We start from the raw sequence: 72,089 nt of genomic DNA on the forward strand, positions 1-72,089 counted from the left end.
TCGAATGACGGATAAGGAGACAGGCAGTGCAGGCAGAAGCTTAGCCAGAAGACGTAACAGGTCCAGTTGAGAGGACAGGAGAGCATGGTCAGGAAAGAGGTATAGTGAGAGGGTTGGAGATGGGGATGTCTGCTGAGATGAGAGCATCCAAGGTGTGTCCGGCTGAGTGAGTCGTACCGGAGAGAAGAATGGTGAGGGAAAGAAAGTCACAGAGGCTGGGGAATAATCCAGGAGAGTCAAGGTGAATATTGATGTCTCTGAGGAGGAGAAGCTTGGAGCTGGAGGCAAGAGCAAGAGAGGAAGAGGGCGACCGGACCAGGGGTCCTGTAGATGGTGGCGAGAGTCAACAAGAGGGTTGGAGAGACACCAAGCCTGCAGACGAGGCATTCAAAGGAAGAGTAGGTCTGAGTGGGACTGATAGTAGCGGGACCCATTCAGGGAGGATCAAGGCCACTCTGCCTCCAGACCAGTTAGGCCTGGGCTTAGAGAGGATCCTGTAGCATCAGAGAGGAGTGTGTCAAAAGCAGTGACAGAGATGGCAGTGAACCACGTCTCACTGAGCGAGAACGCCAAGGTCAAAGTCTTCAAGAAGGAGACAGATATCAGAGGAGTGTTTAACAGCAAAGCAAGAGTGGAGGTTAGCTAATGTAAGCTGGTTGCCACCTTTGAAGTTCTTCTGAGGAGGGGTACATGGATGTGGTACACCTGGCGGTGGTGGCGAAGGGGCCATGGGATAGCAGAAGGAGGAGTGGCAGGAGAAGGGAGGAAGTTGATGAGAGACGGATGACGCCTATCAAGGCAGAGGAGGTTGGGCTGAGAGCCCTGGGCCATGACAGTGCCATTCTGGTAGACATGAATGATGCACCTAGAGGATGGGAAGTGTGCCACGAATACTTGCCATCTGGTTCCACCATTAATGAGCGACACAGAGAAAGGGGAGAGGACTGAAACCATATGGGGAATCCATAGGTCCGGAGCGGGAGCGACAGCAAGGATGTCGGTGACAGTTTGCCTGGAAGAATTATTGACGTATGCTACAGCAATAGGCAGGCCTGGGTTGGAGGCCAGAAGATCGGAAGAGGCGTTGACGTAGGTGTTAGCAATGGGCAGGCCAGGGTTGGAGACCAGAAGATCTTTTTTGACCTTTTTCCTTCCAGGCTTCGAAAGACAGGTAGGATAGGATATAGAGTAGCAGTTGGAGTAAATAGGGGAGATGTAGATCACCGTGGGGGGAGAGGGCAGAGGGTGAAGAGAGAAACGGAAAGGAAAGACTCCTCGTTATTTTTTAAACAAATAAGCACTCACACAAATTAAACACACAACAGATGAAGGTTTTCCTCTTTTTTTTATTGCCTTTCAAATATTTATTTAATAAAATGCAACACATGTGAACAGGTCAGTCACTAGGCATTTAAACATTCATTTCAAGCATTACTCTATCGTTAACATTTATTAGCCTATAAATAAAAGGTCTGTTCCATTTTCCATCACAAGTGTTTCAAGTTACACATTCCATAACCATCATATGTGACTTGTGAGGCAGGGACATTCATGAACAAGCACATAGGAATTTCGTGCCTGCCTGGGCAAACATTTTCTGATAAGATGGCTTAGTGGGTTGAGAGCCCGCTTCAAAGGGCTGTGCATGAAAGAAATGCATGACATTTTGCAAAGGTTGAACCTTTAGGGGGCTAACTAAAATGTGCATTGTATAGCTTTCAAGATCACATAGGGCTCACTGCTTGAGGAAGGGACCTCTGCGATCTTGAAAGACAACAGTCAATACCCTAATAATGGTATTATCTCTGCAAGACCATATGGCATAGTTTTTCTTTTTAAATAAAAATAGGCTGTACTTAATGAAACCCAGTCCTCATTTTTGGAGCCACGTCGCTGTAAACTATAAGTACCAGAATGCAATGCAAGTGGAGATTCAACAAAATGTACGCTGACGCTGGTGGACTCCTTACTTGTACTCCGTGGTCAGTTGGACATTGGCCCTCATTCTGAGTATGGAGGTAGTCATGGCGCTATTTGCGCCATGACTGCCTCCTATACCGGTACCGACTCCGGTTTGGTGAAAGGGGGATTTACCGGTCCAGCCCGACCTTGGCGGGACCGGTAAGTCCCCATTCACCAAACCATTCCCCATTTTGGGAATGGGGAAGTAGCTAATAACGGTACCGCAAATTGCGGTACCGTTATTAGCTCTAAAGTCCCTTAACGGGTCCCGTCCTTAACACCTGGTCAGACCAGGCATTAAGGAAGGGACCCGCTAAGGGAACTCGGAATAGGGCGCAAAGGGATTGCCGGTGCCTGTAATCCCTTTGCGCCCAACTCGGAATGAGGCCCATTGCCTCATAGTTTTCTGCTTCAGCTCTTGATCCCCTCTCCCCCTTAGTAGCATTGTTTGACAGGACTTAATATCCCAGGCCTTAGGATAGTGCACTGGCTTTTTTACTGCAATGCCAGACCCAATTCTTTGTGTTGCTAGGTCTGGAAAAGATCTGGGGCTATGCTAATGTTGGGAATATCGGGACTCGGGGGGCTAGTTATTCTTTGGGTATAGCCCCCGAGCTTCTATCCGGGACTACATCACCCCCCTTCTATAGCACCAACACCCCCTTCTAGCGAGGCCTCTGTTGACGTGGATTCATTCTGATTACCAAACGAACCTGCTGACACTGTCCTTCACACATACACCCCCACTCCATCACCCAATCCGTTCCTCACTACAAACACCATCTTCTAGCACTGACGACTCAGAGGAAAACAAAATGGCTCCCACTCCTATTCAGAGAACGTATTCAATACATTGGGTAGAGTACGTTGCACAGAGAAACCCATGTACACTTGCAGTTGCGTGCAAGCCGTCCTCTCTGTGCAATTTTGATTGTTTTAGGAATGTTTACTTTAGGCACATAAAACGGGGCGGTCCTAAAGTGCACTGAATCCCCAATACAATCGTAAACGCCACCCACCGTGGCCATGTACGGCAGAACTCAGTTACAGAAATGCCTAAGGTTTCTGACTAATTTCAGTGGGATTTCAGCATCTCAGCCCGCTTGAAATTTCAATACAGCTGGAAAAATACATATGCATTTGATACATGGTTTTGGTGGTGAAGCAGCGGTTTTACGCCGTGCGCATCCAAGGCACAAACATGCAACGGTTCATAATTTACTGGCAGAGACATAAATTATGAACTATGACACCCTTCACCGGCCTCAAAATGATCCCATCGTCTTCCAAGCACATCACCCACCTTTCTTCACATCCACATCCGAGGACTATCCCTCTATCAAACTTGGCTCTGATTCTCATTCCTTCCTTCATGACCATTCCACGTCACCTGTTCCAAATCAGGCCTACAACTGGTGCCTGGCAGCTTCTGCAGGTCACTGTCTCTGTGCATCACCCCAAACTCCTGCCAGTGCGGAAACAATCAAGCAAAATAATGTCTATTCGCAATTGCTATTCAGAGTACTGCATGTGACCTATAGCAGGCCCCTCATCTATAGACAGTTGCTGTTTGGGTTGATAGATTAGTTTATCATACTCTTTTATTTTCAAGTTTGGTCAGATTAGTTCAGAGTATATGAGCTCTATAGCAGCCCCCTCAACTATAGACAGTTGCTGTTTGGGTTGATAGACTAGTTTACAATACTCTTTTATTTGCAAGTTTGGTCAGACTAGGGTCTGCGGAAGGGCCATTCACCCCACAGCGCTTCAAGGCCATAACACTAGCAGTAGGTGCTATGCAAATATCAAGTAGCATAACATAACATCCATAAAACATTGCACTCTGGTACTTTTCGCATAGTTGGGGGCACTTGATAAGTCATAAGAGTCATACGTTTTAACCAGGAATCTGGGCTCTCTGTAAACCAGCAGGCAAGGAAATCTGCACAATTTTACCACGTGGACTAATTTGAGAAGGTCGTCCTCTACAGCTTTGTCAGTCAAAAACCTCCAGCGCATCTTATGAGAACACAACTACTGCTTTCACAGGTTCACATTATTAGTAACAATAAATAGCACGATATTGACTTAGGAACATAACATAACGGCGTTTTGCTCACGCAAGCCAGAGCTCTTCAAATCATCTGTGCAAAGGTTCCCCCCAGAGCAGGCCAGAGCCAAGTCTTTGCTGCAGGAGCATGAGGGCCAGGTAAATAAACATACAAAAATAAGTGCAAAGCATTGAACACGTACAAAAATAATGACACTTTCCTTTACTGTGACGAGGATTGGTTTGGGGTAGCCACGGGAGGGGTATTCTAGCCAGCCGCTGCTCCCATCGTCAGACAGAAAGGTTTGTGGTTTCAGTTCTGGAACCTCAGTCCTGCGGACTGGTGGCCAGGTGTTTCCCAGGGAGGTACATTTCACTGATTAGCAAAGACTGTCTGTCACCGGGTCACCTGTTCACGACTTTTGAAACCATCTCAAGGTCCTTGTCGTGACAGCCGAAAAGATCCGCCATTTTTTGCGGTTACCTGACAGACGTGCTTTACCTCATTGAGCCATGTAAGGGCTCTCTGGGTCAGGTGGGAGGATTCTGGGTAATCGGGGGAAGAGCAATGTGCGTTAGCGTGGCTGGGGTTGAAATGTCTTCGGCCTGTGAAGAGGTCTGCAGGCAGGCCTTGGCAGAGGACATCAAGCTACATTTGCAATAATACTGTCTAAGGAAAGGGTGAGCTCTTTGAGGATAGGAGAAGCAAGCTCTTATACATATCAAAAAGGGAGAAGATGCTGATTTAGTAGCAATGCCAAATGTTGCTCTTTCAAGCGCAGTCTTATGTGGGCTCGGAAATCTCTGGTGGGTCTGAGTTGACCCTTTAGTGGTGTCAAAAACTCCTGTTGTGATGTCTGAACGCTGCTACGATAAAGAGCGACTGCTGGGTTGTCAGATACCTATGGTGGTCAGCACGCTATTATGATGTAAGGGCAGCTTCTTGTGTTGTCAGACCTCCACGGTGTGATGTCACTGATCCCTGTTGTGAGCCAGCCCTCTATTACGATATAAAAGGTACCCTATGTTATGATGTCAGAGAGCGACCATTTTGATGTCAATGTGGTCTAGTGTCTGGCAACCGTGCTTCATCGGGATGCCTTCAGTTCTTACCGTGATGTCAGATTATGCTGCGCTGCGCACCATGTTTTGGCCTAACATACCGTAGAGTCAAAAGCTAATCGACCGCGAGAATATCTCCTGCGCTGCGATTGGCCATAAATGTATGATGGGAACAACCAGTGTTCCTGACTATGCACAGTCTAGGATTTGGTCAAAACCCTCAATAGTGATAAGCATGGCTGACTTCTGAAAACTGCAGATCACATGTTTGAATCCCAGCAGGCCAGACTGAGACTTCCAATTTCCATGGTCGTTAACTTGAGGACCACTGAGTCGGGCAAAGGTAGAACGTATTTTGTACAGGGCTAGCAAGCAGCAAAAACTGCGGTAGAAAGAGATGTATAAAAGCAAGTTATTATTAAGACGAGAGTCCAATGTGGTTCGAAATGAAAGAGCGGGACAGTCTATATGTCCTTCTCCCCCGCTCCCCTTGGTTGCTTCTTTCGCAGCATTCGTCATTGGTTCATCTCGGCTCCACTCAGCAAGCTTTCACCAGAGGAGGAGGAGCACCTGCTGAGGGTGAGGCCGACCTGGAGAGTGACACAGTGTACAGGTTGGACACAAAGTTCTCCCAGCCACGACGGAAGGCTCGGTCAATGGTCTGAAACACATAGAAAGTCACTGGTTAGAGCCAAGCTGAATGTATTCAGGTTGGATGATATTCTCAAAATAGCTCCTCCCATGACAATAATGAAAACAAGTGGGTGATAGGCTTCCCTAACATAAACATATACATACATTGTTATAGTAAACCTTACAAATGGTGACAGGTTGGCAAGTGACCCATTGGCCCCCAAATAGTGGGAACATCACTCGCATTGGTTCCCAAGACTGTGCATTGCTTTCTGATGTATTCACTTACCTGATCCTGAACTTCCTTTACTGGGCTCTAAGAATTGGCCATGGGCACATAGGGCTTCCCTGATTGGTGCAAGCTCAACCTATCACCACCTCCCCCTCTTTCTGGGCAATCACGTGGTTTGACATGGGCTGAGTGGGGAAAGATGCACAGAACTTCACCACTGTGCAACCCATTAAAAGAACACATTTGTAAAAGGGAGACTTGCCGGGGTGTGTGAGAGGTTGGTGGTAAGTTTGGCAACCTGTATCGGTCTGGAATGTTCGCACCCTAGCCTGAATGCTCGGGCGTCCCTGCCAGAGACCAGAGCTTGCCGGCCACACCTGATTCCTCCCCTGATGTTGAAGGTCCCACCTACCCTTTGCACAGTATTTCAAGTGATTCCCACAGTTTTCTGGATGGGTTCTGAGCATTCCTATGAACTCGGGTCCTACTACGAACCGTTAGGAGAGTTCAGGGAGGGTTAAGAATGTCGAAAAGCACAAAAAAGCCCGTAGGGAGGTCCTTCTCAGAGGTGGTAATAGCAGGGGGGCTGGGAGGGGCAAGAGGAGTGGAAAAGGCAGGGGGCAGCTGGAGAGCAGAAACAGGGAGAGGTATGAAGTTGCCAGGATATAGCCCTCTATTCCATGTTCAGGAGGGAATGGTAGGCGGAGGTCAGGAACGTTCAGGGTTCCGATCGCTGGCACAAGGGAATCCACATTGTGCGGCCTGATCGTATCCAGTGATAATGTCATCATGAAAGTGGCCGCCAGGTGGCAACATTTCCCTATAAATGCACCCTCCAGACAATCAAACACTTTCCCCATATATTCTAGGATTGGGGGTAATACTATGTAATTGTACCCCTCCTAGAATATTTGGGGAAAGAATTGTAAGGGCCAGGGAAAAAAGTCAACAACCTAGCAACTTTTTCACAGCAACATTATCACATGGAACCCACCTGATGGAGTATCCCACTGCCAAGAGTATAATAAAGTTGAGTAAGGGGAGTATGGAAACCAGTGGTGCACTGTTCCATATTCCAGGCTTGTATCCAGTGAGCCACCTAAATTCTGAAATAGAAAAAGGGTTTGGGAGTTTTTAGGGAACACTCGGCCTCTCACAGCGAAAGCAAAAATCTAAGTTTTGAGGGTTACAAAATCAGGCTGCCACCATCAACCTGAAGGGGGCAGTGCTCTCTACAGAAGGACAAAGTCGTACTTATGCCTGGCTGTTCTGAAGATCTACCTAATTAAAATGAAATAGAATTGAGCTGTTATATCGCCAAACAAGCACGGAACCGAGATTCGAACCTGTGATGCTTTGCGTTGTCTTGCTTCGAAGAAAAGCACATTGCCCCTGAGCTGTCCATTCACCCCATATACGGTTTAGGGGTGCCAGGGTTCCTTGGATTTCTTGTGAGCATCTGTATTCATTGCTCACATTCTCAGGTTGGTCAGGTCAGACCACCCTATGCCAGGGGTAGATGAGAAGGAGGCACTCACTAGTCAGGTGTGAAATCATATTCCAGGGTGTGCAACAAGCGCTTGCTTTTTTTTTGTTGCTGAATTTTACATTTTCATTTTGGTGTCTCATGTTCCACCATTTTGGGGCCACTGTGGAGAGAAACCTTCCGCCAATCCTTTTCTTTACATTTGCCAATGGGCAGGGGTCAAGTCCTAAAAATTAAAGTGGGGGGCGCATCAACAAATGCAATGGGATGTGACGCCACCAGAAATTAGCATATCTAGGTGAATATGCATATTTCATTAAATTGGCTTTGCATAACCACCCACATTGCACAGGAGGAATGGCATTTGCCTTTCATCAAAAACAACACACACACACAAAACCAAGAGAGGATATTTTCTTGTAATAATGTTTTGGAAAACGTTAAAAGATTTGCATGTTTTAAACTCCAAGAACCAATACAAATGTTTTAGCTGAGACTTGAAGTACCGAAATGGGGCAATTTATTTTTATTTGTTTGTTATTTTTGTTATTTTTCATCCAGTTATATAGTGCAGTGGTGAAGTGCCCGGCTTATAAACCTGATGACTGTGGTTCGATCCCTGCGGTCAGCTTTAATACATACATTCAAAGAGGACATTCAATGTTTCTCATTTTAGCTGGGGGGAGGGTGGCCTGAGTATATCATGAAAAAAGTGGGTGGACTCCGCCAACCCCCCACCCTCCCTCCCGTGTACCCTGGAATTGAGCGCTGCCAATGGGGAGAATGATTAGATTAGGGGGGTCTAGCAAATCATTGGCAGTCTCAGGCATCAGGAATTCTCATAGCATCTTCCACAATAGACTAAAATGGTGTGATCCTAAGCAAGCCACTGTATCGCTGTGGCTCACTTCCGAAAGTGAACCAGGGAGCCTTTGGAAACAGGCCGATACTGAGCTCATCATTAATAAGTGTTAATTTGCCCTTCTGTGTTTCAGCCCCAGTGCAGCATTTCGAGAATAACAGGTATGCGCAGTTTGAAAAATGTATGATGTCACCTTGATGACAGGTGATGTCACAGTGTGCTGGCGCCACTGAAATGTGCTGTGTGATTGTGTGATTAAACACTGCCATCGCTATTTCAGAACTGGTTCTTATTTGTTGCGTTGCCAAAGTACGATTGATTTCTCATGTATCTGTTCAGCTCTGGGCTCTGTGTTTGTTCAATGTCCTGCTGTCTTTGCCAGTTCTTTGACATTAATGCCGCTCAACTTTGATTAGGATGTCAGCGGCCATCTTGGATTGCCCAACAGGGTGGTTTTCCACTACTCTTTTGCGCAGTTGAGCTATAAACTTGAAAAAAATGGGGCCAGCCCAGGTCAGTTGTGTTGCAATCTCTGCCCTCTGATAAGCGGGTTACCATCTCCTGAGAGAATGTTCTCCTAACGGGCCTTCTCGTTGCTGCGCAGCAATATTTTCATCAGGGAAACTACCTCTGCATACATTGGCGCGACAACTCCGAGAAGACATGCATTACTTACCGTAATAGCATTTCTGATGATTGTATCTGCTTAGATTCACATGCTGTTGCATATAGTCCGACATCCAGTGGTAACCGCAGAGTATTGCATCTTGTCTTTCGGAGACCGAAAGGGGACATTGGCATAGGCGTGTCCGTAAAACTATCCCTATCGTGACGTGTAGTATACCCAAAATCCCTCACGCGCCGAGGTCCCTCCAATTTTATTTTTTCTGCCATGAGGGAGCCCAAGGCTATTGTGAGTGAGTACATGAATAAGAGAGAAGTAATAAGACATCTATGATCCTTCCACCCCGAGCGGGGAGGTAGGGAGGACGCATGTGAATCTAAGCAGATGCAATCATCAGAAATGCTATTACGATAAGTAATGCATGGCTTCTGATGCTTGTTAATCTGCTTAGAATCACATGCTGTGCATAGACTAGCGAGCAGTACCCGGAGTTGGAGGTGGGTTGTGAGAAGGAACAGTAGGGAAAAGATATCTTAGTACTGCTTGGGCCACCTGAGAATCAGACCTAGAATGAGTGTCTAGGCAATAGTGTTTTTGTAAAGGTGTGTACAGAACTCCAGGCTGCCGCTTTGCAAATGGACTCTAGGGGAACATTTGCAATGAATGCTATGGATGCCCCAGTGCCTCGAGTAGAGTGTGCTCTAGGTTTGAAGGGCAGTTCTCTCTTAGCAAGAGTCTAACATAGTGTGATGCATTTGACAATCCACCTTGAGATAGCTGACTTAGAGACAGGATCTCCTTCTCTACCAGCTGCCACTGAAACGAAAAATGTGTTTGTTTTCCTCAGTGGTTTAGTTCTTTCCAGGTAGAACATGACTGCCCTGGGCACATTTAGTGTGTGTAGGCTTCTTTTGGCCAATCTAGTGGGATTCTGGAAAAAAGTAGGTAGTTCAATCGATTGGTTCACATGGAACTTTGAGATGAATTTAGGCGCAAATCTGGGGTGAGTGCGCAGAACTACCTTATCCCTGTGGACTGTAACAAAGGGGTCTAGAACAGAAAGAGCCTGAATTGCTAACCCTTCTAATGGAAGTGATAGCCACTAGGAAGGGCGTTTTATAGGTCAGGTCTTTTGGACTTGCTTTATGCATAGGCTCAAAGGGAGCTCCCATGAGCCTGGTCAAAACCACATTTAGGTCCCACCCAGGAGCTGGGTGAGAAATGGGATGATACATCCTTTTAACCCCTTCCACAAAGGCTTTAATTACCAGTATTTTCCACCACAACACCTTTTGTTGTGATGTGGTGTAGGCTGACAATGCAGCCAGGTGAACCTTTAAGGAATTGAAGACCAACCCAGTGTCCAACAGATGGGTTAGGTGCAGCACAATGTGTGTGGGTGAGCAATCGAGGGGATTGACACCCTTGGAATTACACTGAAGGACAAAATGATTCCATTTACTGGCATAGCAAACACGTGTGTTCGGTTTCCTAGCTTGTATTAGTATGTCCATGCACCTCTGCTAAGTTCAGATTTTGTGGGCATTGGTGTAGGGTCTCCCCCCTGTCCTGAGACAACATGTTGTACGGGCAGGGTACTTTCATTGGTGGGGAGAGGGACATTTCCATCAGGTGAGCGAACCAGGTTTGGCGGGCCCACATGGGGGCCACAAGTATCATGGTAACTGGTTCCTGGTGCATTTTGTGCACTTTTTTGTTGAGAAGGGAAGTCGGGGGAAAAGCGTAGACAAATTTCCCTGACCATGTTATCCAGAGACCGTTCCCCTTTGGCGTTCTCCTGAGTTGCGAACAAGTCGATCTCTGGGAAGCCCCATTCTGCGAAGACGTTGGCTACAATGTCTTCGTGTAGACGCCATTCGTATTCTTCGGGAAGAGGAAAATCTCTGCTGAGTACGTCTGCCAGAAGATTGAGTTCCCCTGGAACATGTTGGGACAACAAAAACATCTTGTGTTTGAGAGCCCATATCCAAATGTTTTGGGACAGCTTGGATAGCCCTGGAGAGTGCGTGCCCCCCTGTTTGTTCAGGTAATACATTGCTGTAGTGCTGTCCGTTAGAACCAGCACTGTCTTCCCTTGTAGTTGAACCTGAAAGGCTTTCAATGATTTGAACACTGCTAATGGCTCCAGTAAAATTATATGGTTGGATGCTACCTGAGGGGACCACACTCCATGTGCTGTCTGGTGAAGCAGGTGAGCCCCCCACCCTGTGAGAGATGCGTCTATTGTGAGGGTGACTTCCACTGCAGGGGTGGTGAAGTTCATCCCCTTCAAGAGATGTTCTCTTGACCACCACTGCAGAGGGAGAACGAGGGCTGGCGAGACATCTACCAGATCTTCCCATTGTCCGCTGGCCTGACACCACTGGCTGTTGAGCCACTCTTGCATAGGACGCATATTCACCAAGTATATGCACAACGCCATCATTCCTAGCAAGCGCATGGCTTTGCGTACCGTCACCTCTAGACTGGCTACATATTGAGGAATCTGAAAAAGCATGTTCTGAATCCTTTCGTTGGAGGGGAAGACGAGCCCGTCTTTCATCCGAATTAGGGCTCCCAGAAATTGTTTTGTTTGACTGGGGACTAGACTGGATTTCTTTTTGTTGATTGAGAAACCCAGACTGAAAAGAAGGTCTACTGTTTTTTGGGTGTTCAAAAGAAATGTGTGATGAGCCAGTCGTCGAGGTAAGGGTAAACTGGGACGGATAGTCTGCGTAGGTGTGCTGCAGCCACTGCCAGGACGTTGGTAAACACCTTTGGCGCCGAGGCGATGCCAAAGGGGAGTACCTTGAATTGGTCATGCCTGTCCTCTATCATGAACCTTAGATATTTCATGTGCACTGGCAACATTGAAATATGAAAGTATGCATCTTTCATGTCCAATGTTGCCATGTAGTCCCCTTGTTTCAGCAGTGGGATCACTTCCTGAAGTGTTACCATGCAAAACTTTTGGGGTTTTATGAACTTGTTCGCTGGGCGCAGGTCTAGAACAGGGCGCATGGTGAGGTCCTTTTTGGGTACAAGGAAGTACACTGAATAAATACCCTTGTTTACCTGAAGAATATGGACGGCTTCTATGGCTTCCTTTCCCAGCAGTGCTTCCACCTCTTGCTTCAGGATCTCCAGATGGTCCGCTGAAAGGCACCGTGAGCGTGGCAGTCTGAACTGTGGAAGTCGGGCAAATTCCACGCAGTACCCGTGGGCGACCGTCTTTAAGACCCACTGGTCTGAAGATATCCCCTCCTATGTTGTGAGGAAAGATGTTAATAACCCCCCGACCGAGGTGACATGGGAGGGGACCTGGATCTGGTGGTCATTTTTGACCAGAGGCTGCGGCTCCTCTGGGATTGGGGCCTCTACCTCTGCCTTTGCCGCGTCACTGACTCCTAGAAGGGTAGTAAGCAGGGCTTCAAGACGTTTGTCCTGTGTTGAAACTCCCCGTGCCATAGTTGTTTTGGCCTGCACGGGACTGCCCTTGAAAGGACCGCCGAGAGTTGTTACCTCTCTGTGGGTGGGGGGGTTTGTGTGATCTGTTGCAGAGACTTAAGAGTCTCATGCTCCTTCTTGGCTGTTTCCACGGCCTCATCAACCGCTTTCCCAAAGAGGTTAGCTTCTTCAATTGGCTTATTGATGATAGATGCTTGCGTTTCAGGTTTAAACCCAGAATTATGCAGCCAAGCGTGCCTTTTTAGCAGGGTCCCTTGGGCAAGAGACCTGTCTGCTGTTTCAGCCGTGCCCAGGGTGTTTTCGATCACATTCTGGTTCACTTGTCTTCCCTCGACAATGATAGCGAGAAGCTTGGATTTGACAGGTTCGGGAACCTCTTGGACGCCTTCCTGGAGCAGGTTCCACTGAGCGTCAGCATAGCTTGCCAATAGCATGGTATTATTTGCTATCTGTGTAGTGTATGCAGCCGCCGAGGTGACTCGTTTGCCTAGGGCATACAGTTTCTTGGACTCCTTGTCCAGAGGTGCCTCCCCTGTGGCAAGGGGTAGCCCTGCCCTTTTCCGGGTGGTAGTTACTACCAGCGAGTCTGGGATGGTGTGCCCTTTAATGTATAGAGGGTCGGAAGGAGAGGGCTGAAATAATTTTTCGACTCTCAGGTTCACTGCTCGGGTTTGAGCTGGTGATATCAAGGAAGGGTCAACCTCCTCTTGATGGAGTTAAGGAGGGGAATGGCCTGGCTAGATGGAGGTTTTTCCTTAAGGATATTTTCTACAAAATCTTGCTCAGGCACTGCCTTTTGAGTAGATATCTGAAAATGTTCAGCTGCCTTTTTTAACATCTAGTTGAAGGCCATTTGGTCATCTAGAGGCAAGGCCTGACGAGCCGGAGTGGACGGAGGGGAGTCTAAACACAATACATCCGTGTCTGCAACTTGAAGTGGAAGCATCTATGGGTCTGTACCCTACGGTTGGGTTTCTTCCCAATTGTCTGTGGTATCCTGCTGTTCTTCTTCATAAGCTTGTAGAAATGAAGCTTCTTCTTCTTCAGTGTAAATGTCCCTATAGGTGTCCAAGTGGACAATGTCTTCAGGTTGGACTGGGACAGAGGACTGCTCCTCTTGATAGTGAGAAGAAAATTGAGGGATAGGCTCTCTACAAGACTTTTGTGGAGACGGATGGTCAGAAAAACTGATAATTCTTTCCAGCCGGTCCATGCACCCCTCAAATTTTTCTCTAGTCCACTTAGAGGACCCAGACGGCCCTACGGGAGGAAAAGCGTTGTCTTCCACCCTACGGCGTCAAAAAGATAGTCTTAGGGCATCTGAAAGAGGTTCTTGGCTATCCTCATAAGTATCGTGAGAATCGGGGCCTAAATCTGCATCCGAAATTTTTTCGGCTGCTTGGCCCATGTTTTTAGGCAGAACCAGGGTAAGACCCACTGCCGTCGTAATCCTCTCGATGCCGTCTTCGATAACCATTGAATCGGCGTGGGATAATTGTTCCGATGGTCTATCGGTGGGTATAGTACCTTCTGTGGCGTTAGAGGGCCTAGCGGTCGTTTTTTTGACTAGAGGTCTAGTCATAGTTTTCGGGGCTACCGCGGCCTTCCGGACCGAAGGAGCGTCGGATTTCCGCGCTTCGCCGTGTGAAGTTTTTGGAGTAGCGCCCTTACTAGATTTAGATTGCCCAGTCGCACGACGTTGTTGCACATGCGGGAAGGCTTTGGATCTGCGCGATCCAAAGAACCGTCAAAAGTTTCGGCGGCCCTGCTGACGCTTTCACCTTTTTTGACACGGACGTCGAAACTGGTGTAGGGGTTGTATGCTTGGTGTGATGCGTTTGTACGCCCCTGTCGCCGGGTGTTTTCCCTGCAGCGAGACCAGAGTCAGGCCTTAAAGGGTCGGGGACGGGCGTGGCGGACCTAGAAGTGTCCGCCTCAAGGTCTATCACATCTGCAACAGATGTTTGGTCATCTGAGGACGCTCCGTCACTCTCAGCAGGTGTGGCGGTGGGGGAAGAGGGTTCCACCCGTGACATACCGTACGCGGCCCACAGCTTTACACAGCGTTCCTTAAGGGTCTTGGGCCGAAGGAGTTTGCAAGCCGCACACCGCTTTTGGTCGTGCTCTAAGGGGAGACAGGCATTGCATGTCCTGTGTTCGTCGTTCCAAGGATAGCTAACCCTGCGCACTTAGGGCAGAACCTGAAAGGAGTCCTTTCCCTAGCCAAAGGGAAAGATGACCAGACCAAAAGAGTAAAGAGGGGAAAGGAGGAAAGACATACCGAAAATATGGCCACCCTGTCCCCACTCTCCCTACTGTAAAGGTCGGCCAGAGGGCCCGACCACATGGAAAGTCCAGATGCCGGAATTTAGGCGCCGAAATCCACCGCCGTAGACGAATCCCCTGAAGTCTTCGTCTAAGATGTTCTTGTGACCGAAGTGACTTAACAGGGAATAACTGACAAGTTGGTATAAGATAAACAATGGGCCTCATTCTGAGGTGGCCGGTAAGGGATACCGGGCACCGGTAAGGAGACCGGTGCCGGTAATCCCTTACTGCCCAATTCCGAGGGGCCTTAGCAGGAACCGTAAAGGACGTGTGGTCTGACCACACGTCCTTTACTGGTCCCGCTAAGGGACTAGGGCGCTAGTAATGGGCCTGCTATTCGCGGGCCCGTTATTAGCGCCTTCCCCATTCCCATTGTGCCCTATAGGGGCTAAATGGGAATGGGGAATGGTTGTTTGAATGGGGACTTACCGGGTCCTCCAGGGTCGGAATGACTCGGTAAGTCCCCATTCAACCAGACCGGTGCCGGACCCGGTTTTGGAGGCAGCCATGGCGCAAATAGCCCCATGGCTACCCCCAAACTCGAAATGAGGCCAAATGTCTCTTCTAAAAGAGCTCTGCTATAGGGCGACCAGTTATCTGGGTGGAAAAAAACAATCTGAGGGCCCTTGGCGCGTGAGGGATTTTGGGTACACTACACGTCATGATAGGGATAGTGTTACAGACACGCCTATGCCGACGTCCCCTTTCGGTCCCCAAAAGACAAGATGCAATTCTCCGCGGTTACCACTGGATGACGGACCATATGCACAGCATAGCATGTGATTCGAAGCAGATTAACAAGCATCAGAACACATGTTCTTATTGGTGGAATGTTATTATAACTGGAGCTGCTTCAAATGGGAGGGTTCTGTTCACATGTGAGGGATGTTTTTAGAACACGATTCTATTTTTCAGAAATGAACAATTCAGGGCCTCTGGAGAGATGCTGTCATCACGAGGATGTTTTTATGACAGGAATCGTTTATAGATGGAATGGCAGTCAAACGGTTTTAACTATCCTTGGATGGGATGACCTGTATCGTGTGCAGTGTTTAGGGAACAGGAGTTGGGGAGTTTGCGAGAGCAAACGCCACACTGGAGAATACTTCACAAATAAAGACCGCTGGATGTGTCTTCTTAGACTAAGGTCTTCGTTATGAGTAGGCCTGGGAATGATCATCAAAATGCACCTGACGCTTCCCCCCGCATGCATCCTCATTTAGTGACATGGGGGGGGGGTGCACAGCATTTGGCCCTTTGTGCATCTGAATGAATCGCACGGGCTAGCTGCACTGTCCTGACTTGGCCTCGCGCCCTGATCAAAGCAGAACGCTATCGGGGGGAGCATCCCACGGGAAGTGATGGAATGCGCTGGGGTTTTGAGAGAGACCTGTAGACATGGGAGCATCCAGGGTTTGCTGTGCAGCTTAACAATTAAACCCACCTGAAGTCATCATTGCTGTGCACAGGCATTCTTACGTGACAGTAAGACTGCACGCATTGCTGCAAGTGATGGGCGCCTAATTACGAGTTCCAGAGCCGACCCGAAAACATGGACACCCCCCATAAATTAACCAGCCAAAAACAAGCAATCATTGGGCATACAATGGACATACGAGCTTCTTCACACACATGCCACGAGTTGAAGCCATGTGGTAAGGGGCAAGTGTGTGGCAAAGGATCCAATTGGTCCTTGCTTGCATCGTGTCCTTGTTTTGAAGGCCATGTGACCAAGGTCTTTTTTTAAGTCTGTCATGCAAGACTGATGCTTCCCGCCGCTTTGTGCAGGTGATTTAACTGCAGGTAAAATTACTTCATAGAATAAAGTTGGGTTTCATTCTGGATTGAAGTACGTGCTGCTCAATCACATCCGGCAGAGTCTACTTATTGCTCTGCTCCAATTGACCATTGGTTAAAATGTTGTTTTCCAAATAGCAAACCTGTATCAGTACCTCACCGGGAACTGTCTGAGTTGCTTGCAGGTGAAACACAGCTTCAGGAGATACATTAACCCACTGAGTTGTCAATCCCACCCCTGACACCAGGAGGTTACATTTCTATTATGCCTTCCTTGACCCTTAGATCTACCTCTCACCCGAATACAGAGGATATTTTGCATCACAAAGAGATACTAATCATGGGAGGTGAGAGCCCTCTACAATCTGAACAGAGGCCATGGATTTCATAGGCTGCAGAACCCCTTCCCAGCTATGCCCCAGGATGAGCTTCATGGCTGAGTGCTGCCTTCTGCTTCCTAAGTTAGGGAGGGCTTGAGCCCTCTCATGCCAGTTGATGGCTTTGTCACTGCTACAAGCATAGCCACAGCAAAAGGAACTTTCTCTTGGGAGGATAGCTCAGGGGCAACGTGCTCGCATTGGAAGCAAGACAACACAGAGCACCACATGTTTAAACCTCGGGTCCGTGCTTACAAACCTCTGGGTATTAAGCGTGTTATAAATAACCTATCATATCATATCATATACTATTTAAGGTCCCCCATTTCTGAAATCCTTCGTTCCCCCCAGGGTTCACACATGGAGGAGATCAGTGGTAAGCTAAAATCCTGTGCATTGATGCAGCAAGGAGAGGCCCCAACCGTCCTGAGCTGTGGTTGAATATTCCAGGTCATTGGGCAGGGCCGGGAATGACAACAGGATGATGCGTTCCATCCTCAGGAGGCCCCAGGGAGGGAGGGGGGGAGAACAGTGAGTTTCTTCAGTACCTGCTAATTATTTTCTGCCCCTCATTTGGACTCTGCTTAGGCACGCGAGGAATGTAGTGAATCTCCCGTGATGCGTGCCCATGAGCTGGGCGAGGCGGCCATGAGTCAGACTTCCTGTGGCAAATGGGAGCCCTCGCCCAATGGAGGAGATGGCTCTGCTGGATTCTGACAATGTACATAGACAGCTGCAAGCTCAGCGGAACAAGATGGCAACCGCCCAAATGATGGATGCTATACTACTGAAAGGCAGACCACCAACCCAGTGCAGAGACTGGGCCGCCACTCTAATGCAAAAAGATGGCCGAAACCCCATACAAAAAAGATGGTTGCTAATGGTTGGGGGCTTTTCGGCACTGCTCATGTATACCACAAATGGATGTGCCTTCTGGTGTTTAGGCAAGAGGTTGCCATATAATTCAATTTAATGATATTCACTTCCTGGCTCGGATGGAAAGATGATCTTCTCAGGGGCCCAAAGAGTCAGAGCCCGTTAGACTCAGCTTTGTGCAGTGGACCCTAGACCCTCGGAGCAATCCAATTGGATGAACAATTGCAGTCTCCCTTGCAGATGGCATCTGAAAAGAGGTGTCACTGGGGGAACCACAACTGAGCCTGACCTAAGGGGTGAGGGACACAAGATGTTATGTTATGTTAAAGGTTCTTATTCTGTGCACTGTTGCCACCTGCCTGGTTTCTTGGCCCTCTGGCGGGTGGGTATGTTAGTAGGACTAAGCGGGATAAAGAGCAAGAGAGCTGTGATGTGCTGTTGGCAGCTTCATTTCGGTTGACACCGTTCGCTGAGCGTAGGTGCGTTTTTCAGTTGGTAGCTGGAGAAAACGATTTCCAGAAAAAAGACTGAAGCTACGTAAGAGACAGATGTGTGCTTTATAATTTCCATATAACAAGGCAGCATGTACAGAAAGAGAGAGGGGGGGGATGCACATGGAGAGAAGTGGGGATGGGCTGAGTTTGTTGACTGGAAACACTGGTTTTGCTCCCAACCTTCCATGCTGCCCAATTTCCTAAGTCAGCGTCCCTTCTCCAAATCCAAGCTCCCACCCATGTTTGATTGCCAGATTTCAAAGACTTCAATGAATCCTCATTGGCATGTAGTGCTATACGTGGCAAACCACGCGCATTGATTCTGCAAAAGTGTATTAGTCCGGTGTCACCTTCTGAGATCCTTCCCACTGAAAGCATTTGAAACTGAGAAACTGGGAGATCAAATCTTGGCACAAGATCACACAGTTTATCAAATAGGAATTTGAATGCATGACTCCTGAGTCTAGACAGCGGGAATCCCCACTCCCAGTGTGTGCATCTTCTGCTTTGCCTCTCCCTGCGCGGGGCACAGGGTGGATGGCATGGATGAGGACGTTTCAATGAAGGAGGTTAAACAAGTAAAAATTACTGCTGTGGGTAGAGACAATCAGAGAAAGCATAGACTCCCCCTCCTCTATCCCTACACTGAGTCCTCTTTGCCTACATTGCCTCCTGTTGTTCTCTAGTGAGACAGTTTCATTTGCTTGCCTCCTCCTCCAACCTGAGAGTGTGAGATCCAGTGCTTAATATGTGGGGGTGTTTGCCAGGGCTCAGCCCTGGCACTCAATTTTGGCACTTATTGTCTGAGACTCACTTTAATTATGACGTGGTGATAGTCAGTGCATCCATCAACCACAATGAGCAGGTGCAAGCTGTAGTGGAACCCCAAATATGCGGGCGCTGTGGGGAGCACCTATGGGTGGTGCCACCCGCAGTGTCTCAGGCGTGCTAGAAAATATTTGGCCCTCGCCCTTGTTTTTCTAACAAATTAAGCACTGGTGAAACACTTAATTTTTTCTTCCATGCCCAGAGCCCTTCGTGGTACACCCAAAGGAGTGTCTGCCCAGCTCCCACCAGAAAAGAGCACGCTCCGTTTTGCAGCCCCCTGACGTCCACTGCATTTCATACACACCATTTTGAAAGCTGTCACCGGGCTGATGACAACACAATTGGCCAATGGATGCCTGATATTGTGCTCGCCAAGCAGGGTCGGCATGAAATTGTCTCGGGCACCAATGAAAAAGTGGCCCACAGTCCCAAATGGCAATTCATTCCTGCTGTGACAGACTATTTGAGTAGTATCCAAGGGGGAGTTTTTTTAAAAAATAAAATGAAATGTAAATTGTGCAATTTAAAGAATAATTATTCAGCAACAATGCTCTAAACTACTAGCCGCATAGTGAAGTAACTCAAACTGGCCCACATTGGCCACAAAAGGGACCCACTTTGACCCAAAAAATGGACCCACATTAGCGTTTTGTGTATTTGGTTCGGGCATTGCACTATTGCCCTATCAGCCAGTCCGAGCCTGTCGCCAACGAGACCACACATATCGGGGTTGGGGAGGGGGGTTACAAAAACAATCCCAGAAAGCACTTTTAACCAGTCAAGGACATCGAGGAGCTTCAAAGTAGTTTTATACAGATCGCAGATTGGGTTCTTGTTGGATTGCATCCCAAGGCTAAGCTGCAGCCTTCAGCCAACACATCAACTGCTCAGCGAGCACTTAGAGTACAGCAAGCATGAAACAGTGTTGCATATAGACTCATTTTGTTTATTTACACGACACTTAAGGTTAGTGTTTAGTTAGTGTTTAGACGTCGCTGTCCTTTACCAGTTTTGAGCGATAAGGACTTGAAGTTATTTGCTCAAAGCAAGCTATTCAGTGTAAAATCCGGGATTCGAATTGGTGTCTCTTGGTTCCACCTCTGACGAAGCCTCTGTTCCATCTCTCTGCCTGAGATGTTGCACCCAACTGGGGTAACTAGAATTAGACCAAACAAGCACGCGTTGGCTGTCAAGAGTTGTGATTGCTGAAAAGGCACACTTTGATCGGGTTTCTGGCTTTGCTGCTTTTTGTAACCTGCTTAAGATCATCGTGTTCTAAAAAATAAAATGATTAGCTTGCCCTATGCTTGAACCACGGCATATGTCCACCTGACTGTGCGTAGCACAAGGCCACACCGTGGCGGAATGATACTGTGTTTGCCATGGCTTGGTTATGGTGTTAGTTAAAACAAGAACTGACAAGGCCAGTATGTCTGGCCTTATTTTATTCCAGGTCCGGCCTCATATGGCTAGCTATCTGCAGGGAGAGTCTCGTGGGAAAGTGGTTTTAAAGCCTTTTGTGCTAAGCCCCTAATGTTTATAAAACATGTGGGTCATTCCCCGCATTTCCCAAGTCACTTAGATACTAATACGTTTTCACAAATAATGTAAATGTCGAATATTATGAGTGTAGTGAGCGCAGTTGACGTTTTAAGCGATGTTTGGTGAGTGCACTAACAACAAGCATTGGCAATGCCAACAGTTTGGGCTTTTGTGTAGCCATGGCAAAGGCACTTGCCAGGCACAGCCATAGCGGTATTAACTACCCATTGTTGGTAGCAGGTGCAAAAGAATGCAAATACCTGGGCACCTAATAGCAGTCCCTACCAAAAGTTTAAAACTTATGCACAGGTCAAATATGTTTGCTTTGCCAATGGTTGTTTTTAACAGGACTTAACAGTGCTTATAAATCGAGTGGCTGAAGACAGCACTGGTAAGGCATTTTTATTACACTCGTAGCGTGTTTCTAACCCCAATTAGGTCATTAACTCTCAGAAGACTGCTTTGAACAATCACTGGCAGGAATTTTGAATGCAAATCCTGATGGTAAGGCTTGATTAAAGAGAGCTCAAAGAGTTCCTATGAGGAGGTGCTTTGGCGAGGAGGGGCTGGAATGGGTGGGAAAGGCCATGCGCAGGCAATGGGTGGGTACATATCCAAACAACACCTTCCCACTCCTCACATGCCATTCCTCCCTATCTATACTCCAATGTAATAGTTTCAGCTTATATGTGTCCCAAGCGACAATGAATAGCCCAAACTAAAAACGAGATTGCCATTACACCATGGGCAAAGACAGTGCAATACTTAGCTCAAAAATATGCATGTTTTTTAAAGACACCAACCTCATTTTGATACGACTAGGAAGGTCCTCTTGCTCCTATTGTACTGTCCAACCACAAGGGCAAACATGCTCGAGGATTGGCCTACCCTTGTAGGATGCCAGCAACATCATATACTTTTAAGTGCCCCAAAAAATGCACTGCGTGAACGACAATGCTTGGCACTGCCAAGCAGCCACCAACATCAGCCTAAACCTAAGGCAATCTGGTCACACCATTGCCGCACTATAACCCTTCAACTGAGTCCCAGTACAACGGTATGTCAAAATATTAAGGCCTCGTCTAGCATGCTCAATCAAGGTTCACGGGGGCGGGAGGGAGTGACCAGATTCCTTCAGAGACTTCAAACCTATATAAAAACAGGGTATCCCATGTTTTTTTTTCGACAGTAATTACTTTGAAGTAATTTATTTCGAAGTGGTAACTTCGAAAACACTTCGAATTACAAAGGGGGTTCTGGATTAAGGGGTTAAAAGGGGTGGAGAGGGGCTTGGGTATGGGTACTAGTGTTGGAGAAGGGAGCTTGTGGCAGGCCCAGCCAAATAAAAAAATATTTTTCTAAAGAGAATTTCTCTGCAAAATCACATGAAACCAAATTCAGTTGCAGCAAATAAGGAGGCAAAACCTTCAAAGTTCAAGGCCCTTGCCTCTGGATCACCTTGGAACAAAACCTAAAAACAGCAGCCAGCCTTATGAAAAGGGCACTTTTAAGTATTCAGATTAAAGGGTTTCTTCTTTTTTGTATGCCAACCTTTTATTCCCAGCGACTCATTTCTTGGTTGTATTTTTTGGGTGTTATGCGTCGCTCTTATTGAGAGAAAACGGAGGGAAAAAAAACCCACTTCCGCTAATAATAAATCGATTGTCTCTCAAAATGAGCTGCGCCACACTTGATTTGGGATTCACTTTCAAACTTTAATGATATGAATCCACTTCTGTGGATAAGCCCTTCTTCATTACACGTATTTCAGCATCTCGTGCCTTTTTCAAATCTGGGCATTCGTTTTTTGGAAAATACATCACACTAAGGATGTTTTCTTGCTCAGTTCATTAAAAGCTGCAAATCAAAGGGTTAATCCCAGCTGCTATTCGAAAAGTTACAGTGAAGAAGCTGCGTCCCGGCGGCGCGTCGGGCATTCTGAAGTAGGCCTAGCCTGCCATCTCCCATTATCTCTTACTCGAAGTGGGCGCGGCTGACACTCTTTCTCTTTCCGTCTACTGCTCCCAGGGACTTTCCAACAGTTCGCAAATCAGGAAAAGTGGGTGACTATGGGGATCTCCAAAACTGACCTCTTTGAAGCGGTGAATGGCAACATGTTGATGACACTGCAAAAAGCACACGAAACTAAGACATGATCCAACCAGCTTAAATTCATATAGGATGTAATGCGCCCACGCTAAAACTGTGGGCAGCTGGGGTGGGCAGTGACTCACCCAATCGAAAACTGCCTGGGATGTGACTCACACAAACTATACAACACGGGATGTGACCCGTTTAACCTAAAACCATATGTGATGTGTCCCACCCAGTCAGAAACCTATTTATTTATTTATTTATTTATGTGAATTTGTATAAAGCTCTGCTCACCCTTAGGTCTCAGAAGTGACCCACCCAAATTAAACCCACACAGCCTAAAGGGATATGGAATCTGGCACGACTGCCACAAACCACTTTGCTCTCTTGATTCTCCCCCAGCCTGCTAGACTTTTAGAAACACCGGCCTGACATGTGATAGTCCAACCATTAGTGGCACAAGACCATTGAGCAGTTCAGGCTCTATCCCCCAGAATTTGAGGCTATGTGGACTTGACCTGGCTGACCTACAGAGCCGTGGCCGGACAAAACAGAATACAGACCATTAAATGGTACTGGGCTCCTCTGTTAACAAAGGCCCTGCAATTACTAATGTAAAGCATTTCACTGTTAGCACCTGCAGTCATAAGCATACATTTTTAGGCAATTGGTTATGGGGGCTAGTACTTGAATGTCAGGTGAGAGATTGGAAGGAGGTGGGGCAGGAGACAGCTTATTTGCACAGCAGTCTTAAGTGTGTGGTTTCAGACGTGGAGTTAACTGCTTGTAACATTGAAGCTGCACTAGAAGTGTCTCATTAGAACACGTTAAGACGTTAGATGCCAGCACACAATTAAGTTTGCCCCCCACAGCCTCTGAAGTTAGCGCCTCTCTCAACATTTTAACGGTTAGCCCCCCCAAATGTTAGCCTATATGCACCCCTGTCAACCATGCCAGCCTTTTCAAAAGGAGGAGGAGGACCAGCTCTGGTTCCGGAAGCACCTCAAAACCTTCCTCTTTGCTTCTGCTTTCTCTCCCCCTGTCCCCTGCTAAATTCCTGGCTGATACTACACTGGTTACCTGGCCACCCTTCTGATCTCAGGCCCAGGCCCCGCCAGTTGCACACCTGCACTGCCTCCCTGGCAACCCCTGCACCTGGGGACTGTTTTCTGTAGCCCTACAGTCCCCCTAGCACTTTATCTGCACTTACCCTGCACTTGGCACCTTCTGGCCGTTACTATCTTGTTATTCTACTATCCTATGTACTGTACTTCCCCTCTCCCCCTCACACTTTTCCCTTTCCCCCATCCCATGCACTTGCGCGATCTGAATGACACCTGGCCTAGTATGATTATTATCTGTCTTCCCTCTGTTCCCCCTCCCTTGCCTCGTCACGCCTTGAAACACTTGTGTATAGGTGCGTTATAAATGCCATATCATATCATAAACACCAGCCCACTGACTCTGCCCAGAGGCACCAGCAAGGGGTGTCCAAAGGGTGCCACGGCCACCCTTATAAAAACGCTGACCACCCCCTCACACCCACCTCCCGCTGGCCTGCCGCTTATGAATGCAACTTCGTGTGCCACCCCAAGTTTTCCAGTGACCTCATCAGGCCACGCCTATGAAAAGTGTCTGGGGGCGCCACTGCCCCCGGTCTACCAGCCGTTCAGAGAAACTTGCCTGACGTCTGGCGTTTACACTTTCCCAGCCTTAAATGCTTTTTGAGGCACCGAACTGCTAGCCAGTGTCTGCCCTCTATGCATTTATGAAAGCGCCAAGGCTCGGGGGCTCCCAACACCTCTGCGTCACTGTAAAAAGCATGAGGCTTTAAAAAAAAAAAAACTCGTGAAAAAGTGTATTGCGGTCGCCGAGAAGCGCCTGCTGGTTTCTGCCCCGCGGCCTCGCTCTGACGCATCAATCACCGCGAGGTGGAGCAACCGCCGGAGGTATTCATGGCGCGCAAAGCCCACGCGAGCCATGCCCGGGAGTCGGTTATGGGCGGCTCAGCCACAAGTGGCGATGAGGCAAGTAAAAAAAACACCCGCTCAGGTATTGCATAAACATGTGGCCTGTGGCGTCGCCATGGACACTCAGCCGCAGTGCTTTCGGGCCGCAGAAGAATGAGTGCTTGCAGTAGCTTCTTAAACCTGTTTGTGGTATTTACTTCTTAGCCTCCCATGTCCTCTACAGTATCTAATGAAAGTATTAACCTCTGAAAAATCACGCATGGAGACGCTTCGGGATTTAGTGGGCAAGGCAGGGACTCTTGCAGTTTTTTGGGGAGTGCGTACCCACGAAGAGAATCCGGCTCTTAACAGAACCGTAGAAAAATTGCGGAATAGCCAAGTTACAGTGTATATTTAGCAGGGCATACTGTCGCGGCCTTGCTTAGGGGGCATTTCGGGTTTCAGAACTCGGGCAGAATCAGTGCAGTGGCAGCCCTGAGTTAGGGTGAGGTTAGGTATTCGTGTGCCCCTAGAAATCCATGCTTGTTGGCAACGGAACCCCCACCGCGAAGCAAGTCGCGTGCAAGTTAGCCAAGTCCACGGAAATATTCAATAACACGAAAGAGGGCTCACCAAAAGAGAATTTTGAAAAAAGTGCAGCCAGTCGTGGCCTACATTTCTTTTATGTGAAAGCGAGATAAAGCTATTTAAAATGTGTTTAATGTCATGTATGCAAGCAGCTGTGATTGTGCCCTGCAGTTACACAATTCTCATTCCAGTAAGATAGTTTTGGCGGGCATAGTGCAACCTGTGTGTAACATGCAGGATGACGACCCTCCACCAAAACACTTTGGGCCTGATTTACAGAAGCTTTTCACAAGGGTGCAATCCTATTGAAATACTCTTTGTAAATCAGGCCCTCTGGCTCCACGCTCAGAATTGGAATCCATGAAACTGAAAAATCTCTACAATGTTTGCTTGTTAACACAAAAAAAGTTGCAACCGCCTACTCTTGGGTCTTGGGATAGAAACGTGGAGGCCCAGTTTCCTTCTTGCTGTGCTCTGCTGTGACCACACTCAGTGGGGTGCTAGTGTGACCACGAGGCGCTTTCTAGTCTTTCAAAGCTCAGAGGCTTCAAGGATAAGATAAGCCCTGCCTTGGTAGAGGCAGCACAAAAGGGAAGAGATCGGGGATCCTGTGGGTCACAGGGGTCCCCCATGCAGGACCACACCTCAAGGCTGAATTTCTAACACTGTTGGTTCAGGCCCTGGGCAAGGTAAGGAGGGGCCCAGGAGGGGCAGGCCCAGATAAAGCCCCGAATGCACCAATGAAAACGTACTGAAATGCTTATGAGAAGGGGGATTGGGGGGCTGGCTGTGGCATTCAGCCAGGAGCTGATTGGAAGGCGGTAAAGACCACACGCTGGGGGCTCATGTTCAGATGGGACTATTGCAAGTTACATTTTAATGTGTGTCCCTGTTGGGAGGTCACGTGCCGATGCGTGAAGTGTAGCCATTGGCCCGAAATTTCCACAGAAACGGGAACTGGCAAAAATTGTCTGAAGGGTCTCGGTTCCAGGCAAACCAAAAGCTCGTGCCAGGAATACAATGTGAGGCTTTCAGGCCAGCTGCCTCATATACCAGATCTTTGAGGGCACAGGGTCAGCTCTTCCTATCACTGCAGAATACCTTACAAGCTGAAAATTAAAATAGCTCAGCTCTTAAAGTGTTTTAATTGTACATCTCAAGCACACACAAAAAAATCAGCATTCAGGTGCAGGTTCTGCAGCTGGGGTCTGTCAAATAGCCTTTAAACATATATTTTTGTTTCAGAGGACCATTTAAAATGGGAAGCTTGCTGCTGACACAGCCATGAGTGGGTAATTGGGAGTGACTATTGCCCGTTGCATTGTTCTTAAGAAGTGTGACTGGTGACTAATTAGAAATGGGGGTGCGTAACAAGTTACTGTATGAAATAATGACTACACACCGATGACTTTATCATGCTTTTTATTTTGCTGTGTTTTCATAAATGTAGGTACTACAGCTGGCTAATATAGCTGGCAATTGGCTCTGTATCACACAATACACCTTGAAACAGGCCTGGCCTTTCCCTCTAAAAGGTTGGGGTGTGTTGTTTTGTTTATCATGTTATATGTATTGGCCTATTGGTTTCAACATGCAAAGTAAAAAAGTCAGGACTGACACATGGTGGCACATGTGACATGAGGCAACCTGGCAGCGTTGCCATTGTAAAACTCAAGATTATACTTTTTTAAGGCTCATTTGACTTTTTCTGCTGAAACCTACAGTGTTCAATCCAGGATGAGGAAAACAAACCTGCAATCATACTCATGGCACTCAATAGGTTACTACAATGATGTTTATGTTGCAAGGTTGGTTTATTGTGTGATTTGTACACTTTTTAAGTCATTTCTATAAAACAGAGTATTTTTCTTTCCCAGCAATGTACATGTTTTATAAGCCCATCAACTGCCTACGGGACTCCTCCCTACCCTAAACTCATTCCCCATTGCTCTGTTGTCACCACCACTGCAGGTGAATTACTAGAGTATTATCTTTGTTTCTATAACTGCCTGTGTGCTGATGGAAGCTCATGAGGTGGTATGTATTGAAGAGGAAGTTGTGAAGTACTGTGTGCTGAAGAGTTATCGGGTGCTATTGAGTAGCGGGAGTGATTTTGTGGTTTTGTGTGCTGCAGGGTGATCCTTGGGCCCTGTGTAGGGGGAGATCATGAGATACTGTGTACTGAATAATGTTGGGTAACTTTGGAGTACTGTGGAACAGGGGGTGATCATGAGGTCCCGTGTAGTGGTGTGAGATCACGTGGTGCTGTGTGCTTCTGGGATATCATGCAGCACTGTGTAGTGAGTACTGATCATGAACCTCTGTGTGAGGAGGGCTTATTGAGAGGTGCTGTGCCCTGATGTCAAGTCATGAGATACTGTACTCTCAGGGGTAGCATGAGGTGTTGGCCCTCGGCTACTAATGGAGGAGTGGGTGGTACTCTCTGCCGAGCGGGCGATCATGAGGTGCTATGAAGTGGTGGGTGACCGTGTGAGCATATAATGTCTTCTGTTATTTGAGCGTTCAGAGACCTATGGGTGTGTGGCGCTATATAAGAAATAAATTATTATTATTATAATACACAGTTATATACAATGTGCCGTTACTGGACCCTCAGGGACATGTTTACACCCATCGAGCTGAAGAGGAGGCCCTAGGGGCTACTCGTTATGCAGCCCTGAAGATGTTTTGGACTTCTACTCCCATCAGTCATAACCAGCAATGTCAGTAGTGGAGGACCCTGGGAGTTGTAGTCCAGATAATTCGGAGGGCCGTATAATGGAAACATTTGAGTAATCTCAGATTGAAATAACTGTACATGGGCATTGTGAGTGATCTTGCAGGTTGGGAGAGATGTCTCACGCAAGTTACCAGCAACCAGCCACTGCAAGTCATGAGATTTCACATTGGTTATAAGCTAATGGGTACTCTCCGTGATATTTCTAATGCTGTAAGGCGCGGCATCCCATCCAGCGTGATGAGTTAGCATGTGCTGAGCGTGATGTCCTTTCTGGTCCTCTCACACTAGTTCTGAGTTAGAACATGCTATGAGGACAATTCTAATGGATTCACGAGATGGTATGTTATGCCACAGTGGCGGTAAATGGTGAATGGTGCAGTGGTGTAAGAGAGATCCTTTCATACTAGTGGCCTGTTATTAGATCTTATGAGTGGTGTGTGATATAGTGGAAAATATGGAACCCCACATTGGTTATAAGTAAACAGATATTGTGAGTGAGATCTCTTACGGTGTAAGAGATGTCATCTCACACTGGGTACAAGGCAACAGGCTGCGCGAGTGGCATTTCCTGTGGTGCAAGAGAGGTAATTTCACATTGGCTTTAACTAAACACGCGCCGTGAGCGACATTCATCTGGGCTTTACAAGAAGTCATCTCACGGGTTTCCAAGTCGGTCCTGAAGAGCCCGTTCCATTCCATGTTTTTAAGATGTTTCCACAACATACACCTGAATAGAGTGGATGTAAATGGGACATTTATGCATAATTGGTGGTTACGCTGGTAGGGGGTATCGAACACCAGGCGTGGAGACACCCATTATTTCCCATGCTTTTATACCTTGTGCTATGGGTGATGCAAGAGCTGCCCATTTAGCTCTGGCTTACTATGACAGATGCTTGGGGATGGGTTCCCCCTGGGTGCTGGCACCTTACCTTCTTGTACTGTTTCATCTTGTTGCTTTTCTGCTTCTCTCTCTCCGTGTTGGCTTCCCTGGACTCCTGGCAACCCTCGATAAGCTGTTGGCCGTCGTCCATTCCCAGGCAGCAGGTCACCTGAGCCGGATCACTGGGGACTGGCTCCTCTTCTGCCGTCGTGTGGGCCTCTTCTTTGGAAAGGGCATCAAGGTCGTTGTAGATGGTGTGCTCCACCAGGAAGGCCCGGGATTCCGTTTTAGTGACCCGCAGGCTCCTGGCCCTCCTCTTCCTTTTGCTTCGGACCTCTTTGGGTTCTTCAACGATCAAGGGGCTCTTGGCATTAGGGTCCCCGAGGTGCCCAGAGAAGCTGAAACGAGAGGCCTCGCTGTCTCCTGAGGGGTTCCCGCTCTGAGAGGCATCGTGGTAGTCGATCTCCTCCAGGCGGTCATAGGTGTCCAGGAAAGCAGGCGACCTTGGAGCCCGTGGGGTCCTGAGCGAGTAGGACCGCTTGGTCTTCTTGGGGCTGCGGCTGGTCGGCATCTCAGAGGGAGCCTCTTCGAAGCTGAGTTTGTAAACAGTGAGGGATGGGAGATACGAGTGGAAGCCTGCTCCTTTTCTCATTTGGCCTCGGCAGTTTCTGCTCTTCCTTTTTGTCGCCTGGCACTTCCTGTTGGACTGCTGGGGAGGCCGGACTCACTTCCTCAAATCTCCTCTCTCTCTATTCGCCTGCGCAGGCTGTAGGGTGCTGCTCTGTCAGCTCCCTGCTGAGACTGGTTGCTAACACTGAGTCAGGAGAATCCCCAAGCACAGGGCAGGTGACTCGCCTGGAATGTGGCGCAACCCTTGTACTCCTGCAGTCAGCTCGCGCGCCCGCCCTTTCTCCTCAGAGGTGCTGCGCGCCCGCCCTTTCTCCTCAGAGGTGCTGATGCGCAGGGCTTCGTCGCTGCTCTGCCTCACCTTGGCCGACGCCAGTTGGCTCCTGTTTGTGCACATTCTGCTTATCGAGGCAGATAAGAGCGGGGTTGAAGGTCGGCAGTGCCTGGCAGAGCAGCAGCGTCGTGGCCTAGCGGCCATAACGCTTGGCCAAAGTACATCGATGGTCAGAGTCAATGCCATCCAATGGTGAGGGAGACTCTGCTCCACATGGTCCAAAGTCCTGTTCACTCCCTTCCGCCACGTGTCTGCAGAATGCGTCCCATTTTAATCTATGGATTTATTCATAAACTGTTATCTCAAATGGCTCTGGTACCCAATACAAAATACACACAGCATGTTTAAAGGTTGTTGTAATGTTCCGCTGTTGATTGGTCAAATATGATCATATGACCATATAATGTTCCCATGTGGACCCTGCGATGAAAGTGTTCTAATTCATTCACTCTTTGTCTTTCACCTGCCGGGGAGCATTCTCCCCCTCCACATCTGCTGTGATTGGTCCAAAAACATGTATGTCATGACAGATAACAAGAACCTCGGGCAAAAAACGAGTTCAGGACAACTACAAAAAAACGGTCTCACAACTTGGATATAAAGGCATTACTTGTACAACAAAATGAGTAGTAAAAAGGGACACATTCTCGAATCAAACGTGCGTAAACTTTGGAAGTATAATGCAAAGTGTGACTGATATTGGTTGACACTACCAGCTGGACCATGCCCTCAGCACTTCAAGTGTCCCAGAAAAGTGTCCATCAGTGGCGTTTGGGCTGCCACTTCAGGCATTGCTCTATTACCCTGCAAGCCAGTAAGCTTCCTCTCCCATTATGATTTGCCAAACCTCCTCACGTGACTGGAGAGTGAGCTCAGGACTTCCTTTCTCCCCTTCTAAGTGGTCGAACGGGATCAGTGGTGTGAGGGCCTAATGTAGAGATGAGAAGGCCTGCACAAACAAGGGGAGCCAACAGCGTCTCACCTTTCCATGGTCAATGAAACGAGTACCATTGAGTTACAGAGTTGCTTGACGGGCCAAAAGACAATGGGCCTCATTCCGAGATTGGAGGTAGTCATGGCGCCAATAACGTAGTCCGACCTTTGCAGTCCCCATTGAAAAAGCCATTCCCCATTCCCATTTGAGCCCCAAAAGGGCTCAATGGGAATGGAGAAGGCGCTAATAACGGTACCGCAAATTGCGGTACCGTTATTAGCTCTGAAGTCCCTTAACGAGCCCCGTCCATACTGCCTGGTAAGACCAGGCGTTAAAGGAGGGACCCGCTAAGGGAACTCGTAGTAGGGTGGTGAGGGATTACCGGCACCGGTCTCCTTACCGGTGCCCGGTATCCTGTACCGCCCTACTCGGAATGAGGCCCAATGTATTGAGTAGTCTATGTGTGCTACATATGTGGCCTATACATGTGGCGCTAGAATATGTTAAGCCACAGGGGCAGCAGCTGTTTTACTGTGTTCACATTATGTCGTGGCATGGGGCAGGGTCATGGTGTCGTAGTTCCTAGTTCTTTTTCTAAGCAAAAACCATAGGAAAGGCAGTGTTTGCCCTAGTCTACCACCGTCCACCAAAGCGATCCCAATCCACTGGACTCCGTAAAAGTCCTATCCAGGTTCGGACCGGTACAAGAATATGACCGGACAACAGGAGAAAGGGGAGCACACGTTTCAGTCCTTTGGTACTACTTGGGGTACATTTTGGGAGCACTTGCAGCAGATGGTACTTTTTAAACCACACTGGCTCATTAACATTAGTGGCAAATACCAGATTTATAGTACACCAACTCAGCAAATTGTCCCCGATAGGACCAGGATTCCAGCCCACACTGGCTTCCTGTGTGAATTGCCCTACTGCCCTAAGCCCGGCTGTCCAGACCGCGTGCAGAACCACAGATGATTCTGCCACAAAGTCATGACGGATCTATGTGATCACTGCGCGGCCCAAAATACGGCAAACAGAAATTCCACATTTGAAAATGGAGTTGCGCAGTGATCACATAGATCGCACATTTATGAGTACCTGCCCCAATCCCTGCTTTGTGACTGTGGGGGACACCCCTGGAACCTCTGAACCCATCATCCCGCACAACCCCGGCTACCCTTGTTCGGTACAATGGGATTCGACATTTCCGTTGCTGCCGAATCTGCAGTAAACGTGGATTTGTTTTAGTTTTTTTCATAATTTTTGTGCGATACCTTCAAGACTCCTCTTTTCAAAGAATACTGTGTCAACTCGTACAGCGCACACTTTACATGGTGGCGTCTCAAATCCATGTTTACCCAGAGTACATTCACATCCGCTCTGTAGTAACTAAGGATCATTGCCTCATGGAAAAAAGAAAACCCTGACCAGTTTCTGATGTTAAAAAGTGTTACGTGCTCCAAAGGCCACTTTCTCAAGGCCCGAGCTACAGCTATTAGTGAGTAAATAATGTTGCACATGTTTGTGTACAGACCAGGAGGGATACATATTTGTGTCCACTTCGAAAACCCTGACACAGAGCTGTGTCCAGTTCGGGAGGAATGGCACGTACCTAGTTCTGGAGATCTCAGATGTTATGTATTGTTTTGTTACTGGGATTCACACCTGCTCCGAAGCCCTGGAGAGCATAGGGGAATGTCCGAAAGGGAGCCTCCTCCCCATGTCTTAGGATGCATTGTCCAGAGCTGTGATATGTAAGTAATTTGTAGATTTGTAGCGTTATCAGGGACGTCATTTCACCAAAATGCCAGGGGTAGCGGAAGTGACATCATACAACCCTTGACCTCTGATGATGTCACAGGAAGTGATGTCATTTGATCTCACCCCTAAGTGATATCACGGAAAGTGATGGAACATGACCTTTCACCCCTTGACAAAACAGGAAGTAGCATCACATAGCATTGTTCCTAAGTACACCATGAAAAATATGGTTACGATATCACTATAATGTGATATACATTTCATACAAGAATGGATCGCCAGATGTATCGTTTAGATCAGTGTGCATAGGCCCATATTACCAAATTACTGTGAATGCAAGCAGACATCCATGGCCAAAGGATAATGATGTCTTATTGTATAGCACTTACGCCTAAGTGCTTTATATAGAACAAATATGCATACAATATCACCCAACCTGTGTTCGTAGTCAATTATCGACCTCAGAAGGATGAAAGGCTGAGTTGAAGAGTTTAAGAACAGGCTAAATCAGTGACTCACCCCTGAAGTGTACCTGAAATCAACCTTTAATGAGTCTAGCAATTATTGTATAGAATTCCAGAAAGACAAATTATTTGTAGTTCCTGTTCTTTCTTATTTCAGTCACTGCTGAAAGTGTTAGAGTTGTGGAACCCCGTTTTTTTAAAGAGGCCCGAACAAGAAATTCAGCCATTCCAGAAACAAAGAGCCACATGGCGCTGGCCACAGGAGTTTGCATTTTAAAAAAAAGTGTTTTTTTGTTTTTTTTCCTGGGGTAGCAAGAGAGACCACAGGGGTAGCAAGGGAGACCTCAGGGGTCGCAGTTGCGATCCCTGGCGATCCCTAAATGACGTCCCTGGGTGTTCTGTTATTTGAATTCTGTTGGTAGGGGTGTTCAATTGGTATGTGTGGGCGACGTAGATAGTATCAGAATTGTGTGTTTGAAACGTAGAATTTCAGCATGTTAGTGTACAGAGCAGTCAGAGACCAAGGTAGGCGGTTGGTGAGGGCCACAGAGGATCCCAAACCACATATGGCAAATTAAACATAGCACATCATAGAGGTGGGGAAGCCAGGGATTTCATGAGTAGGGCCGAGCCAGGGCCGAGCCTGTGGGTCAGGCCTGGCTCTTGGAGCCCACCTCGGGCCGAGCCCATGAAATACCTGGTTCCCCCAGAAAAAGGAAAAAAATGAATACGGCCCTGGCGAGCCACCATCAGGGCTGCGTTTATTTTTTTCATATATGGCATTTCCATTTTGTCCGCGGCACAGGCAAAATGGAAAGAAATGGGCAAATGTGAAGGAGAAAAAAATTGGCATTTCTTTCTATTTTGCCCAAGGCGCAGGCAAAATGGAAAGAAATGGGCAAATATGAAGGAGAAAAAAAAATGGACATTTCCTTCCATTTTGACTGTGCCGCGCGGGCAAAATGGAAAGAAATAGTCAATTTTGAAAAAAAGAAATGCAGCCCTTGTGCCCTCTTGGCATCCCAGCCGCCATCCGGGTCGCATTTTTATTTTGCATATATAGGCATTTCTTTCCATTTTGCCCGCACAGCACAGGCAAAATGCAATGAAATGGTCTAACATGAGAAAAAAAAAATGGGCATTTCTTTTCATTTTGCCCGCTCGGCTCAGGTAAAATGGAAAGAAATGGCAATTCTTAAAAAACAATTTGCACAGGACAGCCATGGTGGAGCCCGTGGCGGGCCTGTGGCATTCGGGGGTACTGCCCGCCTCAAGCTCAGCAAGGTATAAAAAAGGCACGAAAGTCATCACAAAGCATTAGAAATCATAACAACACTAAAAAAAGTATTGGCAAAGCCAAACGTTTTGGCTTTTGCGTGGGCATGGGCTAGGCATTTTTCAGGCACTTTCATAAACATACTACTTGGCCATCAGATGGCAGCAGCTGACGCATGGTGTTAGCACCTGGTTAGCGGGATGAGAAATGAAAGTCGGACATAAAGTTGTTATATTCTCAAGATAAGACATTTTATTAAAAAAAAAGGAGTTGGGACAATACTTCTCTATCCCTATTCTAAAGAGGAACGTCACTACATAGAAACTAAAAACTAAGAATCTGTCAGTGTCAGGATGTCAGTAACTGAAAAGCCGTCCTTGTGTCCTAAACCTCTTATTATGGCCATCACACTAAAAGAAAACAACAAAGGGGTGCAAGTAAATGTCTTTTACTTGATGTTGGCAAAAGTGTTCAAAACCAAAAGTATAAGAATTACTCCTGTTGTCCAGGGTAAAATCCTTTGGATCCAGAGGATGGTCCCCTTCCCCTGTATTCTTAAACAAGATGGCAAAATGGTCTCTGTAGCTAACAGTTTCTTTGTGTTTTCACTGGACTCACAGAGTTCTTGTTAAAGCAAAAAGTTCTGTAATAGTCTTTCTGTAGAATCTCTTTTGACTTTGCAGATCACCTGGTATACTCCCCTGCCAGGAATCTTGATACAATTTCAGCTGCCTGGTCTACTCACCTGTCAGGACTTCTTATACATTTCACAGTTCTTTGATTATCACAATTCTTTGGTTATACTGCACAAGCATATATCGTAAGGTGCTTGGTATATCTGTCCATGGTAACATTTACTTAAACGTCTCCCCACATTGGCATCTCATGCATATACTTGATTTGGGTTTGCCATCATACTTTGCTTGTCTGCATTCAAACATTCTTCTTATTGGGTGTTGAATTTGTGCTTGGTCTTTTCTGCATTCAAACAACTTTGCCTTTGTACTTTGCCTTGTCTTCATTCAAACATTCTTCTGATTGGGTGCCAAATTTGTACTTTGCCTTAACTGCATTTAAACAAACCTTGGATTTTCTGCATCAATAATCTTATACCATTCAAACACTTGTTGGCGCGCTTATCATAATGCCCCATGGTCCCCAGCTGCTTTGGGCAGACTCACTGAGTTCCTTCCAACGCCTCCGATGCTGCTTGTGCCTCTGCGGTGTGGTTCCTTCACCCCTTTCTAGTTTGGATAGTCCGGGCGTTGTTCCAGCATCCTGTGCAGCTCTGCGCTCATATGCCAGTTTTCCTTCTTGGCCAGAGCTGGACAACGCTGTCACATTGAGCAGTCCAACCTCCAGGAGCTCCTGTGTGGCTCCCAGCGTTTCCACAAACCTTTTTGCTCGCCTGGGGTGTTCCTCTTCCTGTCCCAGTGGCCTTCTCAGTTTTTTTCCTGCTCTGTCTGTGTGCCTCGTGTTCGTGAGCCTCAGCATGGGTGGCAACGTCTCCTCCTGTACTGCTCGACTTAACAGTGCAGTTGCCATCTTGAAATGCCCCATGAACTGAAGGCTTGGAAAAACAACTAGCCTGCATGTTGTACTTTGTGTTTCTGTCATTTTGCACAAACTCCCCTTTTTTTCCTCCTCATCTCAGTACCTGGGTGGTTATGGGAGTTGGAGTCCATGGTTGTCTTTGAACTTTTACCTCTTGGATAGTTTTTCTCATGGATTTCACATAAAGGCACATCAGAAACAAAAGGTGTAATATGTGAGTGTTATGGAAAATAATTTGCCCCAGCTTTAGCATTGTTGTTACTGCTGGTTGCCCTAGCAATCAAGATGGGTGCCACGTTTTCTGATGCTCGCGGGTGCTTTGCTCTAACCGGCGAGTTCTTAGAGCCTCGTTCACTCTTGTACCTGGCCTAAAATTTGGCAGCAGTGACAGCCGCCACTGCAGACGGTTTCTGCAGACACTCTTCAGTTACACACATGACCCGCTGGCAGCACGGGTAACTCGCTGCTCACCTGTTGTTCCTCCACAATCAAAGCAGCTTTGTCAGCACTCCAGTCACCTCCTGTGTCGGTTCGGGGATCCACAATCCATTGTCGTTAAAATGAAGTAACGGGGCAGAGACAAATTGCAGGTAGTTCAGTTTATTGACAGAAACCCTGCAGCAAACAACAAGCACAGCCAACGACCGCTTGACCAACCACATCTCAACTCCAATTCTAGATTCCCTTTTCCACTCTAGAATGGCACGGGGCGGAGCCCGAGGCAGCCACTACAATAAGTTATGAAGTGAATCACTTGCAGAGCTGCAGATAAAACACAGTGTGATTAAATGATTTGCCCAGGAACACACACTTTGGTTAAATGGTGAAACCGGTATGTGGACTATTTAAACAACTAAACACATCTTCCCAGGTTTAGTTGATACAGATATTTATTAAAGTTTTGCTTTGGATTTCATTTGCTTAAATAATACTTCATTTATAGCAAGCCTTGAAAGCAAACCACGTTACATAATAAACTAGCCTTTCATAATAAAGTAACTATACACTATATACATTCTCATAGAAATATGTTGACCAATAAGAGTATGGCTTTAGTTGAATTCTCCCCATCCTGCATGCAAAGTCACAATATCATCATGCAGAGTAATGTAAGCCTAGCAAATCCCCCTTGGGTTTTAAAGCCATAGTAATTAGTTCATTCAGCATGCAGCATTATGCACCTTTCACACTTCTGATCCCCCCATTCAGATTCCGTGAGGGTCAAAGTCCCTGCTAATAATGCCCCCTCCCTCCCATCAATGTCAAATGGCGCCCATTGTAATGCTCTGGGCCAGGACAATGATGGTGCTGAGCAGGACACTGTGCTTGTCACACTCATCGTCCTGCCAGCGGGACACCTGTCCCTTTCAGCACCCTATGAGGGTGCCGAATGGGAGAGGTGTACCACTGCCAAATGTCCTGGTCATGCTCTAAAAGAGCCACTGGGGTACGCTCCCACTGCCCCCTGCCAGGTACGCCACTGCACATTGCTTTGCATTAATATCCCTATCGCCTACATAGAGCTGTACACTTACACTCCTAAACACATTCAGCCGGCGTAGTTTCATTGTTGCCCCACACACAAAATACTCTGCATAGTGCACTTCTGAAACAATCCACTCTGTGCAATTACCCTTTCATAGCACTGAAAGACCTATAGACAGCCACCAGTGCAGTTCTACTTCCATAACACATACACCCTGTGCAATGTTGCTTAAATTTAACCATCTTACATATATTTTGTAGGGGGCCTTAGTAGTACACACGCATGGCTTGAAAGCATAGAACAACTATGCAGAATCTTGTGTGGAGTGCTTCTTGGGGATTTCTCATCCCACTCAATGACCGCAGATAAATACAGTCTTAGGTAAGTCTTACCCTCACACATGCACTCAGGCTAGACTCAGGGCTTTAAGTGCAGTCTCCCAAAACTTCAATCAAGCCGGGGCCCTGCCGGGCTCTGCTCCCACCACCCCAACGGCAAGGAAATACACTTTTAATTTGTTTCATTTTTACATTTCCCACTGCGCTGCCGATGACAAACCAGTGTCACACTGCACTGTGCTATTTGGTAGGTGCTGGACTTCTTTTGTTTCATTGAATAAAGTGCTTGCCAATAAAGCCATTGGCAAGCAGCGTATTCAATTAAACAAAAGAAGTCCAGCAGCTACCAAATAGCACAGTGCTGTGCTATTCCGTGGGTGCTGAACTGCTTTTGTGTCCTTCAATAGACTGCTTAACACATAAAGTGTCAAGCAGTCTGTTGAATGAAACAAAGTAAGTCCAGCATGTATCGAATTGCACAGTGCGATGTACTACCGGTTGGTCTCGGGCAGGGCTCGGGTTCGATTCCCCAGCACGAGAAAAGAAATAAAGTGTATTTTCTTGCTGTTTGTGTGCGAGTGGTGGGTGTTTGCATTTAAATGACCACCTTTAGTGTGCCAGTGTACCCCACAGCATGAACTTTTATGCAGCCTCCCCTTGAAGCTGCATAAAACTGCATACTGTGGGAGACAATGACACATGGTGGTCATTTAAATGCATATTCTTTCAGCGAGTTCCACTTTATTTTGTATTCTTTTTACACTTCGACCACTGGGGATAGATACCCTGTGCGTGAAGGGAGTCTAGCAACACAAAAGAGATAGAAAAACACATGAGTTGGTGCCCAAATCTATCTCTCTTATTGCGCAAGATAGATGTGGGCTTTAACTTGTTTGTTTTGTGATGTTTCAAAATAGCATAGAACTTATGCTATTGTGTTAATTATGAACGTGTGCAGATTGGTGCTGGTGAGTATTAACATGTGTTTAATTGATTTGGTTACACACCTTGCACCGACATGCAGAGCACTCTTTAGGCCACGCCCATCACTCAAACCACACACCCTCGTTCCAGCCCCCCCCCTTCGATTTCTCACCCCACTGGCTAGACCCTTCTAAATGGGTACTGCTCCCACGCGTGGGAGGTCAAGTGAAACTAAATGCTAGCGTGCACTGCGCACCACCCCTGCCACTGCACACCAAACCTGCCTACATTTGAAAGACAAAATTCCTGACATTTATGCCCCGCCCACAGTCACACAAAACGCCACTCATTTTCGTATGACTCCACCCACATGTCAAAAAGGTAAACTCTGTGTAATGTGCTGGGACGTCAGAAATTTGCAGTTCAAATTGAAATATGCACATTTCATTGAATTGCCTTTTCACAACCACCCACATAGCATAGGACAAAAGGCATTCGCCTTCCATAAAATCAACACGTTAAAATGTGCACATGTAAACTCCAAGAGCCAATACAAAGGTTTTCCCTGAATTTTGCAGTACCGAAATTGGACATTTCACCTTAGGTGTTTTTCATCAGGTTATGTAGTGCAGTGGTGAGTTGTCCAGCCTGCAAACCTGATGGCTGTGCTTCAATGGGGCTGAGTCCACCCTAACCTGGGCAAAAAGAACGAAAGCAAAAGAAACGCGCGTTCACATTGAAAGTCGGCAAAAAAGAATGAAAGGTGAAGCAAAATAAACACGCGTTATTTTGCTTCTCCTGCATTCTTTTTGTGATGGAAGCGTTACAGTCATTGCTGTAGAGACAAAGCCACACTTGGGCAGGGAGCCGCGGTGGCAAAGTCCTGCAAGCATTAAAAAAAAAAATTAAAAAGGAATCATTGAAAGCTTTCCACCATAAACATTCCTGAGATTCCAGGGTCTTTTCCGCAGACCCGGAGAAACGGCTAAAATTCCCGAGTCTCTGGGAAAAATCCTGAGGTTAGGCAGGTATGCTGCACACACTGCTCGCCTCACAGTTTAGCTAAGGGCAATTGAGGGACAGTGACAAGCTTGCGAATCCAGTTGAGGGGCCTCCTCCGGCCTACACCATAAACCTTCAGCTCGTGGAGCCCGTGTAGCCAGTCCAGCGACTGCCGAGGATATCGTGCAAGGAAACCATACCAACCCACACTATGCAAACACCCTCGACATTGTGTCGAGTTCTGAAGGACCCACGTGGAGTCCTGGATCCAGTTTTGGAAAGATAGTTTGAGCGCATAGAAATACGAGTATCACGTGGTGGAGGTGTGCGTGTGGTTCAGCACAGAAGGCATTACAGCTGTAAGGACAAGCAGTAGCATGCAGAGCACAGGCTGTTCGGCTCACGCAACAACACGTCACCAACACAGAGAGCATGCTGCAGGTTGTGCGATGCGCGTCACGCGCCTGTACAGTGTGTATGCACCATTACAGCGTTTAATGGGGAGAGCAAAGCAAGCAATGGGGAAGAGGCGCAGAACTCAGCCCCTATAACAGCCAGTGGAAAGAAGACGCGCTCACCATCAAGTCATTGGAATATGTATCAAAGGGGAACTACACACCAATGTGTATGTAAGATGGGTATTGACGTCACACTAGCATAGCCAGGCCCCTACCCATCCCAGGTTCTTGCCTACACCACTTTCTTCACTATAGACCCTACTGCAGGGGTCTGTTACCTTTGGCTCTCCAGAGGCTTAGACTACAAATACCAACAGTTCTAACCAGCATAGTCAATTCTGAGGAATCATGGGAGTTGTATTCTAGAACATCAGGCGAGCCACAGGTTGCAGACCCCAGTTGACCTGCTACACCTCTGGCTCTGCTTTGCCTCTCACGCCATCATAGGACTTCATAAGTCACATGGCACTGTTGCCTGTTCTTCCCCTGCCATGTGGCTTGCTCTTTCTGGATCCGGTGGCTCCTTGTCATGTGACTTTCCCATCGCTGGTCCCATTGGACTGTTTCTTGGCATCTTTTAGCCCCTCTCATTCATGCGATCTCCTAAACAGGACGCACCTTGATTGCTGCGCGCGTCTGATGCCATGTGGTACCCAGCACTTTACGTATTCGCGGCATCTCCAGGGCAGATACTGTTCAGGGCAGAACAGCAGTGCAACAATGACACACAGCTCTACCTCAACGTGGCGTCAGCTGAGGAAATTCGTCACCTCAAAAACTGCCTGGACACCATCTAAACATGGCTGTCCGTAGCACACCTCCATTTCAATATCGCCAAGCCTGAAGTGATCCAATAAACAGACTCAAAGTACAGCCCCAATTTGAAGACTGGCTAGCGTTAGGCGTCTCCAAAACCGATCCTAGGGGAGCACAGAAGGTTTTCAGGAATCCCCCGAGAATATGAAAGTAATTCCAGTTTAGAGTAATAGTATTCAAATATGTTTTGTGTGGATACTCAGAAAACGTGATGTTAATTTGGATCTTAAGTGATGGACTTGGAGACTCTGGACCACGAGCCGAAAATCAACCTGCAGCAGGGCTTCCAACATACAATGTACCCAAGTGCAAAGTCTCTTCAGGAATGATTCACAGAGCATTTTCCAATGGGATTGTACCATTATCAAACGCTTCTGTGAATCAGGGCCCTAGTGTCTACAGGGAGCCTTCCCTTCAAAGAGGACATCAAAATTGAATTGCAAACTTCTTGGTACCAAGTGAGCCCTCTTTGTGGAATTACGCTTTCGCCCCAAGCAATGTCTGCTTCAACATTCGAGTTTATGCCGAATTCCAGAGGGTCTCTCTGCTCCCAGGTTTCTCAAACTCAATCTGGACCTAGCTAGGCTAGCTAAGACCACTGCCTGCCCCTAAAGCCTGGCACCGGAGAAGCATGTTTAGAGAATGAAACACTAGACTGGCCGACCGCGAGCGGGGCTGGGGACGCAAGTGGAACTGGAGTGAATGAATAAATATGGTGAACGGGTACAAGCATTCTGCAAGGTGGACCGCTGGACTGCTCGCTCAGTCATTGACAGTGGTGGAAGTGGAAAACAGGAACTAGTGATACTCGGGGTGCATTCAAAAAGGAGGCAGTGAAATGGCGGGACAGATGGGAGCGGGAGGAAGAATTTGGGGAGGGTCAGGTCAGGGCAGGTCGGGGCTTGACCTCGGTTTGAAATGTTCAATTGGATCTTTTTGTCTTGTGGCCAGACTAGACATTGGCTGGAATAATAAACTAATGGCACTAGATGAGTCACTGACAGAAATATCAACAAAATATATTCATAAATACAAATCTTTCAACTGTGCATGCAATTAAACAAGATACTATTTGACACACATCATTTTAGAACATGCCTATTAGTGTTATCTGTGAATCATCATTTACACTAAAACAAACAGGGCCTCATCGTGAGCTGGGCGGTAGCCCTTAATTGCATCAGTAACGCTATTACCGTCGCATTTAAGGGCCCGTCCAATCAGACAGTCTGGCAGCATTTACCCCCAGCTCTAAGCTGGGGGTAAATGCACCAACTTAACGCCAATTTTCGGGCAGAATTAGCGCAGCGCTATTAGCACGGGCTAATTGCGCCGAAAATGGCCCATTGCGTCCAAATGACCCAATGGGGAATAGGGAATACCCTTTACCGCCCAATCCTTGATCCAGCGTTAATAGCGTCCGAACCGGGTGGTGGTAACGCTATTACCCAACAATCGTGATGAGGCCCACAATCTCTGATTTATCTCTATATATAAAGCTGAATGCATGTATGTGTGTGTGGATGTTTGTCCAGCTGTACAAATCCACACTGTTGAACCCACTGCTACCAAATTTTGCATGGATTCCTCATTTGTCTGGGGCAACATTGTAGTCTAAGTTTGGATGCAACAAATGTACTCCGTAGAGACCCTCATTTACTGATGGTCACCCCGATTCACTAAAGTAGGACCAGAGGACAAGGGCAGCTTTCTCCAGGGCAAATGAGATGCCAGAGCAAATTGCAGCAAGACTTGCTGACATGAGGACAAGAGGAACATCCTCCAGGGCACAGGAGACACCAGATCAAACTGAAGCAAGACTTTCCAGCAAGAGGACAAGAGCAACATCCTCCACGGCACATGAGATACCACTCGATCAGGACACAGGCAAAGCTGGGTACCCCAGCTAATATATATATATATATATTTGACAGAGAGGGGTGGGAGGGGCGCACTCTGGGTCCCAGCTAGATGTACCTTTCCACAGTCCAGTTGATGTTCTCCTCCTAGCGCGCTTTCTTGCCTCTTGCAATCATCAGGGAGGCAGTCTGTTCAGGTGTTTGTTCAGGTGTTGATGGTTACTACCAGTGATGGCCTCAGGGAATTCTGGTTGTTGTAGTCATTCAAGTAGCCAGGAAACAACTCACCCTCCAATTACAAAGTGTAAAACCCCAGTTGGGGTCTGAGTCCGCCGGTTCACCCCAGTGGCCTGAGCTTATGACTAACATTGGCAAAGAATTACTTTTATGCAGGGATCCATTTGACCTTGGTTTGTTGGCCGATGCCTTGAATGATTGGGCACGGAGCCTACGACCACCTAAATTGAACACTGCCTCCCAGACGCATGCGCCTTTTAGGACTGGCGTACCATTACAGGCATCCAGAGTGAATATGGCCTGTCAAGCCCTTATTCAAAGGGAATTGATAGACCAGGCCACTCAAACTGACTCTTGCAGTAAGGAATCTCTGATGCCCTCTGGGGTTGGCCTGATTTATGAGGAAAATGTTTTCATCCCTCAAGTAGTTGGAATACAGGAAACCTCCCCATCGTCATTGCCATTAAAGTCTAATCATGACCATAAAGAGGTTAAACAGCCTACAACACTGAACACTAAACTGAAGCGGACTCTCTCACGGAACTGTCAAATAAAAAAGTCACAAATGCCAGCACTAAAGGATGCAAACACATATGACTTTATTATGGATCAGAGACATTTCATCATTACCAACATTCCGAAAATTGAAGTTAAAGAGTCGAAAGAAGCCTTGTGCAGCAAGGTTCTTGCCTGGTTGCGTGAGAGAACAGGGCAAGGGGTGGTCATACGGTTTGACTTGACGATCATTCGTAAGATAGATATGAGCGATTGGTGCTCTCAACCTATCTCTGATTCTATCATAGTGGGATGTGGGGCTAGTACCCCACCTGTCTTTCTCAGAAGGTGTAATTATCTGCCCAAAGGTGCATCATACTGGCATTTAATTCTTTAAAATGTTTTATCCTTTTCAGGAACTCTCCTTTGTGCTCTCTACTACTCCTTCAATTGTGATGATGATTAATTGGCTGATAGCTGCTTCTAGGGAATCATTGCTGTCATGTTTACAGTTGATTACTGTATTCCCGGTGTTGAATTTTCTCTTCATTTTTGCACTGTTTATGTTTTATGTTGTTTTGTTTTGTCCGCGCCATAACGCCTATGGGCTCATTGTGCGCATTATAAATGTAATAAAGTAAATGTTAATTTTTAATTACTGTATTTTTTCTCTTAATGAATGCTTTTATATGTAAGTAACAGCAGGGCTTTAAGTGGACTTGGGCTAGCTGGGGCTGAGCCCCGGCAGTCTCCTAAAAACTAATTCCAGCCGGGGCTCACACTACCTGAGACAGCCCGGATATCCACTTTTTTTCACTTCCGTGTGAGGATTCGAGCCGGCACAGTGCCCGAGAATCACCAGTGTACCATTGCATTGTGCTATACCATAGATGGTGGATTTGTTTTGTTTCACTCAATAGAATGTGTAAAGCCGTCTACTGAATGAAAGAAAATAAATCCAGCACCTTCGAAATTGCACTATGGCATCCCAGTAGACAGAGGGATGCAATGTGTGAAGAAATGATGATCTTAGCTTGTGCAAGTGCTATAAAACAGTAACATGCTTTGTACAATAAAGCGATTAGAAAAAAACCCCCGCAAACTGCAGGCTTTCAAAATAGATGAATTGCTTTTAGAGTGCCATCCCCAAGACTGGATCATGTGTGCTGTGTCTGAATTATTGATATTGCCAATATTTCGTGTTATGACAGTTCATCATGACAGTTCCTCACACGGAAACAGTTCATCACGGCCATGCAATGTCCATATCCCGGTCATTTTACAGGTTCCAACAAGAGCGGAACGCACTGTGACGCCATTTCCGCTCAGGCGAAACCATGCTGCTGACAGAGCGTGGAGGGCGTTTTGCCTCTTGGCCTGTGGTCACAATGAATGGAGCTCGGCTGAGACAGAACGCCTTTGGCCTACAGGCGATATTTGGTTTCCGATGTGAAGGGAGCTGGCTCCCCCCGGTTGCCTTGTAGCTAGCAAGCAAGGGCCCATTTAACAGTGTCAGAATCACCGGTGCAAAGGGTTCGATGTCAGGCGGGCATCCTGACTCACCTTTTACTTCTTAAATCAATTAGCACACAAGCACATGAAATAAGTCTGCACCATTCTCCAGAACAGCAGGGACAATGGTGTAGTGTTTAACAAAGAACGTGCCACACTCCATACCAAACCAGCCGGGTCTACTGACATCTCTTATTAGCATGAGGGGAGACTTGTGGAGGATGGGGAACATCACAGTGCTATGTCATTGGTTTGTCAGCGGCAGGGCTCGAGTTCAGAGACGGTTTTATGGGAGGGCAAAAGGGGCACTTTCCCTGGGCCCCCAACTTGGAGGGGGCCCACAAGGCTGCCTGATGTAAACAATAATAATTTAGCATTTCTATAGCGCTACGAACCCTGAGGCATCTGAGCGCTGCTTATTATTACCCACGGTGTGTGGTGCTCTGACCATGGAAGGATGAGTTTGGTCCTGCCGGGATTCGAACCCGTGTCAGCAGGCCCTGCACTACTCACTGTGCTATCAGACCGGCATCTAAAGAAGGAAGATTCCATTGTTTGACTTAAACAGCATATGTCCGATATTTTATGGCATTCTGCTGAGGCTCTGAACCTATTGCCTGTTGGTTGTTGATGAGAACATGCTGCCTTGATCAATTCATCATCTAATGCCTTCTGTGTGCACTGAGTCAGTGTGCTCACTACCGCACAACTCCTGTGGCATTCTTTCCTCCCTGTGGAAATATGTTGATCATGTGCATTAGCCAAAGCTGAAATGCATATTGATGGTTCAGAAATGAAGAGGCATGTGTCTATGTGCAAGATTAGAATAGCACATTACAGCAAGGCTGGCTGAGTCTTTCCTACGGATTAAGTTTATAACCTGCCTGCATATGTACGCGCTGTTGCAGCACAACCGGTGCTATTATCAGCAACGCACCTGCACCAGATAGGGGTTGCTATACAAACTGAAATGTCGTTATATGATGAAGGTCTAGAAATGTGTTTGTTCAGATGGGGTGTTGTAAAACCTAGGTAATCACCTCCAACGATGAGTATAAACCGTTAGTCCAATTGCTGAATATGTATCCAAATTCAAGACTGTGGAACCAAAGTGTTCATGCTTGTATCCTGGCTTTGCCAGCAGATGATACAGTGATCCTGGTCAAATCATCTAATATGTCTTACATTTCTGTGCTATCTTCTGTGAGGTTTGCCTTCTTGCATGCTGGTGGCATTGTTAAGCCTATTACTTGATCTTTTTTCTTACATAGGCCATTTGAGTGGAAGGGCTGGTAGACAGAAGAGAGCAGACAAGATGATCTAGGCCTCGGGCAAGAATATTTTAAGGTCTGCTCGTTTGACACAAAAAACAGTTTGCTTTTTTGTAATAAGTCAAAGGTTTTTCTGCACGTTTATAAATGACAATTTCACAAGCCAGTGTTTTTGAAGTGTGTAAAGCTTTAAAATACAAAAGACAAACCCAGATTAAATCTGTTAAATTACATTGTTTGGAATGCTGGTACTTATATACTTCCCTTGATGATGGAAACAACAAAGCTAGAATCATTCCCATTTTCCGTAACACCCTTCTATTACATTTTGTTTTAAAAAATTGTCATGTTTCGAAATGTGATTTGTGTACTTTCCAAGCCAGTTTGATAAAATGAGATTATTTTAGTTCATGCTAAGAATTCGAAAATAAAGTATTTAAATGCAGCAATTGCGGAGTTGGTAAACATCCCAGGTTCACCCCTTAACCAATGTGTGATCCTGGGCATCTCATTTAATCTTGTATTGCCTAACCTCTGAAAATTGCCAGTCCCGAAACCTTTCAAAATTATCAGCCCTTCAGAGTGTGATATCCGTCTCAGGGTATGACCTTCAAAAAATCCTCACTAATGGTTTCGCTGGCTACAGTGTTACTTCCACTATAATAGTGAGCATTGATATATTGCACACCACAGGCATGTGTTCCTTTGATATCTAATGGCAGCACTATTTGTAAACCATGTCCCACTTCTAATCTCAGTCTGTCTGAATACAGACACCTTCCTGGTAGCTTCTAATCTGTATCCCCTATCCATGCTATGGTATGTGTAGCTTTCTCCTTCCTTCCACTTGGTCTCTTCTATCCATGTGTGTGCACTTTTCCATTCTGTGCGGCGGCTAATGCGAGTGCTCTGTCTACTCTGGGTTACTTGCACCTTTTACACACATTCCTTCACTAATACTGCAGGTTGCATACCTTCCTGGATGCTATTGATAGAAAGAGTCCTGTATCTATACTAGAACAGAAGTAACCTCTTCATAGACTGCTAAAGTCATCCTTCAAATGATACTTGTTTATCATTCTGATTAGAGCAAGAATGAAGAGGGTAAGAGGACTTAAAGGGAGTAAATATGCTTACTTTTGCATGCTGCGAGGCAGCATATCAAGGTTGTGATCACGACGAGTGGGGTAGAGGGGAGGGTGCGACCAGATATTCTTGATCACTAAATTCCTTTGGTTTGGTGGAGGGGGCCCCAAAGATGTCCGGACCCAGGGCCTCAAAAGTGGTTAAGATGGCCCTGATTCAGTGGTAGAAATGTAACAAAAAAAGTATCAGAGCTGTGACCCTGGTAGAGGACAGAGTAGGCAGGAAGGCAGCAGCACATTTTTCAAGTGTTGCAGCCATGCTCGTTGACAGTCAATTGAGTTGAAGCAGTTTGTAACTGCTATCACGTGTTAAGGTGTAGAAGTGTGAAAAAAGTAGTACAACTGTTAACAGTAAGAAATGAAAGTAGTGGAATGCCGCTCCTGACCGTTCCCGCTCACTTCGGCCACTGGCAGGATTCTCAATTTATAGTTCTCAGGGTTGGAAGTGTGGGGGAGCTGAAACTGATAGTTCCTTCAGCAGGATGAGATAGAAACAGCTCGGGTGAGATACCTGCATGATGCCTTCTAGCCCCGCTCACGCTCGGAAGCAATGCTGGCCCTTGATACTTTTCTCGAGCCACACTGCTTCTAGCGCAGATCTCATTACATCGCACCTGATGAAAATGCAGGGACCAGACGCCTCAGCCAAAGTCGAAAAGAGTGAAGTCAAGCAAGAAAATGCCGGGCGTCATCACAGCGAAGATGGCAGTCCAAGGCTGTTCCTTCTAATGCACGTGTTGTGTGCTCTTTTAAGAGGACTTCTTCAGTCGCGTCTTCAGCACTACACTTTCAGCACTGAGGATGTGAGATACATAGTCCTGTTGCATTGAATGATATATATGTTGTAACTAATGCTGCAGTTAAAGGCCTCAGACAGTTTGGGATAGCAATGTAGTTACGGCTTTGGCACAAAAACTCAGTCAGCCAGTGATGGTCACAAGAGCCTTGAAACTGATCACCTGCCAGGTGAGTTGTCTTGTTGTTTTGATAGGGTTGTCACAGGACTCCTCTTTGATTTCAATCCAAAGATGTATCTGAATTTCTCATAGTGGTGCAAAGGACCTGCCTCCTTTCTTTCCTAAACCCATTTACTCACATGGAAACCATTTTGGTGTCTGTAGAACTCTCAAGTGTCTCATGGAAGGTCCCAAGAATAGTCAAGTCACTGGCGGCTCGTCGCCATATCTGGTGGTCCTCACCCAGCCAAGCAAGAGTCGAAGAGCATCTGCCAATTAGTGGGTGCTCTTTTGCATCCTGGACCCAGGGCCAGCCCTAGGATTTGCAGAGCCAAGTACAGCAAATTAAGTGCTGGGCCCCTTAATTTGCATTTGATAACATCACAGGAAGTGACATCACCAGATAATGACCACTACGTATGTAAGCAGCAGAGAAAACATGGTAAAAAAATAAAAAACGAAAAACATATATATAAATTATCCGAGAGGAGAATTTCCAATAACTACACTAGCAAAGTATAAAAGGTGTCCACCTTTTAAGCCAAACAATTTATAATGAAATATTCCAAAGAAAACAAATCCAAACAAGAGAGGTGCGCTTTAATGGCACATGTATGTGTTCTTGTGGGTACAAGTCTGCATTGAAAACATGACAAACTGGTGTGAAATCCCAGTAGCTGAACACTTGAGCAAGCACACTTTTTTGTATTGCTAACCTCAAAAACACAGAATCCGGGGTTGCGCTACCTGTTGAAAAAAGCGGGCAGACGCTGTGCACCCACATGTATCGACTTGTGCCCTGAACATCAGTACAGGGCCAGAACCAGAGAAAATATCCCCTCCAGTCTCCAGGATGGAAGCCTCCCTTGTCACATCCTTGGTAAGTATTCATGGCTCAGTTGCAGGCTTTATGTACAATGTGAGGAAAATGTAACATTCTACTTAAACGCTTTTTGGCTTGGTAAATATAAGCATGTGGAAATAAGGCAAATAGCTAAAACGGTTTTGTGCAATATGTTTAATTGTACTGGGGGAAGGCACATGTTTTAGGCAGCCAACTGCTGTTTTGCCTTTGCTTTCAAAATAAAAATGCCCCTTTGCAGTTTTTAACACAATGGTCTCTTAAATAGGCCATAAATAGTAAATTGCATCCACTTCAAACGGTCTGCTTTAAGACAGAAAGTGATCAGCACTGCTTATGAGGCACGCAGTACATATTGGGCCGGTGGGAGAGCGTGAGGGGGTGTGTCTCTCCAGGTCGCAGCAGGAGTTTCATAGGTGACAAGTTGCCTCAACTGAGAAACAAAAGGGCGCCAAACCTCGAGGGACAGCAGCCGCTTTTGAAAAAGATATTCCGACAACCCGTCATCATACAGGCTGCAGCGTGTGGCGCCTGTGTGCTCAGAGTGGACTGCAGCAAATTTAGGTACTCTGAGCACACAGCCCACGCTGCAGCCTGCAAGAGGAGGCAGTCACCAGCACCCTCGGCGCAGGGCCCTCAGTCGCGGGGCCAAGTGCAGCCGCACATGTTGCACACGCCGGTTTGAAGCTACAGTCGAGACATCGGGTTCGGGACATCTCACAGAACAATAGTCACATGCTCGCTGCCTAACCGACACCGGCCCTACCTCTCAGACCAACCGGGATGCAGAGACGTACTCTCCACCCAACTAAGTAGAAGCACCTTCAGAGAACTTAATACATGTACCTCACTGGCCTCCTTGAGTACGGAGACCGTGTATTTAAAAAAACTAAGATTGTCTCTGTTACGCGCCTCTCCCCAAACACACAGGAAGAGAATACACCTGTGGCTTTACTGAACCGATACAGGACCTTTAATGTCCACCTTCCTCTTTTGCTCCAGATGTACGGACGAATTTGCACAAATCTATGATGCGAAAGGACGGCGGTAGAGATCTTTCGGTGATACCCTCCACCGCTGGTTGACGGTAGAATACCGATGGGCTCCACTTGATATCTTCCTCATTGGACTCCCCAGTGCGTACCGAGACGCACTGATATTTTGTTGCATAGCTATTGTCAAGCTCTTTCTAGTATTTGAGTGATCCACATGCTAGATTGCTAAGAACTTCAGTTATTGATGCATAGTGTTTAATGCAGACGACCCGCAAAGAATTTCTCGTCTACACTTCGCATAAATATGAATGGAAAGAAACATGTTGGGATGAGTGTGTGAGAGACAAAAAAATGAGCATGAGTGAGTACAGTTGAGTATGAATTAAGTGTTTAATGTGAATCTTTACGCAGAATGTTCACAGCACAAGACACTTTCAATCTGTGGAACTTAATGTGGGCATAATTTAGAAGCCCCAGATATGGTACTTTGCTTTTGCATATTTGCACAGAACCTTTGATCGATGACCAATTGAATTCCTTTTTTTTTTTTTTTTTTTTTTTATTATTTCATTTAGTTTGTACAAAACCTTTTGAAAAGAGATTTCCCATGCCCCTCCCACAGTGTGTCGGAGAAGTGCCATGGGGGTCTCAAGCCGCGAGGAGAAGCTAGTCTGTGAATTCCTTTTATGTTTTTAGATTTGCATTACCTTTAATACAATTGTCTATTTTTAGTATTTAAGTCTCAAGAGTGTGACTTACAGGGAGATTTGCCTAGTCAACCAGCACTGTGAGGTTGGTACCGTAACAGAGTAGCCTGCCCCCTAAGGCTCTACTGTTTGCTATGAAAGGCTTCGCCTATACGAGGGCTCGCTAGACGTGGGCATTATTGCCCTCACACCTCCCTTTTTGTCTGTTTGGCACACGCCCTAGTGCCGGCCCTTCCTGGATCACTGTTGAAGGACTGGGCTTCTTGCGCTTCCGCATCTGGTATGTTTAGGAGTCACTGTGCAGCTGCCGTCAGCACCAGGCCGCAGTCTCAATTTGGCAAAGCCCTTCCAGAAAGAAATGTGATTAAAATTGTGTGTTCAGGCACTGCCCAACCACTTCAATGGTTTCGAAACTTCGCATAAATCTAGAGCAAAGGGGGCTGGACAAAGCAGTAAGGACGCATTACACACATAATGGGCCTCATTATAACCCTTCGCTCCCGTAATGAAGGGGGGCCAGTACAGGACCGGCCCCCTTCGTTACGGAGCGCTGATTACGAGGTTCCCTTTGCGGGACTCGGAACAGACGTCTGGTAAAACCAGACGTCTTTTCTGGGTCCCGCGAGGGGAAGAGGGAGGTAATAACGGGCCATTTATAATGTGCCCGTTATTACCTCCCTCCCCATTCCCATTGAGCCCTATGGGGGCTCAAATGGGAATGGGGAATGGTTCCTTCAAGGAGGAATTACTGGGTCCTCCAATGTTGGAATTACCCGGTTATACCTCATTGAAGGAACCCGGCAAAGGAGCCCGGTTTGGAGGCAGCCATGGAGCTATTAGCACCATGGCTGCCTCCAAACTCATAATGAGGCCCATTGTTTCCTGTATTCCTCAGTCACTTCTACTCCAGACAGCACAACCATGATCAATCACCAAGGCAGGGATTGCAAGAGAAAACGACTGAGGTCCAGAGTGCCAGTGGGCTCATAGTTGGGTGGGGATTACTGTAGCTGCAGCACATGCGCACTGAGATGAAACCTACCCTTTTTTAGTTTTGCCTAATAGGTAGCGCTATAAGCGCTGGCTATAAGCCAAAACTATTGGCATGGGACGTGAGGCTAGGAGAGAGATGCGGTGTGAACTGGGGCATTCAGCCTGTGGATGTTGTTTGAATTTTCACCCACCCGCTGACTTCCCACGGCCATGCTAGTCCCTGTGGTCATTTCCCCATACTACCCGCCCTCCTCTGCCCAACACACACGCTGCTGGGATCTCTTTGATCTAGGTGTGTGCTTTTAGGGGCATGCCTGTGATATTTCTAAGTAGTCTTCTAAAAGGTCATGATTTACTTTCAGCTGAAAATCAGCTCCTAGTGTAATAACATTGTCGTAACCAAGTTTGCCATCTACCAATAGATGCATACACAATATGTGTTCTTGCATCTGCTCCTTGCACCATATACCTGTTAAAACATGCAGATCTCGGGTGGGATTGCAGGCATGGCCAAGTCCTCTATTCCACTGTCTTCCTTCCTGGTGGTCTGCCGTCCACCTACTGTTCAGTGCAAGAAGAAATATCAGAAAATCAGGTAGCGGTGTATGTACTATAGAAAATGTCCACATTATTCGACAATAACAAGGGGGCATGGCCAACTACGATGTGAGAAGGACGTGTTCACCGTGAGCGCCTTAACAGAACCTGACAAACGAGATATTTTTGTGTTCCAATTCTTCCTGGAAAAGCTATTCCTTATGAATTACGAGTGTCGTAAGCCATCGGCAGCATTCTCCGCACTACCATTACACGACAGAGAAGCCCAAAGTGAGGTGAAAACTGCGACACTCACCCAGCGCACGTCAGCGCCAAAATGGTGGGCACGACCTGCTGAAAGGACGGATACGGGAAGAGTCTGCCAGACAAGTGCTAGCACAACCCAGGAGGCTCCTAAGAACCCTGTCCAGATAGCGACGTAGTGGGAGCCGAGAAGCGCAGACACATCGACCCGGCAGGGAGTGCGGTGTGCCGGCCAGACTCAATGGCGCAGCTTGCAGTGTGATGCGCCTGGACTGATCCACCCAAGAAGGGGAGAGAGGCAGCGGAGAGGGAGCGCAAACCACCTCAGAGACTGCAGCGCTAGCAGCGAAGATACAAGACCCGAACAGCAGCAGCACTCTAAGGAGCAACCCACGAGGAGCCTAGTGGTCTGGCAGACTGGATATAGTCGCTGTATATCCTACGAACCCGCCACACTAGACAGTACAACATCCAGTAAGGGGCAATACCTACAATAAGTCACGCAGCAATTCATTGACTGGAGAGCACCCGATCCGGGTAAAAGGTAGAAGACAAATGAAATAAGACCGTTCAGAGGACAAAACGCAGTGAGACAACGACAATACTAACCAGTTGGACTCGTGCAACCAAATTTCAGAGTCAGATAGGGTACAGATCAAGCAGCTATAATCAATGGTGGCAAAAGAAGTGTAATAGCATCGCCATTTAGTCAGATGCTGAGACGGTCTACAAAAACTGGAAAACATAGTGCATCGTTGAAAAGTGATAGGAACCTGACCACCCGAATCTGGAGTTCAGCCACGAGCTCATCAACACCTAAATGAAGGGGCGGCTACGCCTGTACTAATCAAAAATGCACTGCACAGCTTCGGGTGAATAGCCACGCCACTTTTGGATAGTAATACAACACGCACAGAAGACAGATGCCGGAAAGAGGTAGAAAGAAGTCTTTGGTGCAGCAGAAGCAAACCACGATGTAATCTTTTCCCAAAAAGACTGATCAAAGACTAGAATCTAAGCCTTTAGACGAACACTTGACAGAAAATAACCAAGGGCCTCCCCAAGAGAGTGCTGATAACAGAATCCTAGTGGCGATTGCGGCTGTGATGGCGTCAATGCAAACCCACATAGGAGAAGTAAAGAGTGAAGTGGGCCTCTTGAGACAAGATGTGCGTAATCTGCCAAGCAGAGTGGGGGACACAGAAAAGAAACTAGACAGCATCTCAGCCTCTTCTAAAAAACGGCAAGATATGGTCCGTGAATTGAAGGTGAAGGTTCGACTGCTGCAAGATAGAGCGAAAGATGTGGAGGGAAGGGTGAGAAGAAGCAACATTAGGATTCTGGGGTTACCCGAGGAGACAGAGGGCAGAGACCCCACCACGTACATAGAAAACATGCTCCTCCAGGAAATGGGACCCGGAACATTATCACAAGGATTTACAGTGGAAAAGGCCCACAGAGCGCTGACCAGGAATCCTCCTCCAGGAGTACCACCTCGGCCCATTATAGACAAAATATTAAATTCCCGGGACAAGGAAACGATATTGGCCTTCTCTAGGACAGGAGGAGAGATTTGTCGCGGATCAGCAAAACTGGCGATCTACCTAGATTAAAGTCCAGAGGAGGAGAGGAAGGTTTATCCCGACAAAAGAGAGACTGTGACACCAAGGCGTAAAGTACATGCTTGTGTACCCAGCAAAACTAAAAATGATTACAAGGGGAAGTCCATGTTCTTTAAAACCCCAGAAGCGGTGAAGGCCTGGATGGATGACAAACAGATGGAACAGATGCCAGAGAGAAAGAGGACACTTGAGGAGACCCCGGGCATGAAGATGATAGAAGGTATATACATGACATTAAAAACACGGTCCAACTATGAGGGCAAAGGAGAAGGGAACAGGAACTCTAATTGCAAGACTTAAAATTCCTTAGTTAAACCTTATGGGGAGGGGCAAGTAACTTGTGAATCTCCACCCATGGGTTGCGGCTCCCCCCCCAAGGGTTACGGCAGTCCATTTTTGTTCTCCTCACTTTAGGAGTATTTAGAGTACTCAGAAGTACTCGGCCACCAGGATCAGAAATGCATAGGGATACTATGGTGGTTGAGCCTCTACGGGAAACCCTTGGCAAGCAGCGTGTTCAAGGTTATGTTTGGCAAAGTTTTTTACAGTTACTACACGGCTTACCTAATCTCATAAATGAAAGTATTGCCAGAGCCCATGAGCTAGCGAAATGAAATGATGGGATCCCTGAGCTCCCTAGACAGATGAGGAAGTTTAATCGAAGCAAAGATGAACCTGATGGCGGAGACGCTTAATATCTGCTCCTGGAATGTTAGGGGGCTAAATAGCTTCGTTAAGAGAGTAAGAGTGGCGACAAACTTGCGCCACAAAGGGATCCAGATAGTTACATTACAGGAGACACACCTCTCACCGACAGAACAGTCCCGAGTGTTAAGGAAATGGTGAGGGAAAGGATTTGGATCGGCATACTCCACTTATGCAAGAGTTGTCCGTATTTGGATAGCCCCACGGTGTCCTTCCAGAGAGTAAGGGTTCACACATACACAAAAGGGAGCCTAGTACTGGTACACAGGTTTCTGGATAGAAAGGATTTCTGCATAATCAATACCTATGTACCCAATCAGAGCGCTGCGACCTTTTTTTTGCTCACTATATGCCGAGTTAGCCCCTTTTAGAGGAATGATATGGATCTGCGGAGGAGACTTTAATTGTACAATAGACCCGATGCTGGACAGGACAGATGGAAGGCACATATCACCACCCCCCCCCAAGCCTAGGCCGTGAGGACGCTAATGAGAGACTTAGAGCTGCAGGAGATCTGGAGATGGGTACATGGCCCTAAAAAAGAATTCTCGTTCTATTCAGGCATGCATAAAATACATACATGCATAGATTATGTTTTTACTGGAATAGATCAACTGGGGGAATTTGTTAGTGCTTCCTACGAAGGGTGGACTCTCTCAGACCACTCACCCCTAGTAGTTGAGTGGATACTTAGCAATCATCCTACCCCGATACCTACGTGGAAATTAAGAGCAGAGACTTTACGAGATGGTCCATTCAGGGAGAGATTGGCTCAGCAGATAGAGGTATTCTTTAACCGCAATGGGGGTCGCTTTGAAGAAACAGGGACAGTGTGGGATGCCTTCAAGGTAGTGGTGAGAGGCGCTGCTATAACCAAGGCAGGAAGTATGCAGAAAGAACTGGAGGGACGACTAGCGGTTACAGAGGCCAAAATTAAACAGGCAGAGAGCTCGGAGATTAGAACAACAGAGTCGGAAGGGAAGCTTATTGAGCTCAGGCAAGAATGCTTGAAACAATGGGAAAGACTAGGGCGATACAGTTTTACGAAATATCCTGAAAAAATGCATGCGCATGGGGACATGCCGGGTAGGTTGTTAGCCTGGTTAACTAGAGGTGTAGACAATAGGGATGGGATTATTGAAATAACAGACAAATGAAGAGTGAAGTGGATATCCCAAAGGAAAATTAATGAGACATTCCAGACTTTTTACTGGGCCCTATAGGTGGACCTGGGAGATGTCAAAGACCAAGAGATGGGAGAGTCCCTAACCTACATTGGCCTGCCCACCCTAACCGCAGAACAGAGAGAGATGCTTGACGTGTTGTTCACCATAGATGAATTACAGGAGGTAGTAGCCATGCTTCCCGTGAGCAAGACTTCAGTGGGGGTGGCCTGCCAGCAGAGTTTTAGAGGGAATTCATGGACAAGGTGGCCCCAGAAATACTCCTAACTCTAGAGGAAGAATACAAAATTGTGAGACTACCCCATAGCATGGAAGAATTCATCATACTCCCAATTATGAAACCAGGCAAGGACGGGAAGCTTTGCGATTCATACCGTCCAATATCGCTCATTAACCAAAATTCTCACTGCAGTTTTAGCAGAGAGACTGAAGAGAGTGATCGAGACATTAATACACCCGGACCAGACCGGCTATATGCTAGGAAGAGCAACAACAGAAAATCTGAGGAGGTTGCACGCAATTATTGACAAAACACGGAATTGGTTAGAGGGTTGCACACTGGTGGCAATAGATGCCATCAAAGCCCTCGACTCAGTCAAATGGAGTGGCTATTTGCATCCGTAAGAGGCTTTGGAATACAGAATAAGTTCCTGAGATGGATCCGGATGCTCTATTCCAGCCTATACGCAAATTGGTGTCAGAGCAGTTCCCAATACAAAGAGGCAAAAAACAGGGATGCCCCCTGTCCCCTATGCTGTATATCTTAGCCTTAGAACCCCTACCAATATTTCTGAGGAGGGAATTCAGGGACACAGGACTTCATGTAGCCGCAGTGCATCATGTGATATCGCTTTACGCAGATGACATGCTGCTATAGATGAAACAACCGGAGGATAATCTGGAGACATCCTTAGAGGTTGTATGGGAGCGAGGGGTCCTCAGGCCCCCTCGCATCGTACGCTCCTCAGTACAAGGCTTGGACCGCGTGCCTCCGGTAGTGGTATTGCCCCTTGCCCTTATGTAAAGTTAACCACGGTTGACTGCTGCATAGATGGGACTACTGAGCAGGACAAGGGGCATCCATCTTTTGTGCCCCTTTCGACTCCATCTTGGGTAAACAGGCCTCACTGCGATAGTACAGCAATGCTTGGCTCCCCTTTCCACCGCAGCAGCCAAGGACAGAGACACACACACACAAGGCGCGCAGGTAGCTGGCTGGCCTCCACCCTTGCACTCCCCCTGTGAAGGAAAAGCTCTGCACTTCCATTCTCACGCTGAGGCTGGAGAAAGTTGCAACAATTAATATGCTACAGTTTTCTTCCTCTGAGATCATTGTTTGCCTGAAAACCAGCATGTGAACCAAGATGAGCTAAGCACTTTCTGCTCGATTCGTTCTCATAAACGTGCAAGTCACCCACCCCCATTAAAACAGTTTATTGCCATCCTGACCCTGCACCCCCTCTAAGGTATTTCTTTCAAGTGCAAGACCCTCGCCTGTGCTGCGAAACCCACCCAACACACCCACTACTAACCTTAAGCATTTTTATTATATATGCTTTTACTTGCACTAATGAATTTGAAACCTAGAAAGAAATACGAAACATAGTCTGATTCTTTTGCATGCACAATAAAGGTCAAGGCCTTCAATTAAAGTCACGAATGACCCAATTGTACTGACAATGATCATTCTGTGTAAACTATGTAGAAATGTGACAAGTAGCATAAAATGTTTTAAATAATTTGTCATTTAGTATGAAACAATACTAGCTTAGGTAGTGACCACAGGGACCGGACCCTGACCTGCACGCAGCACAAGATGTTTGACGTCCATCAGCTACTCAGCCAACCAGGAGGAAGAGATGCTACCCACACCTACAGCACCACACCGTCTGGCCAATCGGATCCATTTAGTATTTTTTGTTAGAGTTACTTTAACTAATATAAATGTTGGCATTGATGTAATGAGGGGGGAGTTTTTTTGGGTTATTTCATAGCTGGAGAAATAAACCATCCTTTGAACTCTTGCAGCCGGGTCTCAGTGCCTCTTTCCCCGACAAGGGGTTTTGCTTGTTATTTTATTTCTTTTTCTCTCACACGTAGTAAGACGGGGAAAGGCACCTACATTTTTGGTGACCCCCGCAACGTGATTTAGAGAGGTGCCTTGAGGCCTGCGCTGCCCGGCAGCGAGATCCAGGGCGCCCCCCAGCAGAACCATCATCTCCGCGGTTGACCAGACTGTGCACACCAAGAAGAAAGGGTCAAGGGTTCCCGGTTGACGAATACCCGATCGAAAGCTGCTCGCCAAGGCAGGCCACGGCTTGGTTGAAGGACGGACCTGAGCGAGGTCCGGCCGTGAGTGGCGACCCTCGGAGTACCTGACTGAACACGTGGTGTCCCGGTTGCAAAGACCCCAAAGGAAGGTAAGGGGGAAATACGGGAAGAAGGGAATTAGCAACAAAGGGAAGGTAGCCAAGAATAGGGTCTGCGTGAGTGACGGTGAGGCTTTTCTGATCTATCCTTTATATGGCCATTAGGTGTAGTAAGAAGCAAGAAGAAGAAGAGAAGTGGTATCCTAGCCCATAGGTGGTAGAAGGCGGCGCCGCGTAACATTTGTCCTGTCCCGACCAAGTGCAGAACAGAGATAAAGAGAAAAATAGTGGGGGTCTCGTGTAGGCTCGGAGTAGTTTTTAGAATATTCTTTTTCCGTGGAAGTAAGAAATCTTGAGACATAAAGGTGAAAGAGGTGGGGAGTGAATCCGAAATAATAGGTAGTATAGGGAAGAAGAGAAAACAGGGTCAGTAACGGGAATAGGGAAAGAACAAACGCACGCAGGCAGTGCATGTGTATGTTGCATGATTATACGTTTGTTGGTCTGCTTTTATGTATATGTCTTGTTGAACACGCTAAAGTATTTTAACACAAGTAATTTGTGATCGATACAATGTAAAGCAGAAGAAATAAACTGCGAGAGGTGATCAGGTAACATCTCTCAGAAAGCCAATGTGACATATGATAATTGTGAGCATTGATAAAGAACGTATTATTTCTACATATTGTAATTGATATACCAAGTAAGAGGTGGGAAGAGATTCAAAGGTACTAGAATACACAAGAAAGGAAAATAAACATTGCCATGGGGGGAGTAACACCACTAGCACATATTTGCCAGCACCTTCCACTTTATAGCGACAGGATACAGAAGTATCACGATCAGTGGATCACTGAGATAAAGGGAGACAGGGTTACACCCATTTGGCCAGAAGGAGGATCATTTGACAAAAGAGTGTTGGACTTAGTATCAACACATTTGCTAGCGCGATACAAAGGGAAACAGTTACAGAACCGGAGAGAAGTGTTAGATTTATGGCAAATGTTTGAGGAAGTTTCCCCCATGGCAGAGGTAGGTACAAACCGAATGACAGAAAAGCAGAAAAACCCAGAAGAAGTGGGTGGGACACCAAAAGGGGAATGCTCAACAACTACAACCGAAAATGAAGTAACAAAAATCTATCCCTTAATGACTAGACCAGCGGTAGGGTTTAGTGAACCCCTGTATATACCACCCACCGCCACTGCCCAGAGCGGGGCAACAGCCCCCGAGCCTCCACCATGTGACAAAGGAGGCCTGTATGGCCCCACGAGTGTGCCTCCTGTGGATATAGCACGTTTAACAGGTGATTTGGACCATCAGCTAGCACAAGCACAGATAGAAATATCACGGTTAAGAGCTTTATGTGACAAAGGGCAAATGCTGCCAGGGGGAGGAGAGGTACCCCCGCTGTCACTGGCAGATCTCACACCCCAGATAGGGGCAGCAAGCAATGCAACCCCAACAGCCTCGGTATCAGGACAGTCTATAGTATCACAAGGGACGTCATCACAACAGAGGCAAGAACAAGAGTGGCAGTCAGGGCAGTTCCTGTTCCAATTGAATAACAAGCCAGTGAGAATTATACGCCCAGATACACCAGAGAGTCAACAAAGTGGAGACCAGAGTGGAAGACCAGGAAGTGAACCCAAGGAAAAATGGGAGGGTAATAACGAGTTAGAGTCAGAAATAGAAGAAATATGGGACGATTTAGATGAATACGAAGAGGCAGCTAACGCGGAAGGATCCCCACTGCCAAACCAACGTTACCCAGACACACTATCGCCACCAGTGTGGCAAGGTAGATTAAGACAACGAACAGGGAGGATAGGAAACATATTGGTAAGTAAAGCGAAAAAAGGGAAGACAAGCAGAATGGGAAAGAAACAAAAACTACAAATGCCACTGATACATAAAGGAGCAGGTAGGCCAAATTACATTCCGTGGGCCCAAATGGACAAAACCAACCTGTTAAAACTCCTCCCCCCGCTGACGGGAGGGGCAGGTAAGTGGATAGATGTATTTGAGAAAAACACGGCAGGTGTGCCGTTAGCTATGGGTGTTGTAAAAAGTCTATTAGTTTCAGCAATCGGGGACCAAGAAGACACAATCTGGGAAAGGGCAGGGTTCCCGGGAGTAACAATGAGCTGTGACCGACACGATGGATCACCATTTAACAATGTTCGAGCACAAGTGTGGGATGCATTGCGACGCGCATTTCCAGACGTTCCAGATTTACATGCAGTGATGCAGTGCACAATGGAGGAGAACGAGGATCCTGCGCAATTCATTTTGCAAGTGCAAGATTTATGGAGAAGCGAAACTGGTACGGCATGGAATCAATCAACAGCTTTATTCTATTTTATCATTAAAAAGGGGTTGCCGAAAGAGGTGCAGAAGGCCTTGGACAAAATAGCTGGGATTGAAGCCAAAAGGTGGCCTGAAATTCAGAGCATAATTATACACAACTGGAGGAGGATCAAAGAGAAGGAAAAGGAGGTCACGCAAAAGAGGCTGGCTGACGAAGCGAAATTATTACAGACGAAATTAGTGAAGGTAGCCGCCATTACTGCCAGTGCAACAGCAGACAGAGGAAACGAAGGAGAAGAAAACGCGGGAGGAAGGCCCGTCGGGATAGCAGCGCAGTGGGTTGGAGAAGATCAGGGACAGTGGAACGGAGAAGAACAGCCATGCCAAGGATCGCAGTGGCAGAACAGGCCGGGCCAAGGAAGAGGTGGGTACCGCGGGCAAAGGGGAGGATACGGAGGAATGGGAAACAGAGGATATGGTGGGCAAGGACCAAGGGGAGGAGAACAGGGGTCGTGTTGGAATTGTGGAAGATGGGGACATTATTCGCGAGATTGTAGAATGTGACCATCAGGGTATTTTCAACAGCAGCAACCACAGCCCATGAACAATGAACAGGAGTGGGGCTGCCCACACCCAGGTAGCCCTTGTGGAGCTCCAATGGGGATGGGGGGACAACAGGATCAATATTGCTATGACCCCCAAATGCAACAGAGACAGCCAGCCCCACCACAGCAGCAACAGCAGCAGCAGCCACAACAGCAAAACGCACTACAGCCCATGTCAAGACAAAACCCAGTAGGGAACATAAACAATAACCCTTTTGCAGCAGCTGTAAACCTTGCTCCTGCACCATACCGCGGCGCAACGGTCGTGGGCGACAACGTTTTTTCAATGCCAGGTCAGCAAAGATACCAAGACTAGGACAGCCCACAGGGAGCACTTGCATGTCCAGTCCTATCCACCACACAAAGTGCAAATGAGGAACCACTAGTGGCGGCAGAGATAGGAAACAAGCAGTTTATCTTTATGGTAGACTCTGGAGCAGAAAAATCATGCCTCACAGAAGGGCGGTTTCAGCTCTCGGGAAGAAATTTGGAGATGCAGGGGTTCTCTGGGGCTATTTTAATAGTTCCTTATACAAAAGATCTTGATGTAACAGTGGGGGGAAAAACAGTGCGTGCACCCTTATTGTATTACGAAGACGCTCCAATCAATTTGATGGGACGAGACCTACTCAGTAGGTTAAACATGACCATAGCCTTTACTGAAAGAGGAATAGTGTGCTCAACGCCAGGGGTATGCCCCGTACGGGCACTCTTGCTAATAAGTACGATTACAAAGGAAGTTGCAGTAAGAGGGATTCCCATTGACATGGACATGTTCGTCTATGGAATACAGGTATTAGCCCGAGTAGTGCCTGAAATAACACAAAAAAAATGGAGAATACCATCCGACTTCATATTCCGCCCAATCACACCAACAGATGTAGTGCCAGGCACAATCATGTCTATAGACATTGAGGCAGTTCAAGTTTCCAACAAATGCATTGTGGTCATAGGCCTGGACACGCAAGGACGTGACTGGAGAAGTGTGCTATGCATAGAGCCAAATATAATGCTAAAAGATATTACTGATGAAGAATTGTTTACTGACTACGAAGGGGATGGAGAAATAATAATGGAAATAAGCATACCATGTGACATTATGATTCAATACAGAGAAATACACAACCCACTCATGGCTAACATAAAGGCCCCACTGACAATATTTGAAGAAGACATGGCCAGGGTAGCACCTGAAATTTGGACTACAGGGCCACACGATGTGGGATTGTTGCATGAGGTAACTACCATACAAAATAAAATTGAAACCAGGTGCCCTCCCACCCAGAGTGAAACAATACCCAATATCCAAATAAGCAGAGGAAGGTATTAGAGAAACAGTGAATGCACTCCTAAGCCAAGGTATTTTAGTGCCATCAACTTCCCCATGCAACACAGCGATTTTTCCGATTAAGAAAGCAAAAGGAGGAGCGTGGAGAATGGTCCAGGACCTCCGCCCACTCAATGACGTCATCCAAAAAGAGTTCCCTTTAGTGCCTAACCCGTCATCAATATTGTGCAGTATACCAAAGGAGGCAACTTGCTTCACTGTCATGGATCTGAAAAATGCCTTTTTCTCTGTGCCACTCGCACCAGAGTCGCAGTACCTTACAGCTTTTACATTAGGAAACAACAGATATGAACATCGCAGACTCCCACAGGGGTATTGCGAGAGCCCAAGCATTTTTAACAGAGTACTGCGAGAAGACATCGGCAACATAGATGTAGGGAGTACCATTATACAGTACGTAGACGATTTACTCGTCTGCAGTAAAACAGAAGAAGAGTGTAGAGAAGACTCGATAACACTGCTTAATGTATTGGCTGCCAAGGGATACAAGGTGGACAAAGGAAAATTACAATACTGCCTTGCTGACGTTGTGTATCTTGGCCAGCAAATATCTAAAGACGGAAAAAGAATATTACCAGACAGAGCAGCAGCCATTCGACACATTATCATACCAAAAACAGTGAAGGACATGCAGAAATTTCTTGGCATATGTAACTATTGCCGAGCATGGATCCTCGATTACGCAGTGTACACCCGGCCAATGCTACAAGCACTAAAAGAAGCACAAAAGAACAGAGCCCCAATAAAATGGACACAGGAGACAATTGCTCAATTCTCTCGATTAAAAGACCTTATTTCAGACGCCCCAGTCCTTGCAAATCCAGATTATGAAAGGGAATTTTTCCTGTTTTCACACAGCAATGGAACATTAATGACAGCAGTATTGACACAAACGAAATCGCTAGGCCACAAACCATTAGCATACTACAGTGGAATATTAGACCCAGTAATGCAGGGACATTTCGCTTGCGAACAAACCCTCGCTGCAACGGCCTTCGCTATTGAGAAAAGTGCCACGATCGTAATGGGATGTTCAGTGACGCTATATGCGGAACACTCAATATTTGCTATCTTGGAAAGATCAAAATCTAACCTCACAACACAGAGAGCCTCTGCTTATGAAATAATAATATCAAGTCCAAATGTACATGTGGTCAGATGCAAAACAGTGAACCCAGCTACCTTCATTACAGAGCCATGCACAACTGAGGATTTACAGGAACACGATTGTAGCACATACGAGGGAGAGGGTGATGACATTCCCAAAGCAAGCGAAAACGCCCTTACAGAAGGTGAAATGTACTTCATAGACGGGTCAGCATCCATAAATTCAGAGACAGGAGAGAAACATGTGGGGATGGTGGTAGTGCGCATGGAAGAAGACACATATGAAGTGATTGTACAAAAATGCCTCCCCTCATATTACTCTGGACAAGCAGCCGAACTGACTGCGCTAATCAGCGTGTTACACACAGCCAAAGATTGTGCCATGACCATATATTCAGATTCAGCTTATGTTACCACCACAGTTCACTCAGGGCTGTCACGTTGGCGAAGGAGAGGGTTCAGAAGAGCAGACGGGTCCCCTGTATAACATGCCACGTTGCTAAATGAACTAATAGAAGCTTTAGCAGAACCATCGGTAGTAGCAGTGGTTAAATGCCAAGCCCATACCCATAACACAGACGCCGTCTCATTGGGGAACGCGGCAGCCGACGCAGCAGAGAAAGAAGCGTCGTACTTCAATAAGACAAAAAACATCCGAATACATTGTAAAAGCAACCACAGCAGAACAACCAACAGATGCATACAATAACACACCCATAGCACAATTGATAGAACTCCAGAGAAGGGCCCCACCGGAAGAGCAGGAGTTGTGGGGCAAACGAGGGTGTAAGCAATCAGCCACAGATCTCATTTGGAGACAGGAAACGACAGGCAAGGTAGTGATGCCCGTAGCATTATGAGAAGTAGCATTCCAACAACTGCATTTTCCCGCTCATGTTACAAAACAACACATTGCCTCAGATATCCAAGAGGATTGGTTTGTTCCTAATCTACATGAATACTTGACTAAGTTTGTGATTGAATGTACTACATGCCAAACATACAATTCAGGAATGACATTGTGAACTCTGCGTGGCACTTTGCCACGCCCTACAGGTCCATTCAGAGAACTACATATTGATTATGCCGTAATGTAACGGAGCAAGATACTTGATTGTGGTGGTATGCCCTTTTTCACGGTGGGTGGAAGCGGGCCCCTGTCCCCATCCTGATGCAAAATGTGCTGCCAAGTTTCTTGTGCGAGAAGTATTTTCACGGTGGGGAATCTGTGATGTGATCCGATCAGACAACGGCACGCATTTTGTAAATTACCTCTTCAAAGAAGTAACCTCCCTTCTGGGGGTGAAACACAAACTATGTTCGATTTATCATCCAATGGCCAATGGAGTCGTGGAGAGGATCAACGTGCTGCTCAAAAGCAATTTTTCGAAATTATGCAGCACGTTGAAAAAGAATTGGGTATATTGTCTGCCCATAGCACTGTTCCAACTCAGAAACCAACCATGCAAGGACCATCATTTAAGCCAGCACGAAATCGTGACGGGAAGGAGAATGCACACACCGCTCTCCCCTGTTAGGAGAGCGTCTGATGCGCACAGGGCTGCCACAGTGCTGGGAGAAGAATTTAAGGAATACCTAACACAGCTAACGCTTGCAGTACGCAGCATAGCAAAACACATTGTTTCCCCATTTACTGAAGATGTAGCAACAGACACCTCCATGCCGACAGCAGACAGCCCAGAGGGGCCTTTAATGCCAGGGGAGCAAATTCTCATTAGAAACTTCGTGAGGAGGTGGAACTCACCAAGATTCCATGGTCCATACACAGAGGTATACAGCACCCAAACTGCAGTCAAAGTCACAGGTTTAAAATATTGGGTGCACCTCTCAGACGTAAGAAGAGTACACAGTGTTGCATCTCCCCAAAATGAAACCAACTGTGTGGATGCCACCACTGGCACAGGTAAATATGATGACAATTGCAACTTAGTCAGGGAAAGTATAGGGGAAAAGCAAAGGTTATACATATATATTTTGTCTCTTTCTCTCTCTTTTTCTTTTCTTTTCATATAAATCGAGTTGTTTTTTTTCCATTTTCTCCTAATCTATTCCATGATGAAATGAAAAGGAATTGTTACATGCCTAACTGAGTAAAGAAATGAAAAAGAAATGAATAATTGTAATTATTTTTCTTCCATGTGACTTAACAAATTTGTCTCGCCCACATAGGTTCAACATGAGCCAATGCGACGAAATGGCTGAGCAAGCTGAAATGTTAGATAGAAATAGGGATGCCACTAGGGCCAGTAGATTAAATAATTTGGAATGTGTTATAAAATATGCTGCCATATTATTTGCAATAATGATGTTTTATCTTATTTTGTATAATGTTGTTTTATATGTGGCAAATTAAATGAACAAAGGGGGGGGGCGGAGCTGATATGACAAAAACCAGGGTCTAAACTAATATGGACTGAAGCAAAGACTATTTTGAAGAACACTTATAACATTGAATTGAATGATAAAAATAGAACATTGCCCCCTTTACAATTGCACGTAAACGAAACTGTTATTCCATTGTTAAATAATACTGGAGCCAAGGAAATTGAGCTTGGATGGAATGAAAATGATGATTACTATTGGTTAACTGATTCCAGAAATACAAGCATACGTACACACACTGCACCAGAAACCACCACTGAATACACACATGTCACAATGAACAACACAGATGAAGCATGGTCTAGAATATTCCCGCTGCAATATTCGCTAGTTGGTACCCAATTAAAAAACAGAAGGAGGAGGAAAAGGGGGGTGGGAAAAAAACAGATACGATATTTATCATAACTTGGGGTTAGATGAAATAGAGGACCCCCGACACCCTGACCAATCAAACAAATGGTATTCAGACATGAGCACCGCAGCAAAGCAAGCAAGTAACGAAAGTTTTTACATTTGCTCACTTATTCCTCACGCAACTGGAACCCCAAAAATGTTAATCCCACAGGAAGTACCCTTGTCTGAGGCCCAATGTTTGATTCATCTGATGCTGTGTAGAATAAAAAAGACATTTCAAGCACACACAGTCACTATGGAAAAATTGGACAAGCAGACTGCCTCTAAGAGCCATTTTTCGTTATAAAAGGCACAAGATATGCAGATGACAAGTGGCATGATGAAACGATTGAATGCAAAGCTGAGGGGCTTCGAGGGCTGCCAGATGAAACATACGAATGGGCAAAAGAAACGTGCATCCCCATCTGGACACAGCATATCACCAAGCTGACATGGGTCACACCCTTGGAGAGACCCATAAAGATTCAAAAGGAAATACCGCACAAACTTTGCTTCCATGGAGAAGAGAAGGTGAACATGGGAACGGTGCAGCAGTGCAATAAGACTTTAATAATGGCAGTCATGAAAAAAGGCACTGCTGCATTAATGGACATATACTGGATCTGTGGCAAACAAGCTTACCTGCATCTCCCAGCATCCTGGAGGGGCACTTGTGCCCTAGCCACACTTCACTTAGCACTAATGGTGATACCAGAGAGCCACGTCCAGTTTACAGCAAGGCCTTCGGCTGGCACATCGACAGCAGGCCAATCGACTGACACAGCGGCAGCAGGGCAATTGGCTGAACCATCGACAGCGCCCGATGAGACAATGACAGAGCCCCCAGCATACAAACTATTGTCAGAAGAAACTTTGAAAACCAAGTTGTCACGCAGCAAGAGATCCAATTATATTTCGTCCAAATCATCAGAACTCCTTGCTAAAATCCCACAACAGTATAAACTTTTCTCATCTGCAGAAACATTCTTTGCATCGTTCCTAGCACCAGGCGTTCAAGCAAGGGCAAACGCGAAATGGCTGCAGATAACACGCTGGGAGCTCATCCAGCTGGCCAACGACACTGAAGAAGGATTCAACATCATAAAAATAGAGCTCTGTGCACTGCGCCTAATGACAATGCAAAACAGATATGTCTTAGATCTTATCACAGCAATGGACGGTGGTGTTTGCAAAATAATTGGGGGGGGGCGTGTTGCATGTTCGTACCAACTTCCGATGCTGATAACTGGACACTGTCACATGTGATAACAGCAGTGCATAATTTAGGAGAAAGAATGAGAGCAGAAGGCGGAGTAGACAACAACACGTGGTTCGACGATCTGTTCAGCTGGATACCATCATGGGTGAACATCGCAGCAAAGATACTCATTCCCACCATAGTCTTTCTTCTTTTGATATTCTGTGTGTGCCAACTGGGACTAAGATGCTGTGAAAATAATATGCCTAATTCAGCAATGATGATGGTAACAGTGGGCCGACAGACAACGGTGGCTACCATGATAGATGCTCAAGTACAAACCGGAGAATACACCACACCACAGTATAGGATGACTGCCATCTATAGACAGTATGGGGACGTGGTTGATAATCTACATTGCACTACCATTAGAGAACCAAAAAACTTGCTGTGGTACAATGAGGTATGGATAGATTTAGATGGGGATGGTGGGATATACTTAATGGTCACCCCCGAAGAATATGCACAAAGGGGTAACAGCTTAAGAAGTGTGTGTAAAGCATGGATGCCAATAAAGGGTACACCTGCTTGGGATGAGGCTGTGGCTGAAGCTGAGCGCTACCGAAGGGAGAACGGAAAGAATGAGATAAAGTAGTTTGTTACTTTAGATGTAACGAAAGGGGGGAATGTATGGGGTCTGAGGGGTCCTCAGGCCCCCTCGCGTGGGACGCTCCTCAGTACAAGGTTTGGACCGCGTGCCTCCGGTAGTGGTATTGCCCCTTGCCCTTATGTAAAGTTAACCACGGTTGACTGCTGCATAGATGGGACTACTGAGCAGGACACGGGGCATCCATCTTTTGTGCCCCTTTCGAATCCATCTTGGGTAAACAGGCCTCACTGCGATAGTACAGCAATACTCGGCTCCCCTTTCCACCGCAGCAGCCAAAGACAGAGACACACACACAAGGCGTGCAGGCAGCTGGCTGGCCCCCACCCTTGCACTCCCCCTGCGAAGGAAAAGCTCTGCACTTCCATTCTCACGCTGAGGCTGGAGAAAGTTGCAACAATTAATATGCTACAGTTTTCTTCCTCTGAGATCATTGTTTGCCTGAAAACCAGCATGTGAACCAAGATGAGCTAAGCACTTTCTGCTCGATTCGTTCTCATAAACGTGCAAGTCACCCACCCCCATTAAAACAGTTTATTGCCATCCTGACCCTGCACCCCCTCTAAGGTATTTCTTTCAAGTGCAAGACCCTCGCCTGTGCTGCGAAACCCACCCAACACACCCACTACTAACCTTAAGCATTTTTATTATATATGCTTTTACTTGCACTAATGAATTTGAAACCTAGAAAGAAATACGAAACATAGTCTGATTCTTTTGCATGCACAATAAAGGTCAAGGCCTTCAATTAAAGTCACGAATGACCCAATTGTACTGACAATGATCATTCTGTGTAAACTATGTAGAAATGTGACAAGTAGCATAAAATGTTTTAAATAATTTGTCATTTAGTATGAAACAATACTAGCTTAGGTAGTGACCACAGGGACCGGACCCTGACCTGCACGCAGCACAAGATGTTTGACGTCCATCAGCTACTCAGCCAACCAGGAGGAAGAGATGCTACCCACACCTACAGCACCACACCGTCTGGCCAATCGGATCCATTTGGTATTTTTTGTTAGAGTTACTTTAACTAATATAAATGTTGGCATTGATGTAATGAGGGGGGAGTTTTTTTGGGTTATTTCCTAGCTGGAGAAATAAACCATCCTTTGAACTCTTGCAGCCGGGTCTCAGTGCCTCTTTCCCCGACAAGGGGTTTTTCTTGTTATTTTATTTCTTTTTCTCTCACACGTAGTAAGACGGGGAAAGGCACCTACATTTTTGGTGACCCCCGCAACGTGATTTAGAGAGGTGCCTTGAGGCCTGCGCCGCCCGGCAGCGAGATCCAGGGCGCCCCCCAGCAGAACCATCATCTCCGCGGTTGACCAGACTGTGCACACCAAGAAGAAAGGGTCAAGGGTTCCCGGTTGACGAATACCCGATCGAAAGCTGCTCGCCAAGGCAGGCCACGGCTTGGTTGAAGGACGGACCTGAGCGAGGTCCGGCCGTGAGCGGCGACCCTCGGAGTACCTGACTGAACACGTGGAGTCCCGGTTGCAAAGACCCCAAAGGAAGGTAAGGGGGAAATACGGGAAGAAGGGAATTAGCAACAAAGGGAAGGTAGCCAAGAACAGGGTCTGCGTGAGTGACGGTGAGGCTTTTCTGATCTATCCTTTATATGGCCATTAGGTGTAGTAAGAAGCGAGAAGAAGAAGAGAAGTGGTATCCTAGCCCATAGGTGGTAGAAGGCGGCGCCACGTAACATTTGTCCTGTCCCGACCAAGTGCAGAACAGAGATAAAGAGAAAAATAGTGGGGGTCTCGTGTAGGCTCGGAGTAGTTTTTAGAATATTCTTTTTCCGTGGAAGTAAGAAATCTTGAGACATAAAGGTGAAAGAGGTGGGAGTGAATGCGAAATAATAGGTAGTATAGGGAAGAAGAGAAAACAGGGTCAGTAACGGAAATAGGGAAAGAACAAACGCACGCAGGCAGTGCATGTGTATGTTGCATGATTATACGTTTGTTGGCCTGCTTTTATGTATATGTCTTGTTGAACACGCTAAAGTATTTTAACACAAGTAATTTGTGATCGATACAAGGTAAAGCAGAAGAAATAAACTGCGAGAGGTGATCAGGTAACATCTCTCAGAAAGCCAATGTGACATAGGATAATTGTGAGCATTGATAAAGAACGTATTATTTCTACATATTGTAATTGATATACCAAGTAAGAAGTGGGAAGAGATTCAAAGGTACTAGAATACACAAGAAAGGAAAATAAACATTGCCCAGGGGGGAGTAACACCACTAGCACATATTTGCCAGCACCTTCCACTTTATAGCGACAGGATACAGAAGTATCACGATCAGTGGATCACTGAGATAAAGGGAGACAGGGTTACACCAATTTGGCCAGAAGGAGGATCATTTGACAAAAGAGTGTTGGACTTAGTATCAACACATTTGCTAGCGCGATACAAAGGGAAACAGTTACAGAACCGGAGAGAAGTGTTAGATTTATGGCGATGTTTGAGGAAGTTTCCCCCATGGCAGAGGTAGGTACAAACCGAATGACAGAAAAGCAGAAAAACCCAGAAGAAGTGGGTGGGACACCAAAAGGGGAATGCTCAACAACTACAACCGAAAATGAAGTAACAAAAATCTATCCCTTAATGACTAGACCAGCGGTAGGGTTTAGTGAACCCCTGTATATACCACCCACCGCCACTGCCCAGAGCGGGGCAACAGCCCCCGAGCCTCCACCATGTGACAAAGGAGGCCTGTATGGCCCCACGAGTGTGCCTCCTGTGGATATAGCACGTTTAACAGGTGATTTGGACCATCAGCTAGCACAAGCACAGATGGAAATAACACGGTTAAGAGCTTTATGTGACAAAGGGCAAATGCTGCCAGGGGGAGGAGAGGTACCCCCGCTGTCACTGGCAGATCTCACACCCCAGATAGGGGCAGCAAGCAATGCAACCCCAACAGCCTCGGTATCAGGACAGTCGATAGTATCACAAGTGACGTCATCACAACAGAGGCAAGAACAAGAGTGGCAGTCAGGGCAGTTCCTGTTCCAATTGAAAAACAAGCCAGTGAGAATTATACGCCCAGATACACCAGAGAGTCAACAAAGTGGAGACCAGAGTGGAAGACCAGGAAGTGAACCCAAGGAAAAATGGGAGGATAATAACGAGTTAGAGTCAGAAATAGAAGAAATATGGGACGATTTAGATGAATACGAAGAGGCAGCTGCCGCGGAAGGATCCCCACTGCCAAACCACCGTTACCCAGACACACTATTGCCACCATTGTGGCAAGGTAGATTAAGACAACGAACAGGGAGGATAGGAAACATATTGGTAAGTAAAGCGAAAAAAGGGAAGACAAGCAGAATGGGAAAGAAACAAAAACTACAAATGCCACTGATACATAAAGGAGCAGGTAGGCCAAATTACATTCCGTGGGCCCAAATGGACAAAACCAACCTGTTAAAACTCCTCCCCCTGCTGACGGGAGGGGCAGGTAAGTGGATACATGTATTTGA

General features: G+C 46.7%; 1 protein-coding gene across 1 annotated transcript; it reads right to left on the reverse strand.

Annotated features, from left to right (window-relative positions):
• Nucleotides 1–1,326: 1,326 nt before the first annotated feature.
• On the reverse strand, nucleotides 1,327–29,738 carry LOC138566989 (uncharacterized). Its single transcript, XM_069644786.1, has 2 exons — nucleotides 28,926–29,738; nucleotides 1,327–5,735 (listed from the first exon to the last, which is right to left on the reverse strand). Exons 1-2 carry the CDS (start codon nucleotides 29,526–29,528, stop codon nucleotides 5,613–5,615), a joined length of 726 nt encoding a protein of 241 aa, XP_069500887.1. The 5' UTR covers nucleotides 29,529–29,738; the 3' UTR covers nucleotides 1,327–5,612.
• Nucleotides 29,739–72,089: the final 42,351 nt, after the last annotated feature.

This window comes from Ambystoma mexicanum, chromosome 2p (assembly GCF_040938575.1).
Source record: "Ambystoma mexicanum isolate Mex_15411 chromosome 2p, UKY_AmexF1_1, whole genome shotgun sequence".
Lineage (NCBI taxonomy): Eukaryota > Metazoa > Chordata > Amphibia > Caudata > Ambystomatidae > Ambystoma > Ambystoma mexicanum.

What these genes read in the sequence shown, in the direction of transcription:
- LOC138566989 (XM_069644786.1), bottom strand. Translation starts at nt 29,528, where the DNA reads ATGAGAAAAGGAGCAGGCTTCCACTCGTATCTCCCATCCCTCACTGTT. An exon ending in AGATGAAACAGTACAAGAAG is followed by an intron (nt 5,736 to 28,925) that starts GTAAGGTGCCAG and finishes TATGTGTTTCAG; the next exon opens with ACCATTGACCGAGCCTTCCG.